We start from the raw sequence: 72089 nt of genomic DNA on the forward strand, positions 1-72089 counted from the left end.
GTAAAAAAAAAAAACATTCCTGGTCTGATGAATCTTGACTGAGAGACAGCAGGGTAAACAATTATGGTAACACAAGTAGTGGAAACATTTTCTCCCAACATTAGGCCCTTTAACACTAATTGCTTATTGCGTGAAATTCACAGACTAGCCATGATCTGATGGCTATGCACCATGTCCAAAAGCACTCATCATCTCGATCTGCTTCCACAATGTGTTGATTGTATTACAGTGACCTCCATAGTCATAAGATCTCAGTCTAATAGAGCACCTTTGGTTTGAGTTTGAACAGATTTGTGGCATTAATGCTCAGGCGACTGCAGCATCTGCGTGATTTTATCATGTCATGACGCAGCAGAATCTGAGGACAGTTTCTAGCACCTCGCTGAATCTGGATTATTAAGTGATTCTGGTGGAAAAACCAGGGTCCTATCTGATTTTAGAAAGGTGTAAGTGTTAAAGTGGCTAATGGTTTTGATGAATGCAGACGGTTTGTTTTTCCCATTATCCTCAAATGAGCTGCAACCTAATAAAAAACATTGACGTAAGTCATGTTACGGTTACATTAGTGAAATTTCAGCAAAATATTGCATGCACAAGAAGGTGCCATTGTCTATTGTCAATAGTACGCAACCTTATTTATGGAAGCCCATTTCCAGCACAGAATAAACAACAAAAAAAAGGGTAATTGGGACTTTTTATTTCACAATTCTTTTATTTGACAAGACTTTTTTTTTTCTCTCACTTCTTATAACTGCTATATATATATAAGATATAAACTATTGTGAGATGTTAATTCACAATTCTAATAAAGTACTCGCAATTTTGAGAAGAGTCAGAATTGTGAGATAAAAACTCACAATTTGAAAAAGAGGAGTCAGAATTGGGAGAAATAAACAATTTTGAGGAGAAAAGTTTGAATTGTGATATAAACTCAATTTTGAAAAAAATCAGAATTTTGAAAAATAAACAGTTTTGAGAAAACTCACAATTTTAAGAAGAGGAGTCAGAATTGTAAGAAATAAACAATTTTGAGGAGAAAAGTTTGAATTGTGAGATATAAACTCGCAATTTTGAAAAGAGTCAGAATTTTGAGAAATAAACTCAATTTTGAGAAAAGTTTGAATTGTGAGATATAATCTCACAATTTTGAGGACAAAAGTTTGAATTGTGTAATATAAACTACCAGCTTTGAGAAGACGAGTCAGAATTGTGAGATATAAACTCGCAATTTTAAGAAGTGGAGTCAGAATTGTGAGAAATAAACAATTTTGAGGAAAAAAATTGAATTGTGATACAAACTCAATTTTGAGAAAAGTTTGAATTGTAAGATACAAACTTGCAATTTTAAGAAGAGTCAGAATTGTGAGACGTAAACGCAATTTTGAGGACAAAAGTTTGAATTGTGTAATAAAATTCAAACTAGCAAACTAGCAGCTTTGAGAAGTAGAGTCAGAATTGTAAGATATAAACTCGCAATTTTGAAAGGAGTCAGAATTGTGAGAAATAAACAATTTTTAGGAGAAAAGTCTGAATTGTAAGATATAAACTCAGTTTTTGAGAAGAAGAGTCAGAATTGTGAAAAATAAACTCACAATTTTGAGGAGAAAAGTTTGAATTTTGAGATAAACTGGGAAATTTGACAAGAAAAGTCTGAACTGGGAGATATAAGCTTGCAATTTTGAAAACAGTCAGAATTGTGAGAAATAAACAATTTTGAGAAAATAAATTTGAATTGTGAGATATAAAATCAGAAATTTGAGAAGAAAAGTCTGAACTGTGAGGTATAAACTTACAATTGCAAATAAAGAGTCAAACTTGTTTCCGTCATGGAATAAAAATAAATAAATAAATAAAAAAAAGACTTGAGTCTTTTTATCTCACGAGTCTGAGCTTTTTGAACTTTTTCACCCTATTGTGAAACAGTCCTTTTGGAATGACTGGATTTCCCCTTTGAAATGTTGCTGAGCACAGTAAATGTAACCACACCTTTATATTACATGAATGGCTCCTAATGCCCAACATACATAAGCTTTTCTATAGCTGACAGTGTATGGATCCTTGAGCAGTCAGACACCGGAGCGTGTGAGGTGACTGGAGCTCAGATCCAGCTCTCTAAAGTGTAAAGGGTTTGATCTTACAGCCTTCTTCAGCTGCCATCCAGCCAGATAATCTACAAAGACACACACCAAGAGTCAAGATGAGATTATCTGTGACATCAGAGCTGATAACATGTAAGCTCAAGAACATGTTATACTGTCTCTTTTAGTACCAGAACGAGACAAAGAAGATTTTTTGCTGCAAGGTTCATTTCTGCAGGTTTTTTCCCCACATTTATTTGACTAAAAATTACATTTCTAAATTAACTTAAGCAGCTCTAAATTATCAAATTTTGTTTTATTTATATTGAGTTTTTTTTAGATTGTTTTTTTTTTTTCTTTTAGATTTTATCTAAAAGTTCAATAAACTGTTCCATTTCAAAACAATGTGATTTTTTGCTACTATTTAATAGCATAGCAGAGTACACATTTAACACACTTTAATTAGATATAAAATGCCTGTAGTCTCGTTTACGATTATCTTTGATACCAATCTAAAAAATGTTTATAGTGGCCAATCTGACATCATAACTGAATACCGCAGACATTCTGGAGACAGATAATAGTCATACTGAATTGAATTTTCCTTCTTGAAATAAAAGGAGCTTATTGAACTTCCAGAACAGCAAACATCCTCCAGTCTAAAAGACCATGTGTTGGGGATAAGCGTACGAAGTAACCCATAGTTAAAATGTAGCAGGATTATTTAGGCATTATTAAGGTTTTTTTTCTCCAATATATTTTATTTATTTATTTTTGTATTTTCTGCTTTCATCATTTTAATTTTAAAGTTTTGGTAATTTTGTTGTGTGTTTTTGATATCTTCATTAGATTTTTTTTTAAACATGTCTATATAGTTTTTATCAATTTCTATTTTAGTTTTAGTTAATTTAGTACATCAAGTTAAACTAAAAAAAAGCTTCAACAGCTAGCTGAAAAAAAGATAATTATGAATAAATTTTATTACGTTTGCTGTCTTAAATGTCTGTATTCTTCCAGCTTTGATAGCATATAAATGGCTGTTACTTCATTATATAACAGCAGTTGTTTTGGAGGGCTCTTGAAAGGCTTTTGCATGGTATGATCCTTCAAAAGGATTAAATGCTCGTTTAGCGCATTACTAAGAACTACATTAGTGTTTAATATGCAAAAAAAAATAAAAATAATAAAAATAATAATAAAATAAAATAAATAAAAATAATAATAATAATAATAAAATAAAATAAAATATTCACAATCCATCTTTATGTAATTAAATAACTGTGTCTTTATTTATTTTTGTCTGGACAGAAATTAATACTTTCATTTTCGAGTTTAATATAGTATGAGAGCTACAGTAAATGTAGTGAAACTGGCGACACTCTGAGGGGTTCAAATTCTGAGATGTCCACAAGCAAACCTTGCTGAGGTTTGAAACCCCCAACCCTAATGCAATTACCAGAACTGAAGTGTGTAATATTGCAAAAATGAATTATGACCATTTGAAACTGGTTTTCTGTAATGATCTTCTCCACTAGGTGGTGCTACTAGCTTAACAGATTAGTTACTGATTAGTCTACATAAAGGCCTAGTCCACCCAAAATTGAATATTCTATCAATTTACTCACCCACATTGTTTCAAACCAGCATGACTTTTTTTTTCTAGGTATTGATTCTGAACTTGACTAAGTTATAAACACATGTACACTACCGTTCAAAAGTTTGGGGTCAGTAAGACTTGTAATAGTCTTTAAAGAAGTCTCTTATGCTCATCAAGGCTGCATTTATTTGATTAAAAATATAGAAAAAAAACAGTAATATTGCAAAATGTTTTTACAATATGAAATAATGTTTTTTATTTTAACATACTTTAAAATAGAATTTATTCTTGTGATGAAAAGCTGAATTTTTATCAGCTGTTACTCCAGTCTTAAGTGTCACATGATCCTTCAGAAATCATTCTAATATGCGGATTTATTATTAGAATGATCAATGTTGGATAATATCAACAGTTGTGCTGCCAAATATTTTTTGGAACCTGTGATTTTTTTTTTTTTTTTCAGGATTCTTTCATGAATAACAAGTTTAAAAAGTACAGTGTTTATTCAAAATATAAATATTTTATAACAATGTAAATTATTTATTATTAACTTTTAATAAACTTTTAATTATTAACTTAATACATCCTTGGTGAATAAAAGTATTCATTTCTTAAAAAAAAAAAAAAAAAAAAAAGAAACAATAAAAATGTACTGACCCCAAACTTTTGAACGGTAGTGTATGTAAAGAAATAATTAATTTACAATCATTTTTTAAAGCAGAACACTACAGGCCAAAACATTGTTTGTCATACACTGGTCAACTTTAAGATTGTGGGCTAGTTGGCTTTACATAATATGCAGTTTAAGTGTTTGTTTTATTGCACTTTATCTATTTATGTCTGTAGATTTTAAATGCAAACCATATATCTAAAAGTTTTTTCTCCACATCAGCAGCATTTGCGTACAGCAAACTTTATTGTTTTATTTCTATCTAAATTCTAAAGGATTTAACAGAAGAGTTTGTTCATATGTCTGTTTTTATACAACATATTGTTCCTAAAGCATGGTAAACAAAAAATATTTATTTTTATTATTATTATTATTTTTCCCCCTTTGCTATTGTATTATCTGCATTTTTAGCATTAAAAAGTGATCTCCAAAATCCCCTCTGTAAAAACTTTATGTTCTGGAAATGAACATGTAATTATTAAAAATAAGTACAATAATTAGTAAAACTTGTAATGCAAAAAAAAAAAAAAAAAAAAAAAAAAAAAACTAATAATGGCCACATAATAGTGTAAGATTATATAATGTATAATGGCCCACAGATTATATCAGCCACAGCACTGGGTGAAGATGCTGAAGGCTGAATTAGAAAAACAACACTGAAAGAAAAAAGCAACATGCAGTGCTACCTGATTTCATAAAATGTATTCATTAAAATCGGAAAACATAAACTCATCATCCTTGACCTTCAGAAAGAAAATTGTACGTGCACACTGTGGCCTTTAGAGGGCAGTACGAACTTTTAAACATTCTGCAAGACTTATGACATTAAACCTAAAATCTCTCCAGTGATTTGACTTATTTTTTTGTTTTTTATATTTGTAACTTTTAATGCGTTACATAAAACACCAACATAAAATCTGCATGGAAATAAAGTCTTCTGTTGCTCACCAACCTCGTTCAGTCCGTACACAGTCACAGAGAAAGCAGCACTCCTGCAGAATTAAGTTTTCTAGCGTTTTCCTCACAAAAGTGAAGTAAAGTTACTTAGGTGTTGACAGAGCAAAACATCTCTGCTGACGTGGCCACTACATAATGAAGAGGGCAAAGGTCAGATTTTATGATCAAAAGCAATGCTAATGAAATTTTAAAGAAATGACTAATATTATATAAACCTAAATACATGCAGTCAAATCATATGTTTGCTTCATTTATAATAGCAACACTTAAATACTTACTGAAAACAATGAGTTTGTTTCTTCATCAGAACAGATTTGGTGAAATGTACAAATCCAACATTAAGACATATTTAAAGGGACAGTTTCATAAAAAATATCTTAATTTGTGTTCTGAAGATGAAGGAAGATGTTATGGGTTTGGAACTTTCACTTTCAAGAATTTTCATTTTTGGGTGAACAATACCTTTAACTTCAAACTTTCACTTCTGGCCAAAATAGCAGTCCTCTATCCATGATATTGCTCTCTCCAGTGAAAAAGTCACCTCGCCTGAATCAGGTGACAAATATGCACAGGTCAAGCACTGTTTACAAGCAAAGAACAGTCTTCATGGATTTTAAAGTGAGAGAACAACAGGGGATGTGCTTTTTGACTGGATAAGGAGTTATGGATTATGGATTTGTATTTTACCCAGAAGTGATTTTTAAAGTTAAAATTGATGATGGATTATGGATCACAAACATGCAGTTATTTGCTTTACAAGATGTTAATTGATGAACTGGAGTGGTGTGGATTACTTGTAGATTATTGTTATGTTTTTATCAGCTGTTTGAACTCTTATTCAGACAGCGCCCATTTACTGCAGAGGAGTAAACCCATTGGTGAGCAAGTGATATAATGCTACATTTTTCAAAATCTGTTCCCATGAAGCAAAAACTCATCTATATCTTGGATGGCCTGAGGCTGAGTAAATCCTCAGCAAATTTTAATTTTTGTGTCAACTATTGCTTTAAACTCAAAAGCCAATTTCACATTTCCAGAGATCATGTACCATGTCAGAAAATACACCTAATTGTAATTCAGCTCTCACTGTGGGGTCTGTATCTGAGAAAGCCATTAGCACCAAGAAATGATATTACACCCTTGACCTCGTCCTGCTGCCAGTGATGAATTTTTATGGCCAAGTGTTTGTTCATCACCAGAGACATATGCAGAGGTAATGGCCTAGATCACTGCCAATGTTTACTTGATTTTCAAGGGTTTGTTGGTTTTGTCAGCAGTTACAGAGTGGAAATCAGACAATTACTTGTGAATTGAACTTATTTAATGATCATGGGCCCTTCCATCATGTCATAGTCAGTTATCACCCAGAATGAAATACTAATCATGCATCATATAATGAAGTTTCAATCAGTTTATATATATATATATATATATATATATGTGTGTGTGTGTGTGTGTGTGACCCTGGACCACAAAACCAGTCATAAGTGTCATTTTTTTTGAGACTGAGATTCATACATCATCTGCAAGCTGAATAAATAAGGACACGATAAGGATAGGATAGGACAATATTTGGCAACTATTACATACAGATACAACTTAGATACAACTATTTGAAAATCTAGAATTTGAGGGTGCAAAAAAAAAAAAAAAAATAAAAATAATAATAATAATTCAAAATATTGAGAAAATCTTTAAAGTTGTCCAAATGAAGTTCTTAGCAATGCATATTACTAATCCAAAAGTTTTACGGTAGGAAATTTATAAAATATCTTAATGGAACGTGATCTTTACTTAATATCCTAATGATTTTTGGAATAAAAGAAAAGAAAATTGATAACTCTGACCCATACAAAGTATTTTTGGCTATTGCTACAAATATACCTATGCTACTTATGACTGGTTTTGTAGCCCAGGGTCACACACATATATATATATATATATATATATAAACATACAACGTCCATTGACTGTAAATAAAATATAACTGTTTTATTTATTTAAAAAACAGAGGTATATATGTATTAAGTACTATTTGCATGTGTTATGTTGTCTTTATTGAGTTGGTATTAATTAAATTGAGGACGACAGTCATTAGTAAAAGTCCCGAATCTGTAAACGATATATGCGCTTAAAAAACACTCATCAGTAGCTTAGAAAATAAAAAAAATGACCCAGTAATACTACACTTTTGCCTAATATTCAAAGATTGTTCAAAATGCAGTTAATTAAGATAAATTAAAAAGCCATAAAAGTCAACTTCCTTAATCATAATCTAAAAGAATGTTTTAATTGTATCACGAAAAAGCCCTGGGAGTTGATAAAATTCTATATCCTTAAATTGTCCTGCTGCTCAGAAGATACACAGAAGCAGACCAATGTGACATTATGAGCTGTGCTTTAAAAACATTAGTCTTCCTCTAGATAACTTCCTCTAGATAATGCACAGCAAATCTCAGATATGTTTAGCACAGTCAGCATAACAGTTTTTATTATGATGGACTTTAGTTTTACTGTAGCTTGACAGTTGGACTAGAAAATTTGGTTAATATGGGCTATGCAAAAGATTTGTTTGCAAAATTTGTTTGTCCGCAAAACATTCTGATGAATTAAAATCCCTTTTTGTTAGGAGTGACTCTAAATGACATCTCCCAAATTTTCTGCCAAAAAAAAAAAAACTAAGGAAAGACCCTTTTGTTTTTAGACAATTTTATTCTCTTTTATTCAAAAAAGGATGCATTAAAATGATCAAAAGTGAGTGCAAAGGCATTTATAATATTACAAAAGATTTCTATTTTAAGTGCTGTTCTTTGAACTTTCATAAAAGAATCCTAAATAAACTTATCACGGTTTCCACAAAAATATTGAGCAGCACAACTGTTTTCAACATTAATAATCATAAGAAATGTTTCTTGAGCAGCAAATCAGCATATAAGGAGTAATGATGCTAAAATTTCAGCTTTGCATCATAGGTTATTCCTATTACACCTAACAATATAGAATTAGAAAACAGTCGTTTAAAATTGTAATAATATTTAACAATATTACTGTATTTTTGATCAAATAAATGCAGAAAGCAGATTTTGATGCCCAGACAGTATATGAGCAGGAAAGTAGTACTAAGAGAAGAAAATTAGATCAATTTCCTTTCAAAAACACATTACACCCCTTCAGTAATTAATGTTTGTGAGCCATAGCTGTGGGTTCCTGTGGGAGAACAACCATATAATGAACACTGTGGCTTGAACATGATTCAGGAACGGAGTTGATTTTTGAGTGATTAAAATCCACACTATCGAGGCACAGCACGTATCTGGAAGGGTTCAGGACCCGACGAGACACTGAGAGTTCCTTTCAGACTCAACTTTTGTCCCTCAAGAGGCAGGAAGGTGAAATGCTGCATCAGAGATGTGAAGAAGAGGAAGAGCTCCATACGAGCAAGCTGCTCACCCGGACACATCCTCTTTCCTGGAAAATCAGGCTCTGGATCAGTAAATTTAGAGTAAACTCACACACTAGAGCTGTATGGACATGTCTTACCTATTGAAAATGGGATGAAACTGTCTTTCTTCACAAATTTGCCATTTTCATCCAGAAAGTGCGCAGGATTGAATTCATACGGAGTGCTGTACTCATTCTTATCCTGGAGGATTGATTTCAGCAATGGCATCACTACCATACCCTGTAATAACCAAACAGATGTTGCAGATTCATTCACACAAATGCTACATAACACAAAAACAAAATGACCTTCGGGATGAGACGTCCTCCCACTGTCGTGTCCTTGTTGGCCATTCTGGGAGGCGTGAAGGTAACAATGTTGGCGAACCTCTGGATTTCATGGATCACCGCGCAAGTGTACGGCAGATTTGTCCGATCATCCATCAGTGGTTGGCGTGTCTGTCCAATCACCTGATCAATCTCAGACTGGACTTTCTCTGACAGAAAATAGTCAACGAAGAACATGCTGATGGTAGTTTTTTAGGACAGGCATCAGGAAGTCACATTTTTCACTGATTGCCATCCCACCTTGTACTTCTGGATACTTGACCATGTAGAGTAAAGCCCATCTGAGTGTATTAGAGGAAGTTTCTGTTCCTGCTCCAAACAGATCCACCACACAGTACATCAGGTTGTCCTCTGTGAACTCTGCTGCACTATCCTTACACTGGGAAGGATGACATACAAAAAAAATGTACACAAGGCAAATGAATAAATAATACTTAAAAGATTAGATATTCTTACATTTATTTCAATTTTCTTTTTGCATAATATAGTATTTTTAAAATATTCATACAAAAGAATATTCTTATATTCATATATAGTTACGCAATCTCTAATTTCAAATAAACATATATATGTTGATATTAATAGTATACATAGAAAATATGTGTATACTGTGTATATTTTATGTATACAATATACAGTATACAGTATATATTTTTATATTTACATGTATTTACATACATACATTTTTATTGATATATACATTTTATTGATATAAATATATTTAATATATAATATATATATATAATAATATATAATAATGTATACATTCATTCCACACAGACTGATATATTTCAAGTGTTTATTTCTTTTAATTTTGATGATTATAACTGACAACTAATGAAAACCCCAAATTCAGTATCTCAGAAAATTAGAATATTATGAAAAGGTTCAGTATTGAAGACACCTGGTGCCATACTCTAATCAGCTAATTAACTCAAAACACCTGCAAAGGCCTTTAAATGGTCTCTCAGTCTAGTTCTGTAGGCTACACAATCATGAGGAACACTGCTGATGTGACAGTTGTCCAGAAGACGACCATTGACACCTTGCACACGGAGGGCAAGACACTAAAGGTCATTGCAAAAGAGGCTGGCTGTTCACAGAGCTCTGTGTCCAAGCACATTAATAGAGAGGTGAAGGGAAGGAAAAGATGTGGTAGAAAAAAGTGTACAAGCAATAGGGATAACCGCACCCTGGAGAGAATTGTGAAACAAAACCCATTCAAAAATGTGGGGGAGATTCACAAAGAGTGGACTGCAGCTGGAGTCAGTGCTTCAAGAACCACTACGCACAGACGTATGCAAAACATGGGTTTCAGCTGTCGCATTCCTTGTGTCAAGCCACTCTTGAACAACAGACAGCGTCAGAAGCGTCTCGCCTGGGCTAAAGACAAAAAGGACTGGACTGCTGCTGAGTGGTCCAAAGTTATGTTCTCTGATGAAAGTAAATTTTGCATTTCCTTTGGAAATCAGGGTCCCAGAGTCTCTAGGAAGAGAGGAGAGGCACAGAATCCACATTGCTTGAGGTCCAGTGTAAAGTTTCCACAGTCAGTGATGGTTTGGGGTACCATGTCATCTGCTGGTGTTGGTCCACTGTGTTTTCTGAGGTCCAAGGTCAACGCAGCTGTATACCAGGACATTTTAACTTCGTGATTCCTGCTGCTGACCAACTTTATGGAAATGCAGATTTCATTTTTTCCAACAGGACTTGGCACCTGCACACAGTGCCAAAGCTACCAGTACCTGGTTTAAGGACCATGGTATCCCTGTTCTTAATTGGCCAGCAAACTCGCCTGACCTTAACCCCATAGAAAATCTATGGGGTATTGTGAAGAGGAAGATGCGATATGCCAGACCCAACAATGCAGAAGAGCTGAAGGCCACTATCAGAGCAACTTGGGCTCTCGTAACACCTGAGCAGTGCCACAGACTGATCGACTCCATGCCACGCCGCATTGCTGCAGTAATTCAGGCAAAAGGAGCCCCAACTAAGTACTGAGTGCTGTACATGCTCATACTTTTCATGTTCATACTTTTCAGTTGGCCAAGATTTCTAAAAATCCTTTCTTTGTATTGGTCTTAAGTAATATTCTAATTTTCTGAGATACTGAGTTTGGGGTTTTCATTAGTTGTCAGTTATAATCATCAAAATTAAAAGAAATAAACACTTGAAATATATCAGTCTGTGTGGAATGAATGTATACATTAAACAAGTTTCACTTCTTGAATGGAATTAGTGAAATAAATCAACTTTTTGAAGATATTCTAATTATATGACCAGCACCTGTATATTTATTTTGCCAAAAACATTAGTAAAAACATTTTAAACATATTTAAAGGTATTCTGTATTTTGCGCCTTGAAGAATATTTGATGTATTTTTGAAGGTTTAAACAAAACATATATCCAATTTGAAAAGTTCATATTCTTAAGAAAGAATATGCAGCACCAAAAGTGGAGTTTTTCCCTGGAAAAAGGACATAAGTCAAATTTTGAACTAGCGACAAGTCGTCAAGGTTCAGCTAGTTATTATGGTCCACTAAGCCCCTGCATATAAATGCTGTAACATTATGGGGCAGAAAAGCATCTTTCTCTGTAGGGCAGACATGAATATTCACAAAGGAGGTGCTAACGCATGTCCCGACTACCAATAAAGCCCTTTAAAAGGAATATAAGAACACAAGGACATCTTAGAACAAAACTACCTTCTCAATCTCATCCAGATAACAGTCAATGTAGTCTCTGGGGTTGGACGGGTCTCTTTCTTCCTTGTGTATTCTTATTTCCTCCTGCAGGAAGGGTGTAAGTTTAGAAATGCTGGCCAATGCCGTCTGGTGTTTTCCCGGCAGCATCGACATGAGGGTGGGAAACTGATTATATAACTGTAAAGTGAAAAATAAAGAACAGTGATGCTTTACAATAGCACTTGTCAATAAAGCCAACTTCATATCAGTACAACTAGTATTAACTTTTTATTTATTCTTTTGTATAACAAAGTGATAGCAGGCTGATCTCGTACCCGACCCCAGTTCGAAATTGGAAGCTGTAAGAATTCATTTAAATACTTCTGCATCTGATGAAATTTATGGTCATCATACTCAAACCTGTGACCAAACACCAACCCACAGATTATATTAGCCACTGCATCGGTTACAAGATGCTGAGGGTTAAAGGGCAAACCTATAAAACACAGCAATGAAAGAAAAGTGTTGTTATGAGGTCAAAATGCTTCTATTCACATGCTACCACACATATACTCACAAAATAAGTCCAGATTTGTACAATTTGTATAAGTTTTATTTATTCCTGATCACACTTTTATACATTTTATTATTGTCATTAATTTATAATTAATTAATTAATTAATTAATTACGTAATTACACATTTTTAATGATCTTTTTATTAGTTTATGATCATTGTATTTTGTTTTTATTTATTTTAATTATTATTAAAGCATTACTTATTTTTTTATGATTATCACACTTCATTTTGTTTACATTTATTATTACATTATTGTCTGTTTTATATAATAATATATTTACCTCCATTAATATTTATTTATTTGTGTATTATTATTATTATTATTATTATAATTATTATTTAAAAAAAACTTTGTTTATTTACAGGTACAAAAAAATCCCAGATTTTCAGTGTTGTCTCAGACTACTAGAACTGGCTGTATGTATTTAAATTACATGTTTCCCAGATGTTTGACCTTCAAAAAGACACTTGCATTTGCAGATGGCAGCCTGCAGAGGGCAGTAAGTACATGCAGCCCTTCAGGAACATTATGACATTGAACTAAATTTTCATTGCCTGGTCTTGACACATTTCATTCTCATTTCATTTAGATTTTCTAGAGTTTTACTAAAAGAATGACAACAAATCTTGTTTGTGAAGGAGAAGAAATGGTGCTTAGCACTAAAATGATGCTGATCACTGACCTCGTTCATTCTGTATAGAGTCACAGAGAAAGCGACACTCCTGCAGGATGAAGTTTTCTAGAGTTTTCTTCCCCACACCAAAGTATTTGAGTGTTGCCAGAGCAAAACGCCTCTGCTGACGCCACATGTGCCCGCTGGACATAATCAGACCTGCACAGACATAATGAAGAAGGTCAATTTTAGAACGATAATGACGTTTACGATTTTGCCAGTATTGATTTTGATTGCTGCAAAAAACAGCTTTTTCTGCATCTGTACCTTTCCCTTTACTAAGCTTGTCAACTAAAGGAAAGTACGGTCGGTCTGTGAAGATATCTGCCTGCTCCACAAACGCCTCTTTGAAACTCTCATATCCAGTGAGTAGGATGCAGGGGTTGTTTCCCAGATACAGTGTGCTCACATCTCCATACTTCTCAGCAATCTGATCAACATGATCCGTACACATTACACAATCACATAGAATAATTTTTTTGTATTTAACATACAGTGTGCAACTTACCCTCTGAAAGGAGCCCAGTGGATCACTAAAGCCTATATTCAGTATGTTTCCAACCAAAGGCAGAGGGAAGGGTCCTGGTGGCATGTTGTTTGTAAAAACATCTCGCAGGTGTTTCACCAGCAGCAGCACACACAGAAATATCAGGAGACCCTGAACATCCATCCACTGACCCATCAGCTGTGACAGCACTGATGCCATGCTTACTGATAGAGAGAGGTTTCACACAGCTTTAAAAGACAACACAAATATTAAGCAGCACGTCTGTTTTCAGTGTTGACAGTAATATATAAATTTCTTGAGCAGAAAATTAGGAACATTAGAATGATTGTTAATGTTCTCTGAAGGATCATGTGACAATGAAGACTAGAGTAATGTTCCTGAAAATTCAGCATTGCATTGCAGCAAAAATGACATTTTTTTTTAAATATATTCCAATACAATATATTCCTTGGTGAGCAAAAGACAGTAGTGTTTATGTATACACTTGTATACTTGAATTGATAAAATCTATATATATGTGTTAACTACATTAGTTCACATGAATTAACAATGAAAAATATTACATTAATTTCAACATTTACAGTAATATGTGGAACAATTCACACTTTTCCTTATATTACACTCTTGAAGTTGCAAACACATGACTGTTGTCAGTTATGAAATTTTATGGTATACTTCTGTTGCGCCTGATATGCATGATGTGGTGGTGATGGCCTAGTTTCCTACTGATGTTTACTATATTATTGTTTTATTGTTGAGCAGGTTTTAGAGAAAAAGACCCTTTTAATCCCCTTCAGCCTGATGTAAGATAGACATCTGAACTAATGAATAAAGCAAACTTATCAAGTACAAGCAGGATGGCTGTTGGGTCAGAAACACAACTTAGATGTTAATATGGGCTAATTACAATCATTTTCCTGCTTGCCTTCATGCTTGATCCTATTTAAGGCTGAAGTGACTCCTTATTAACATTTGACTGTGACCATCAAATTAAAAAAAATACTACAATACTTTAACTTTTCTTTTTTTTACTTTAAACTTTTTTTTTTTTTTTTTTACAAACTTTAAATCTATCTTAAATGTATTTTTGCTTAAATAACATGCAGTAAAAGAGTAATAACACAAACATTAACAAATGGTTTTGTTAATAAAAAAAGGTTTTAAAAAACGTTTTTTCTTTAAGTGATGAAATGTCTTGCAGTTTTGATGCTTTAAATCAACTGAATAAACTGAATAAACTTCTTTGAAGACCATATAGAATCACGCCAATTTATTGGATGATGGCTCGCTCTTATACTAGTGAACGCGCCATCTGCTCCTTAGATTTTCTTTAGCCCTTCAGAAGTGGTTCACCTGGCCTGTGCTTTCTGGAAAAATTTGACCAAATTGCTTATTTGTACTTCAGTGACTGCATTCAGTGGAACTTTGGTCTCCTCACGGTGAAGTGCAGTGCACCCAGCCATCGTTGCGAGTGTAAGTGTGTCTTGGCGTGTCTCACTCATGCAAGGCTATTTATGGCGCTCTTCTGGTTGCAAGCTTTGTGAGAATTTTAGACTTAAAATTCTAGACTTCTAGACTAGAATTTTAGACTTAAAATTCTCTATGCAAGGCCTGCTGTCTTCAACGGAGAGTCATCCTCTGTCCTCCATCATGTTGCTTCAGAGGGCGCTGAGGCCTTTCATGAATCCATGACTTGGGGTTCAGATGTCAAGGCTACTGACAGCGAGCAGACGGGCCCAAGCAATCTTGAGGCGTACCATATTCTTCATACCATATTCGCATGGGGGGGGGTCTGATTCCAGAGCTTTGTCACATCCTCCACTGTTTTAACAGGGTTCATCCTACTCTAGCAAACAGTGTATTAGAGGCTTATGTTCTGCAAGGAGCAGCAAAGGAGGTTCCTTCTTTGAACATGAATCGTGGCTTCTTCAGTTGTTATTTTCTTGTCCTGAAGAAGGATGGAATTCTGCGCCCCATCCTGAATCTACGTCACCTAATTTACGTTCAAAATGCTGATGCTAAAAGCTATTCTGGCTCTTTAGTGTAGGAGAGTGATCATTTGCAAAATACATAGTTTTAAAGACATATCTCATTATTACAAGAAATATGTTGTTTTAACATATTTCATTATTACGACATAACTGAATGGAAGAAACGTGTATGTGGCAGCAATCTCTGATAGCACACGTAAATCATGACGTCTGCATTTACACCTGCAAGATGTATTTTTTTTTTTTAGAGTGTTTGCTTATCTGCAATACGTCTGTTGGATGTTTCCTATCAGATGTCAAAAAGACGTATATTAGATGTCTTTAAGACCTTTTTGATTTAGAATGCATGTAAAACTGACATCTTACAGATGTCTGTCAGATGTCTGTACACAGCAGATCAAGTGATTTTTAACAGACATCTTGCAGACATGCATGTGTTATCTGGGATGTGTCACCATAATGATATAACAATGCCTCTGAAATTACTTAACTCCAGCAATTTGATACACACTCTGAACCACTGGTTCGAAACAAATGATTCACGAAGATTTCAAAGCTTCACAAAGCAGTGCTCCAAATGCACCCATCACTTGCAGCAAGGGCACAAAATTTAGTAGGGACACTAGGTCTTACAGTACCACTGATATTAACTGTAAGTAAATATGCTAGAAAACTGCACGCTGTTTGTCTTCTGTTATGTCCATATGTTTGCCAAACTCAAACCTACACCCTTTACAGTACTGATATGGAAAAGCATGGGGGACCTTGAAGTAAAAAAAAGAAGTTTGAAAACCAATAATAATAACACTTCATCTATCACTGGCGTTTCTGTCACAATCTCTTGGGGTCGTTATAAAACCCTGGACTGGAATCCCTTTTTAGAGTTTTAACGTCTTTTATCATTCCACTGGGTAAAAGTGACAAAAAGCAGAGAAATACAAATCACCCCTTCACACTAAAGACAAAGTAAGAGACGGGAATAACAACGAAATAAAAGCTGAACTTTCCCCTCATCTGAGTTTACTGCACGAACAGAAGCCGCATCATTAATGTCAAATGATCGCTACATTGACTGCATAGAAGTCGGTTAGCATATCTGTACTTACGCGAACGCTGTTTATTGATCAAACAATGAACGGTAGTGACAATGTAAACTTACAGCTGCTCTGATTTAAACTGCAGGCGTCGAATGTTACGAAACAGAAATGTTGTGTGATGACGTCACGGCGCGACCGCCTACGGCCCGCCTATTTTTTAATGTCACTGAGCACAAACTCAGAATAAATGTGTGAAAAATATAATAAATAAATCAATAAATAGTTACATCTAGCATAAGAATTACATACACGTTAAAACAAGCTGTTGATATGGCAGGAATAACCGGGTGAATCGCCTAGAGCTTTTTTTTTAATCTCTCTCTAACCTTTATTGTTAAAAATGTAGGGCAGCAGAAGCGAACAGGTCCTTTAATCTTACTTCTAATGGATTTTTTCTTTTCTCTTTTGCCAGTCTGAAACAGCTGTGAGAGGTACATTTTGCCAGTTATTTGTTTTTGTAAATACAGACTTAAATATTGTAAATATATATATTTTATACTCTAATAGTGGAAAGCTGATTTAAAATGTTATGAGTTATTCTCTTATAATGACTATCTGCAAAAAAAAAAAAAAAAAACAACAACCTGAAATTATAACCCTAATTTGTGAAGTAAACAGATACTGAATGAATCTTTCTAGATCAATAATTCAAACCTATAAATCCGCAGAACATTTAACAAAAGGTATGCCATGCATGCACTGAGCTTTGCCAAGGAAATAACAGGTTTTAGCTATTGGACAAACCAAAGGTTTGTTGTACCTGATTGTGCATCTACTGTGCTATTTAATTACAAAATGAATAATTAAAGCAATTAATTCACTACCAGTCAAATGTTTGGAATAATTATTTTTTTATGTTTTTGAAAGAAGTATGCTCACCAGTGGTGCATTATTTGATCAAACATACAGTAAACAGTAATGTTGGGAAATCAGCATATTAGAATGATTTTTGAAGGATCATGTGATACATTAGACCTACTCCATAAAGGAATAATTTTCCCAAAAATGAACATTTACTTAAAAAGGTACGTAGTTGTAGGTTTGTTTTGCAGTGAATGGGTGCCGTCAGAATGAGTGTCCGAACATCTGATAAAAACATCACAATAATCCACAAGTAATCCACACCACTCCAGTCCATCAATTAACACCTCCTTAAGTGAAAAGCTGCATGTTTATAAGAAACAAATACATGAATATGTTTTTAACTTAATTGCTTCCAGCTAAAAGCTACATGCTTAGTTACAGGGTTGTCACAAGTTACAGGGTGTAACTTTATTTAAAATTATTTTAATTATAACAGGTGCTTCCATGGACCATCATGTCACCAATATTCATGAACCACAGTAGCATTATCATTCTGTGAAAAGGCGCAAGAGTTGTGTGGCCTTGTAGACATACTATGCCAACTTGCATTGACATATAATCCCAGATCAGTTGCACATTTGCCTGTTGCTTTCTGGTAACCCTTCAGACCTTGATTAGCTTGTTCAGGTGCGTTTGATTAGGGTTGAAGCAAAACTATGCAGGGCTGCGGCTGCGGCTCTCCAGGACCAACGTTATATATATAGGTACATATTTTAAGAAACGTATTAAGAAATGAGTATTAAGAGATGTTGCATGTGTTATGATGTCTTTGAGTTGAAACTGAGAACGTCAATCATAAGTCCAGATTTTGCAAAAATGTGTGCTCAAAAAACATTAGTAGCTTTAAAAATTTTGAGCTTTAAAAAAAAGTAATACCTTTGCTTAATATCAAAAGCTCGCTCAAAAAGCAATTAAGATAAATTAAGAAGCCACAAAAATCAACTTTCTTAATCAGAATCTATGAAAACTTGAGTTATATCACCTCAAAGCCCTGGAAGTTCATGAAATTCAGTGTTCTTAAATTGTACTGGTGCTCACAAACTGCAGACTGATTTGACGCTATGGGCCGCTTGAAAACACCGACTCATACCTGCCACATAATTTGATAATTTTTTAACAACTTTTGTCACGATCATCTCCAGATAATGCACAGAAAATCTGAGAAATGTTATACAAAGACATTTTTTTAACAAAGTTAATACTTTTTTCAGCATGGACACTTTAAATTGATTTAAAAAATGCCCATAAAGCCATATATGATGTTACAAAAGATTTCCATCTCAAATAAATGCTGTTCTTTTAAACTTTCTATTTATCAAAGAATTCTGGGGGGAAAAAATAAATTAAATAAAATAAATTAAATAAAATAATAAATACTTTGCAGTCAATGGGACAGTCACAAACCTCCCGGTTTTCATCCAAAATATCTTAAATTGTTTTTCAAAGACGAACAAAGCTTTTACGGGTTTAGAACGACTTGGGGGTAAGTGATTAATGACAAAATTTTCATTTTGGGGTGGAGTAACCCTTTAAAACCTGTTTTCAAAGTTACACATTTTTTTTGTCCCCAAAACACAGTTGTCATGTAAACAAACAGGCAAAATGCATACAAAGTTTCCAGTTTTTGGCCGAAAAACGTTGTTGCGTAAACGGCCCCTTAAAATGAAACCAATCCTCATCTACACTGGCGTTTTTACTGTGTTTCAGAAACGGTCTCCGTCCACACTACACACACGAAAACACATGTCACATGACCATTTGTGCAGGTACAACCATAGATATGTATAGTAGATGCCCTATTATTTAGATGGTGGACACTTCAAGTCCTTGGAGTGGTCGAATGGGACATCTACCTATACATATCTATGGATACAACAATGAGCATGATGTTATTGTTTACACCAGGGGTGCCCAACCCTGTTCCTGGAGATCTACCTTCCTGCAGAGTTTAGTTCCAACACTGATCAAACACACCTGTCTGTAATTATCAAGCTCCTTCAGATCCTAATTAGTTGGTTCAGGTGTGCTTGATCAGGGTTGGAGCTGTACTTTGAAGGAACAGGGTTGAGCACCCCTGGTTTACATGGTCGTCAAGGATACGCAGAGCGAATGTGGGCAACCATGTCCGTTTAAACTGAAAACCAACCCCGGAGTTTTCAAACTAAAACAGGATCTGCAGCGTTTTTAAAAGTCTCAATTTTCAAGGGCAGAAAACACCAGAGTAGTGTAAATGACAGGCGTAACTGTAGCAAAAGTTATGCGTTTTAAAATGAAAACACACTAGTGTAAATGCAGCCTTAGGGTTCTATGGGAATCAGAGCTTCTAACAGCCGCTGAAATAACACAATGGCTTTACCAATCAGTGACTGGCTCTTTTATTTAAAAGATGGGACTATTCATCACACAATCAAGATGACAACTAACTTAAAGGTGAACACATTAACAACAGTACTTTAGACTATAGAGTAAAGCAAACAAACCTACACAACCATAGGAACACACAATAGATTCAACAAACTGAACTGGGCTGGGCTGGGCTGAGCTGAGCTGGGCAGGGCAGAATAAAAATAATTTTCTGGAGAAAGGTTTCTCCAATACTGAGAGTTTCTCCTCTGCTTTTTATGCTGTCTCACTCCTGGTTGGTAAGCAGGTGCAGCTAGGCCAATCAGCTGCCTGCCAGAGAGAATGAGTAGGAGGAACCAAAGGAGAACAAAAGACACAGGAAAAAAAAAAACAACAACATACCAACTTGGCAGACCCCAAACTTTTGAACAGTGTTTTAGAGTCGGGCAGGCCAGAGTACTGAGTTCCAAGATTGATGTCTCCACATTTTCATGCCCAGACAGTATATGAGCAGCAAAATAATATTAAGATTACAGATCAAATTATAATCACAACCCTACAGTAATTAATGTTTGTGAGCTGTAGCTGTGGATTCCTGTGGGAGAAAAACTATATAATGAATGCTGGTGTTTGAGCTCATTTTTAAGTAATCAGAATCGAGGTACAGCACGTATCTGGAAGGATTCAGGACCAGACGAGACGCCTATAGTTCCTTTCAGACTCAACGTTTGTCGCTCAAGAGGCAGGAAGGTGAAATGCTGCATCAGAGACGTGAAGAAGAGGAAGAGCTCCATACGAGCGAGCTGCTCACCCGGACACATCCTCTTACCTGGAAATCAGGCTCTGGATCAGTAAACTCCAAGTAAATTAATGGTACTAGAGCTATATGGACATAACCTACCTATTGAAAAAGGAATGAAACTTTCTTTCTTCAAAAATGTGCCATTTTCGTCCAGAAAGTGAGCAGGATTGAATTCATATGGAGTGCTGTATTCTTTCTTATCCTGGAGGATTGACTTTAGCAATGGTGCCACTATCACACCCTGTAATAACCAAACAGAAGTTATAAATCAATTCATTTTCTTAAGTTGCAAATAACTGACCACGTTTAGTTACACAAAGGCTATATGGTACATAACGCCAAAATAAAATGACCTTCGGGATGAAACGTCCTCCCACTGTTGTGTCCTTGTTGGCCATTCTGGGAGGCGTGAAGGTAATAATGTTGGCAAACCTCTGGATTTCATGGATCACCGCGTAGGTGTACGGCAGATTTGTCCGATCATCCATCAGTGGTTGGCGTGTCTGTCCAATCACCTGATCAATCTCAGACTGGACTTTCTCTGAAAGAAAATATCCAAGGAAGAACATGCTGGTGGCAGTTTTTGAAGACAAGCAATAGGAAGTCACATGTTTGATTGACTGACATTCCCACCTTGCACTTCTGGGTATTTGGCCATGAAAAGTAAAGCCCATCTGAGTGTATTAGAAGTGGTTTCTGTTCCTGCTCCAAACAGATCCACCACACAGTACATCAGGTTGTCCTCAGTGAACTCTGCCGCACTATCCTTACACTGGGAATGTAGGAACACACACACACAAAAAACATTTCCCATATGGAAAATATATATACATTTAAGAATATTAAAAATATATGTATATATATGCTCAGAATCTTCTTCTCCAAAATGAATCGCATTTTTGAGAACCTAAACATGCTTGAAAACTTTGCACTCAAACCAAAAATGACAAAAATGTACATTTGATATACGTTTCAGCAGTGGGTGTGGCAAAATGGCTCGGTAGCACTTTCTATAAAATTTCAACAAAGTGCCCCCAGAGCTATGTTTCACATACGCATACGAAGGGCGTGTGCATGGCGGCCTGACAAACTTTCATCATGAAAAAGCAAGTTGTTATAATTCAGGCATACAATGTCTAATCAGCACCAAAATTCACATGTGGTGAATAAGAGGTCTGTCCTATATACATGCCCAAGCCCATATTCAGTCATAGCTGGCAACAGAAAGTAGCACTTCCTGCACAAACTTCTCAGAGCGATTTAATGACATCAACGTTATATTTGGTGTGTCTAATCTAAAGGCCTTTATGGTGTTAAATTGCAAAGATCTTGAATTTTCGTTAAAGAGTGTGTCCATGGCGAACTGACAAATTTCGATGTTTCGCAATGGGAACAGAAGTTGTTGTAACTCAGCCATACAATGTCTGATCTGCCCCAAACTTCACATAGTCATTAAGTGTCCTGGCCTGAACACATCTAAAGGCCAATATCCAGTTATAGTCATAGCGCCACCAGCTAGCAGCAAGAAGTTTGACACATATAAATGACTTTGACATATTCCTTCTATTGATCACCGTTTGCTGTTTTCCTAAAGCAACCGGGTGGCGGTGAACCCGTGTGTGTGGGCCCTTTCAATGCTTGCAGTTTTAATTTGTTCTGTTCTTCGGAGTTGATGCAGTGGTGGCTAGTTATCATGGTTCACTAAGTCCCTGCATTTAGACGCTGAAACTACACCATTATGGGGCAAAAAACATCTTTCTCTGTAGGGCATACATGAATGTTAACAAAGGAGGTATTTATGCATATGTTACCAATAAAGCTCTTTTAAAGGAATATAAATACACAAGGGCATCTCAGGACGACACTACCTTCTCAATCTCATCCAGATAACAGTCAATGTAGTCTCTGGGATTGGACGGATCTCTCTCCTCCTTATGTTTTCTGATTTCCTCCTGCAGGAAGGACTGAAGTTTAGACATGCTGGCAAATGCCGTCTGGTGTTTTCCCGGCAGCATCGACATGAGGGTGGGAAACTGGTTATATAACTGTAAAGAGACAAATAAAGGACAAACATGTTCAAAAGTTTAATTTGTTTGTCTTGCGTATGATAACAGGCTGATCTCGTACCCGACCCCAGTTTGAGATAGGAAGTTGAAAGGTGTCATCTACATACTCCTGCATTAGACGAAATTCATGGTCATCATACTCAAACCTGTGACCAAACACCAATCCACAGATTATATTAGCCACAGCATTGGTCACAAGATGCTGTGGCTTGAAGGGCAAACCTAGAAACACAACAAAGAAAGAGATTTGCCTTGATCATATAAGAGGTCTTTTGGATCTCATTGTATTTATTTCAGTAAAAAGAGAAAATTAGGAAAGATGAACTCTCATGTGGTTTCCCAGTTTTTTGACCTTCAAAAAGACACTTGCACATGGAGGCCCTTCAAGTCATGACTGTGGCATTAAACTACAATTTCATTCCCTGCTGATGATACAGTTCTTCACATTTCATTTTATTTTCTGGAGTTTATAATAATTTGTGGTAATTAATAAAATAATGACTGCAAATATTGCTTGTGACTGAAAAAAAAAGGTGTGCAATTATGCTTTCTGACCTCGTTCAGACTGTATAGAGTCACAGAGAAAGCGACACTCCTGCAGGATGGAGTTTTCTAGAGTTTTCTTCCCCACACCAAAGTATTTCAGTGTTGCTAGAGCAAAACGCCTTTGCTGACGCCACATGTGCCCGCTGGAGAAGATCAGACCTACACAGACAGAATGAAGCAGACAAAGGTCAAATTTTAAGATTAAAATGAAAAGTAATGTTTAAGATATTCAAATTTGTAGGGTGAAATATTGCTACCTTTCCCTTTAGTGAGCTTGCCAATTGTAGGGAAGTACGGCCGGTCTGTGAAGATGTCCGCCTGCTCCACAAACGCCTCTTTGAAACTCTCGTATCCAGTGAGCAGGATGCAGGGGTTGTTTCCCATATACAGTGTGCTCACATCTCCATACCTCTCAGCAATCTGATCAACATGATCGGTACACATTTTACAATCACAGAGAATCATTTGACATATTTGTATTTAACAAAAAGTATGTGACTTACCCTTTGAAAGGAGCCCAGTGGATCACTGAAGCCTATATTCAGTATGTTTCCAACCAAAGGCAGAGGGAAGGGTCCTGGCGGCATGTTGTTTGTAAGAACATCTCGCAGGTGTTTCACCAGCAGCAGCACACACAGAAATATCAGCAGACCCTGAACATCCATCCACTGACCCATCAGCTGTGACAGCACTGACGCCATGCTTACTGATACAAGAGAGAGGTTTCACACAGGTATTTAACTTAAGATAATTATGTTACAAGAGATTTCTATTTTACATAAATGTGTGTGTGTGGGGGGGTGCAAAAAAAATAACTAAGCAACACAACTGTTTTCAACGTTGATAATAATCAGAAATGTTTCTTGAGCAGCAAATCAGGAACTCAGATTTGATAAATCAGTTCACACAAGCCATTATATTACACTCTTGACCTTGCAAACTCATTTTTCAGTTTTTATGATATACTTCTATTGCACCTGATATGTATAATGTGATGATGATGACCTAGTTTCCTACTGATGTTTACTATATTATTGTTTTATTGTTAGCAGGTTCTATAAAAAAAAAAAAACAGTCTATTTAACCTCCTTCAGCCTTTGAACTGCTGTATAAAGCCAAATTGTCAAGTACAAGTAGGACACTGTTGGGTTACAAACACAACCATCTTCATGTTAATATGGGTTAATTATGATCGCCTTCCCACTTTCCTTCATGCGTGATCCTATTTAAGGCTTATGGAATTGTGGTAACATTTCATCATTGTGCTGAAACACACTTCATTAATTTTAATAAGTGGAGATAATTGTCTGTTCCTAATATCACAACAAACCACAGCAGATCAGACTCAAATACCAACAAAAACACACACAAGCATCTAACATTCCCCACATTGCATGATGTGTTTAAATACACATGCATTCAAGGCCTAAACAATATAAACTTACTGCATAATCTGCAGTGCACATTGTTCAGTATGTGTCATACAGTATATATTACAGTAAGATAATCATCTCAGTGTCCAAAAGTAGTCCAGCTTGCATGAATTTTGAACTGAAAGTATAATTATTTACTTCAAATACCAAATAAGGAAATGTCCAAAATGATGGTCTTGCAGGTCGTGATGGGAGAAGCAAACCTTTGAATTAATTGAACCAATTGCAAAATGATTCACTGTTTCGAAGCGTTTGAAACATTGTACACTGGTGGCGCCTGCTGGTCAAAACTGTGTACATGCAACAAAACTCAGGTCAAAACATGTCTAAAACAACTTTGAATGTATAATACATTAAATGCAATTAACATAGTCAAATACCATTAAATATTAACTGTCTATATAATAGCCTATGTGTTCTTTTAGTAATTTGCACGGCTTGTTGTTTTATGGAGGGCTTGTCTAAACAGGACAATAAGAGACTATTAACACCTACGCTTTCTTTTAATTTCACAAATGTCTCATTAAAAATCTACACACTGCTAAAACTGACCCGAGATCAGGCAAAAAACCACAGACGCTTGCTCAATGGTTCGCCTCTGGGGAGCGATCTGACTCACGGGTTCGTAGAGTTTAGATTCCAAATGCAAACAATTGAAGTTATGAAACAGCTGTGACGTAACGATGCATCTGAAATCACGCAACTCGGCAGTATGACACGCGCTCAATACCACTGGTTAGAAATGAATAATTCGCAAAGATTTCAAAGCTTCACAAAGCAATATGCTTCGAAAGCACCCATCACTATTTGCAGTATTGATTTGGAAAAGGAGTAAAAAAGGTTTAGAACCACCAGTCTTATAATATTAAATTTAATATTTTAATAGTTTTATAATATTAAAATGTAATTAATCACTGGTGTTTCTATCTCAATCTCATGCAGATTCTTGTAGAGTTCTAGCGTCCTCTAACATTTCCATTGGGTAAAAGTGAGTTTTGCCACCGGCACAAACACAAAAAGACAAACTGCTAACAGCCCCTTTATGCTACAGACAAAAAGTTACAAAACGAAGTTAAAGTTGTACTGCCCCCTCTTCTGAGTCTAACACAACTACAGTACAAAATAAGCCGCACCATTTATGTAAAATAATCGCTACACTGCATAGATGTCGGTCAGGATATCTGTACTTACGAGAACGCTGCTTATTGATCAAGCAATGAACGGTCGTGGAAACTTTAATGTAGCCTAGCTGCTCAAATAAAAACGGCAGGTGTCGGAATGTTATGAAACAGAAATGTTGTGACACAGAAATGGTGTTGTGACGTCACGGCTCGTCCCCTCACGACCTGCCTATTTTTTAACGTCAGTGTGCACCATATGTGCACACACTCAGAATGAAATGGGAAAAAAAAATGTATACAAAGTATAAAAACCGTAGTAAAATTACAATGTATTAAATGAGAATTATAATATATATAAAACAGAATAGTTAAAAATGTATTCAACTCATTCAGTGCCAAAAGATGATGAAAAGGATCCTCTAATAATTGATTCGTTGGATTTGTTTTTGTAGCAGAAATAATTATGTAATAAAAAATGAATATCAAATAAGTTGTTTTAGATAAATTTGACAATGTCACATTTATTAGGTGACTTTTGTGGTATTTGTGTAAAATGCAGGACATGACATGAACAACAGGAAAACATCTTTTCTGTGTTTTTCTACAACTTAACATATTTTGATTATTGTTACATGGTGTGACTGGACATGGATTACAACATTTTTTGCATTTTTTGAAAATGTGACAACTGACATAATTACACTTTGGCAACAAAGAACAAAAGTTATTTATATGGCAGAGTAACCAGGTAAATTGCCTAGAGCTATTTTTTCCCTCGTATTGTTAAAAATATATGAAAGAGGACAGTAGAAGTTGACAGAGCCTTCGGTCCTACATCTCAATCTTATTTCTAAAAGATACTTTTTCTTTGCCAGTTTGAAACAATCGTAAGTGATAATTCTGCCAGTTATGCCTCTTTTATACACACTGACTTTAATATCTGTTTCAAAATATGATGTTTAGATCTGAAGATTCATGTGATGAAACCTGAAATTATAGCCCTTGTAGTTGTGAAGTAAACAAAGATATGACTTTTTTTAGACCATTTGTCAACGTATAACTCACATATGTTATCAAAAATCTTTTTAACTGCTGTTTTCTATCTTTTAAATATATATTTTCAGTGAGAAGTGTTTGAGTAGCATCTCTCTACATTATAAAACACATTTTTGGTAACACGGCCTTAAATGAAAAAGCCATTGTGGATTAACTATTGATCTTTTTTCCTTTTTTTTTTTTTTTTTTTTTTTTTTTTTTTTTTTCCATCAAGGGCTGTATATCTAAACCATCTTCATTACTTGACTTTTCAAGTAACCTGTAGGGAAAAGATCTCTAAGCAATTCTGTTTTCAAGCAGCATAGTCGATTGCAGAAAACCTGATAGTGAGTAAAATGTGAGCATTTGGAAATACTGTAAGTACTTAGCCATAAATATCCGCAAAAAGTGGGAAAATCAAACCATAGTGGGTTGTAGGTATAAGGAATGGATAACAGCAGAACACTATTCTAGATTCACAGTGCATGTCTCCACAAAACGAGAAAAACAAACTGAAATATTGTGTGATAAGACTGATGTGAATGACAAAGAATTGTCTTTCCACTTTCTCTGTTTGATTTAAAAATATAAAGTGTCTCACAGCACTCCATTTAATGTACTTCAAAGTGATTCCATTCCTTCTAAAGTCTTCCAGATTCTTCAGTTTTCCTCATTCCAGGACTTCTGCCTTGTGACTTCAACGCACCGGATTTCAGCATCACAGATGCTGATCAAACTAAAGCAAACATGCTTTCCTCCTCATAATAAAGGGTTGGATCAAATGGTGGTGGTTTGGTCTCCGTTAGGTCCCACTGTAAGCTTCACAAGGTAGCTGCAAGGTCTCATCGATGGTGACCACCAGTTCTTCTGGCTTATTAGCGGTGCTCAGGCAGTCGGAGTGATTGTATGCGATGCAGCGCAAGTCCACTGGACGTGAGAGTTCGCTCATTTCATTCATGCTGCTGCTGATGCAGTTCACCTCACTCTTGCTCCTGCGGTTGTCTGAACGGGGCCCAAACACCCACTCTGATGGGAGACACAGATTACAGATGATTATCAGTCACATTGAGACTCAAATGGATCCAGAAGGGACATTCACTTTGTCACAGGCAAGCTGGGACAATGTAAAAATGGATAGATATTATTCTGGTTGCTGATTGGTCAATAAAGCATTCCAGTCATGCTGAAAGACATTAAAAATATTTAGACTTTATTCCCGTAATTTCGACTTTATTCTCAAAATATTACGTCAATTTTTTTCTTATTTTTTTTTTTTTTGGACGTGGCACTAAAACGCCATCGTACTACACTACCGGTCAAACGTTTGGTTTAATTAAAATGTTTCTGAAAGAAGTTCCACAAAACATAAAGCACAACTGTTTTTAACATTGATAATATTAACAAATGTTTCTTGAACAGCAAGTCAGCATATTAGAATGATTTCTGAAGGATATAGTACACTGAGGATTTGACCAATGATGCTGAAAATTCAGCTTTGCATCACAGGAATAAATTATATTTTAAAATATATTCAAATAGAAAATGGTTATTTTAAACTGTGATAATATTTCACAATATTACTGTTTTTACCGTATTTTAATTAAATAAATGCTGCCTCGGTGAGCAAACATTTCAAAAATAAAAAACTCTTAAGTGTTCCAATTATTCTAAACTTTTGATTGTAAGTGTGTATATATGCTAATATAATGTTTCAGTAACACTTTTTGTTCTTAAAATGTTAACTTGCAGGGTACGACAAGCCACAGACTCATTCATTTCATGTTTTTCTTCCCCTGTAACACTAAATGGCATTATTATTAATTTTAACTAGCATATGTGCTCACATTTGGGAGAAGTCTGCTTAAAGATGTTTAAAAAGTGCTTCTCAAACTAACAACTAACAACTCATCCTTTCCACATTTTGATAACATGTTTTGGACAATGAATAACCTTGAAGTTACAACTAACTGCTGCATATGAGTCAGGCACATGCACAAGCTTTTCATATCTTTCATATCTAGGCTTATTCTTGACAAAATTTTTGACAAAAAGAACACGCAGATTTTAATCTGTAGGTTATTATTGTTATTATTATTCAGGGTTTTAGGGTGTTTTTAATTGTTAGGATGGCAAACATTTCTTCAGGTAACAAAGAACTTAACAGAGCACAAAACACATAAGAAATGGCAGTAAACAGCCTCTAGCAGCAGATTAAACCATGGTAATCTGTACTGACAGTGGTGAAGAAGTCACACAAGCTATAAATGAACATACATATTTAAATGCAATGTACTCAAGTGTACATTTGATTACTGATGACAGTTATGTACCAAGACTTTGGTGAGCCATGCCACACTTTCACAGATGCATTATTCAAACATTATACACATTATTATTCAAGGACATAAACTAAGTTAAAAATAGACCAGGACTTGATTAACAAGTCTGATTTCAAAAATTCAATAAAACTAAAATGATATGCAGCCCTCCTTTATGAAACAAGACGGGTGAATCTCACTAAACCTGTCAAGAACATGTCTGGGTTGTACTTCACAATTCATGAAAACAAAATTGATATTCCAATTAGGAAGCACCAACAGCATCTTTCTGTAACGCAATACACACTACATATTATATATGAGCTCCAGGCTGCTGTCTGACTGCATTAATTAAACACTTTGCAGTTCATCCATTGCGAATTAAAGTGCTACTTGATTAATGATTCGAACAACTCTAATGTACTGTCATCTAGGCTGAACGCTCCATCAAACTGAACACTAACTAAAACCACTAGTCTATATAGTCTACTAAATGCATTCGCTCAGAAAGCATCCTGGAATTGAGATGAGCAGATATAGCAGTAGCGTCAGTCTGAAGGGTGTGAGTAAACAAAAGTGGCTGATAAAAAAAAAAAACTTTCCACATACGAATGTATGCCAATTAGGCTGAACTGTTTCACTAAAAAAAAGGAAATGGGAAATGACCATGACAAAATAATCAGGACATTAAAAAGGAATATCACATTTTGAAGGGCGTAAATTATTGTAAGTTGCATGGTTTTTCGCACATATGCATGATATTCACATCATACTACAGAACTCCTCATTCCGGACAACTTTGCCTCTAGAACCACTGCTGTCAATCAAATCTTTGTTAAATGATTGAGATGATGTAAAAACCTACTTTTGTAAACTAGTCCCAGGTTTTTTGCTTAATCTGGTAAAAAAAAAAAACACTACAGTACAATTTTCTGGACTCTCTAGGGCAATAATTATCAAAAAATAGTGAAATTTACCTTTTGGGAAGCTATAACGGGGGGTCGTTTAGAAAAGGGGCCTGTCCAAATTTACCCAAAATCTATAAAGCCTAAAGAAAAACTCAAAACTTAATGAAACCCGCTGAGCACATGCGACAGGTGATTCTAATCAACCATGCAAATTTTTAAGGGGATCGGACCACAGCTGGCACTATAACAGTCGTAAACGTTAAAAAATATCATATTTCTACAGTAAATTACCTGGATTTGCCAAAAATACTTTTTTAAAAGCAGTAATTTGGGTAGGTACAGCCTTGCTAAATAACATGTAATGTCTTTTCCTTATATGCATAAATGCCTTAAATGCTTGAACCCCGCTAATTGCTGCTTGTAGCTATATTATCTAGTTTGTGGCTAAAATCTACTTCATGTAGGTCAGTATAACAATTTTTGGGCAATTTACAACTTAATTTTGTTGTAAATTGGCTATAACATGAAAGTAATCATTTTTAGTCAATGTTAATTTACTTTACTTACTAAAAAACAAACAAACAAACAAACAAAAAACGTAATGCTTAATGTAATATCTTTTTAAAATATGTGACCCTGGACCACAAAACCAGGCCTAAGCAGGGGTGCGTTTCCTAAAAGCATGGTTAGCCAACTATGGTCGCAAGTTCCGTCGTTACCAATAGATTTCAATGGACCTAACCACCATAGTTAGCTAACGATGCTTTTGGGAAACGCACCCCAGCACGGGTATATTTGTAGCAATAGCCAACAATACACTGTATGGCTCAAAATGATTGATTTTTCTTTAATGCCAACAATCATTAGGATATTAAGTAAAGATCATGTTCCATTAAGACATTTTGTACATTTCCTAAATATATTAAAACTTAATTTTTGATTAGTAGTATGCATTGCTAAGAACTTAATTCGGACAACTTTAAAGGCAATTTTCTCACCCTCAGATTCCAGATTTTCAAATAGTTGTATCTTGGCAAATATTGTCATAACCTAACAAACCATACATCACTGGAAAGCTTATTTATTCAGCTTTCAGATTTTTTTTTTTTCTGATGTATAAAAATGTATTTACCCTTATGACTGGTTTTGTGGCCCAGGGTCATATATGCATACAATAATAAATTAATTAATTAATTAATTAATATGAATAAAAATGAATAAATACCACAATCATTTACGCAGTCATAAGCTAGTCAGTATGTATTCTGCAAATCAACACACTGGTTTCAATTGAAAATGTTATTTAAACAAAATAGGTTTATTTATTTGTATATTTATTGCTTCCAGACAAATGCAAAAATTGATGATTGAATGAATGAATGCAGAAATCATAATTTTTTTACTTGACTAATATTAAAATCCACAGAAGTTTAACTTTTTTTAGTGCATGCAAAAGTGCCACTATTCCAAGGTGTTCTGAGTGGTTGCTAGGTGGTTTTTAGGGTGTTATATATAATATAACAAACAAGCAGACAAAATGGAAACTAAAGAGGGCGCCTGACTTGTAAATCACAATGGTATTTTACTACGATAGCAAAAGTGAGCTTTCTCCTTGTCTAACCCTGTAGAGAAAAATACTACAGTGAGAATCTCACCAAACAGATGATCTTCGCATTTACACCTCTCAGGGCCGACACAAATGCACAGAGCACCATCTACAGAAGACTACTTGGTGAAACCAGGGCTCCTAGAGAAATCTCTCAGGTATTGTTGAGTGCTCATGCCCTCTGTGTGTGTGTGTGTGTGTGCGTGTGACCTGCCTGCTTCATCGCTTCAGGTAAACGTCAAGGTCTTTGAAAAACACAAGTAAGGGACTCTAAAGGAATTAAATGTAATTCTTTTCATCCCCTCCCGGATACTCAACTCCAAGCTTTGAGAGAGAACAGTGAGAGGTGCACGTGGAGGTGAATGCGAATGTACAATGTGAATGTCAACAGAAGTGCATTTCAGAGATGCATGTCAGAACTGATGCAAACAGTTGTGTGCTCTATCAAGAGCCCTAAAAACTGAATATTATGAGTCCATTACACTTACATATGCGTACATATCAAACATAAGGAGCATCATCCAAAAAGCACATTAAAGCCAAACTCATCTTATTCTCTTATGAATATTAATGCATAAACACACCCAAAAAACAAAAACACACAAAATCCCCAAAACACTTAAATACAGAAAAATATCAGAACATTTTTTTGCTTTAAAATGACCTGGGAAAACATTTTAAATTAGTTCAGCCCATAAGCTGGTCTTTTTTTTTTTTTTCATAAGTGCAATATACAAAACTGATGCAGACGGAGTTACATTTCTGTACTTCACTGCTAAAAATGCATAACCAAAACACACAAATATATACTTATAGAAAACGATTCCACAATAATAAAAAAAAAAGACTGTTACAGATACTGTTATAACGTAGGTTAATGGCTGCAATGAATGAATGAATCAGTTGCAGATGTGTATGATCTGCTGAATAACAGGTTTAAGCACCCTTAGATCGTACAGCATGGTCAGGTTGATCTGTTGACTGGTTTTAGAGGGTTTTCAAGCACTTTGCAACTGGGAAACCAGCTTAAACCAGGTCAGACCGTAGGCTGGTCTTGTTTTTCAATAGTACAATGTACAAAACGGATGCAGACGCAGTTGCATTTATTCAGCTCTCTGTTATAAATGCATAGTCAAAACACAAATACCTACAATAAAAAAGTATGTTTGTTGGTTTAGGCTGGGGAAAGCAGTCTAACCAGCTGTTTTCAATAGCGCAACATACAAAACTAATGCAACTGCAGGTGGATTTCTGTATTTCATCTCACTGTTATAACTGCATAACCAAAACATGCAGATATATGTAAGAGCGTTGTTTAAATGATCAAATACACTACATTTTCAGAATGCACTTACCCACAAAGTCATGCACGAGGTCCTTCACCAGGTGCCCCACGATCGCGTACGCCACGGCCACCACCACCAGCGCGGCCATGACCAGGTACAGCACCGCCTTGGGCAGCGGAATCGAGTCTCTTGGAGGGGTCCTGTAGTCCGTGTACTGCAAGTCACTCTCGGAGTACGAGTACTGAAAGACGTGCTCCATCCCGGACGTGTGATTGGAGTTGAGCGGCGGGTGACTGGCGCTCATCCCGCTCAGGTCGGGCTCCAGAGCCGTCACCATGGTGCTTGTCACCGCCTCGACCCGATCCATACTCTGATGAACAAATCCCGCTGATTTATTCACAAGAGGCAAGATTTGAGAGAGAAAATAGCTCCAGTCCTTGATGGCTGTGGTGTTGCATAAAAACATAATGCCTTTGGACGCTAGCCTATCACTTCTGGTGGAAGTGACCTCCGGCATCACCAGTGGATGTAGTTGCGCCAAACTCTTGGTGAAGTCTCGTTCAGTTTATCCAAATGCGGACATCAGTTTCTTCATATATGAATATCCCAAAATGCAACTTGCAAGTGTTAAAATGATTTGAACATGAACATTTTGGATCATACAGACCATTTTAGAACATCATTCCCAAATTCAGAAGTCCATCATTATTTTCACTGGTTTAATGAGAGAATATATAATCAAATATTCTGCAGTAAGACCTTTGCGTGCCTATTCTATTCACAACATCCCAAAATGTAAAGTATCTCCATGTATGCGACGATCATTCGCGTTCATAAAAAGTCGCAAAGAACCAGGAATATTCTGTAACGCGTCAAACGCGTCGTTGAAATTAATACCTCTCGTTCTATTCAAAAACGTTTCCAATAAAGTGTCACATGAACAGGATGTTTGTGATGGTCATTCGAGTTTGTTTGCTATAGAGACAAGTCGCATTTCCTCGTTTAATGACAGACCATGAAAACAACAGTTCTTTAAATGAAAAATGGTGCAGTATGATACGAGTTTTGGGTATAAATCATAAAACATACCTGCGTTTAAATTAACGCGTATTCAGAACATTTCCAAATAGGCTACAGCGTTCCCCCACAAAGTATTTCCACATAAATACGGTCTTTTCGACGATCGTTCGCTTCCATAAAAAGTCGTTAAGAGTAATACAAATCCCTCAGCAGGCTACGCGTCGTTTTGATTAATGTCTCGTAAAATACAAAAATCCCAAATTCGTGTTGCTCTCCAAGAAAACGTTTCCACAAGCAAGACATTTGCGACGATCGTTCGAGTCCATAAAAAAGTCCTTAAGAGTAATAAATATCCCTCAGCGGTCTACACGTCAAACGCGCCGACGAACCGATCAAATATACCGTCAACGCGTCAGCATTTTCCTCAGTGGCTCCAAACACGCGCGTCAATTTTGTATGCTAAGGGTTTGGGAATCAAAGCGAGCGCGTTCAAGATCGTAACGAGGGTTGCCTTCAGCGAGTCTAACCCCATGTTGACCTGGAAACGGGTTTCGTAGGGTTTCGCATCCTTTTCTCAAGGTAGAATAAGGACGCCGCGCCACTGGCTCGCGCTTCCCGCCACCACAGAGAGCGCGCGCAGCCTATTGCTGAAAGGAGCGCAGTGAGGAATCCTCATTTTAGGCTACTCGACGGTTTAACTTTCACAAAACACTTTAAACATAGCCATTGGGTGACGTGTTGAAATAATCAACAAGAAAGGACGATTTCTTTGCCGACTAATAGGTAGGGGTCTTTTTTTCCAAGCTTTTAATTAACCATTTATTCACTGAAGGGCAAGGTTGAAGGAGACTGTGCAAAGTAAACGTAGACATCACTCCGTGTTAAGTCTTAATATAAATATTCGCATTTAAACCCTAGCCTTCACTAGCAAGGTAATAATGGTGGTCCAGGACCTCAAACCCCCTAGGATAAAACACTCTGGTTATCTCATCCGAACTACACTCATCTATAACTAGCCGTGCCCGCCACAAAAGTCACGTGTTCCCTTTTTCTGATCACGTCGTGAGATATCCTCTAGCTTCTGCTGATAAGAGATGAAGAGACAGAGCGAAAAACATCCTTCGTGTGCTGACCCGTGCCTCACGAATCCAAGAGCTGGAGAGACAGAGACATAGCTTATCTTTAAGGTATATCTTAACGTGACCAACTTCCTGGACTGAGCAACATAAACAGTAGCCTAAGTATGAATGTATATGAGTCATCTGAATCTATATTTACTGTACTATATACATAACCGAACATTAACAGCTTAAGCCTAGTTGAACTGGTGTTCTTATCTGGCCACTAATCTGGTAAGGGAACATTTGCAGGTCAGTACTTTTAGTTTGATGATTTTGGGGTTTGAGTTGTTTAAGGTGGAATACTAGAGGCTAACCTATCGAACACCTGCTTGAAAAGGTAGTGAGACCAGCTAAAACCAACTAGAAATAGAGACGCTGGCATCTCTATTTCCAACTGGAAATAAAGATGCATCACAAAATCCCCACACCTTTTATTTCCCAAGAGAAATTTTTCAGAGAGAGAGATTTATAGAACATTTTAGAAAGAACCCAGTTTATGAAAGAGCATTATTTTTATGAGTAATGCATGAAGGAAGAGGTAGAGCTATGCCCTTCCTGCATGCTTTAGTTTAAATTTTCTGATTTTAGTATGAAATCCAGATTGCCGATCATTGATTTCTGCAGGACTCAAACCTGCAACTGTTTGATTAAAAATCAAATGGCATATTTATTTGACCAAACACCATTATGCATAATATTAAGTCATATGTCCTTGTCATGTAAACTAAGGTTAATAGTTTTGCATCATATCTATAATTTATTTTAGCACCACAGAAATTCTGTATTGACCAATCAGGAATGGAACTATCCATTATATAGCTTCAAACTTGTGACTGATGTTGCACACCATCCACCATTAGCTAAAGAGTTCATCGCCACTGACCCCCACGAGTCTGTCTTTTCAAATACAGTGGTAACCTTTTTCACTTTTCTCTGCAGGAGGTCATCCTGTCTGCGCTTGTCAATTACCTTCTGTGATATTTTGCACACCTTTGTGTCCGCTGTCCTCGCCGCCCTCCCTTCTCTGATGGACTGGAGTCAATTAAGAGCGTATCAGAGCTTTCAACGAGAAGAAGAAGAGGAAGAGACGGGAGTCAGTGACCTCACAGCAAAGGGCTGAATTGGGTAGAGGTTTTTTTGCTGTGTGCGACTTAAGTCTAAGCAAGATGTGATGGATTTCCCGGTTGTTGGTTTGATGATAAATATCAAAAGAACATTTATTAAAGCTTGGCTGAATGTTGCTCCATCACAGATCTGACTCCTTGTCTTCAGGTGAGATTAACATCCTACAGTGTAGGGAAAAAAAACATGTTTTATTACATTTTTCTGCATATTTAGTCAACTACACTAATTGATTTTCTTATCACCATCAAGATATGTCTTAGAAATGAATTACTTTCATTATTGCTTTCAATTATTTTAGTATGTAATGTTGATTGCATGCCACAACAATTTACAACAAACACTAGAGCTAACCAGTTATCACCTCAGGGAATATGGTGTTGAAAAGACATGATTTTTTTTCCTTCAATCTTGTTTGATTTCCCAAAATAAAAAGCTAAGTGAGATGTCTTGCTGTGTAGTATGATGTCTATATAGGCAGGCAGCATCCTAATAGAAATAACTTCATTTGGAACACTACATAGGCAGCACTCTATTAGTCTTTAACAGAGCTGTATTCTGAAATGCATAAAGCTTTGTGTTTTGTGTTTAAACATGAAGTTGTACTGCTTTAATACAGTGGTTTGTAACACTGAAATCTCTGCAATGACAATATCCTCGCAGTAATCTGTCAGATGGAAACCTCTGCATTGCAAGAATAAAACATTCTCTCTCTCTTGCTATCATGCAGTGAGCTACCTCAGGGTAGATTAAAGGTTTCCCATCTTCTCAGGGCAATCATTTTAAAGGCATGCACAGGGAAAATGGAGATATTCCGGGCGGATAATCTGAGCTGAATGGCTTATTCGAAAAACATTCTAATCCTCTCAAAAAGTGTGCTAATTTCAAGCGCTGCCATGTCATTTGATGTGCATGTCTCCAGATGTGCATATAATAAACTGAGTTTGTTCACTCAGCATTGGGATGACTGGGCATTTTGGCAGAGGAGCAGCACTGAACAGCAAATTGATAACTGATAATGAGTAGCCAGCAGACCCAGACAGAATACTCTGATTTTGGAGGAGATTCTGCTAGTTCTGAGTTTCTATTGTTAACTAAATATAAAACAAAAATTATTCAGTAACAAGTTGCCAGCATACCCAGATAGAAATCTCAGATTTTGGAGAAGATTCTGCTAGTTTTGAGTTTTTATTGTTAACTAAATCTGAGTGAAAATTATTAAAAAAGGTTTCCATTTATTGGATTATGAAATAAAATATAAATATTAGATGAAAAACAAAAAATAAAAACTGAAATACAAATAAATGAAAGCTAAAACTGAAAATTAATTAAATGAAACTAAAACTGAAAAACAAATAAATGAAAACCATATAGAAATAAATGACAAAAGCACAAAATTGCTAAAACTTAAACTAACATGAAAACAAAATGTAAATATAAAAATAAAAGCTACATACTAAAATTGCTAAAACTGAAAAACAAATAAATGAAAGTTAAGCAAAAAGAGAAAAATAAAAATAATAGAAAAAAAGACAAAAAACAAAATTACTAAAACTTCAACTAAAATTAAAGCTAAAGCTATAAAAATAAAGTTCAATATTTAAATGACAAAAGAGGAAGCTGGAATACAAATAAATTAATCTAAATAGAAAAAAAAAGACAAAAATTTACTAAAAATTAAACTAAAATGAAAACTGAAAATATAAAAATAAAAGCTACAGACTATTACTAAAACTGAAACTGAAAAACAAATAAATGAAAACTAAGAAGAAATACAAACATAAAACTAAATAGAAAAAAATGACAACAGCACAAAATTACTGGTCGTGCATATGCAGATTCTTGGATGTGACCTACTAAAATAATACAATTCTGAAATTGGGTGACCATCAGTGGTTATGCTTCAAATATCTAAAATCTAATCAAATATCTATCTATTTGATTTAAATGGATAGTTTACTTCAAAAAAAAAAATCCAATAATCCTAACTCCATGATTTATTATTTTCTGAGGAACACAAAAGATATTTAGCAGAATGTCTAAATCATTTTTTTTTCCTATTTAATGAAAGTGATGTGACATGATGTGACCTGTCTTGAGACATTTTGTTGAAATGTACACAAGTTTTACAGCTAATCATGACATAAATTGTGGTATTGTATGGCTTTGGAGCTATTTTCTTATTATCATACCTAATGACCATTTTAAAGAGTTTATCATTCTCCATTACAAGGCACACCATTAATATCACATAAAAAAATAACCAATCTACACATCTGTTAAAGAACTCACATTAAAAAGCAAACCTTTTTAGTGCTAATTGTAATACAAATCACTTCTAGAAACCTCTAGAATTGTACCTTAATCTGACAGTTTCTGAGTTTGGTTCTCTGAAAGAGTTTGTTCCAGACAGTTGTTCTGTTTGCTCTTATCATGTTTCATTCATAACCTTTTTGTCCCAGCCAGGGACGGCACATCTGGGTGTTTTGTAGATCTAGGCCAGACATTTCATCATCCAAGTCCTCAGAGGAGACGTTAGTCGCAGTCCCACACTGACATGAGTGCAGCTCTGCTATTTTTTCAGCTCTGAGTCTGTAGAAGCCAGACAAAAAAAAAGACAAGAGGTCAGGAGGTCACAAGAAAGGTAAATATTACATCACATTAGTGCGTACCTTAAGAATTCATAAAAAGATCTGATGATGCAAATTTACAACATTCAAACCAATGTTCACACAATCCAAATTGATTTTCTTTCTCAATATTTTTGTCTTGTTTTTCAGTAAACATATCTAAACATTAAGTTAAAGTTAATTAAAAACTTAATTAAATTTAAATGGAAAACATGTTTATTTTTCTTTCCTATTGGCACACATTTGTTTTAAATGCAAACTCACAACACAAAAATACTGAGTATGGAAATAGTTTTTTGCAGATCAGGATGATATGAGGTTGAGTAAATCATACCAGAATTTTCATTTTTGCATGATCTATTCCTTTGCCCTACTGTATATTTATAGTTCATGCTGTAATATCCAGGTGCGAGCATTTCGATTGTGTTGTAGGTTTGACTTTAGCGTGAGATGGATTGTGCAATTCATTAAAGGTATAAGTGAAGCATTTGGTAGGTGCTTGTGATTCTCCAATCAGAGCTAATCAGTGCAGATTCATATGAGGGTGGAGGAAGAGGAGCGTTCCTCTCTTCCTCGTGATCCTCATGGGCGACACACTCAATAAACAGTCACAGTTGTGCGGAGCTGCTTATCTCAGATGAAAATGCTTTGATGAAAATTGCTCCGTACTCACTACACTCCTTTAAATCAGGTATGACCTCGGATGGAGCAGCACATGGCACATTGTGTGTGTGCACGTGTGTTTCTGTCTTTCTCTACATGTCCTTGTTTCCTCTTCCTGTCATTTGACACAAGGCTATGTGTATGTGTGTAACTTCCCTCAGCGGTCTAAATGAATTTCATTCATTTATTATAGTGCTTTTAAGCTATGTTTCTCGAGCATTTTGGTTAGGGTTTGTTTCGAAATCTAGTTTGTTCTATTTATATATTTTCTTATTCAGTATTTTTCCAGTGCAAATATCTAAGCATTTTTCAATCTAGAGGTTTTGCTTAAAACAAGAAAAAGTATCTTGTATAGTTCACCCAAAAAATTAAGTATCCAAGTTTGTTTTTCATCAGAACAGATTGGGAGAAAACTGCATCACAGCACTAGCTCACCAACAGATCCTCTATGAATGGGTGCCATCAGAATGAGAGTCCAAACAGCTGATAAAAACATCATGGTAATCCACAAGTAATCCGTACAACTCCAAGCTGTATGTTTGTAATAAACAAATCCATTATGTTTTAACTTTAAACCATTGCTTCTGGCCAAAAGAATCCGTCAGCCCATAATCCATAATAATGCTTCCTCCAGTCAAAAAGCCCATCTTCTGTTGTCTTCTCACATCAAAATCTACTGACATATTTGTTTAGAACTGTTTTGGACTGTTTTTGCTTGCAAAAGGTGATTGATCTGCGCATATTTCTCTCCTCAGACTAGATGACTTTTTCCACTGTAGAAAGCATTATTATGGATTATGGGCTCATATTTAGGCCAGAAGCAATGGTTTAAAGTTAAAAACAACTTTATATATATATATATATATATATTTTTTTATTTTATTTTTTTTATTACAAACACACAGCTTTTTGCTTAACAAGACATTAATTAATGGACTGGAGTGGTGTGGATTACTTGTGGATTATTGTGATGTTTTTATCAGCTGTTTGGACTCTTATTCTGCTGGCACCCATTCACTCCTTCAGTAATCAGTATTATGGATAGGGGGCCTCGTATTTGGCTAGAAGCAACAGTTTGAAGTTAAAAACATCTTAATGATGGAGTTGTTGTACAACTTTAGTACAGATTTTAATACAGTTCTTGTATTCTTCAAGTAAGTGTATAGAGTTTCAAAGATATTATTAAAGCTGCAAGCAGCAATTATTGGGGATCAAGTGCTTTAAGGCATTTAAGCACATATGAAAAAATAAAAACAACATTGTTTAGCAAGCCTGTAACCACCTAAATCAATGATTTAAAAAGCATTTTTGGCAAATCCAGGTAATTTAAAAAAAAAAATTTCTTGAGGAAAACATTCCTGAATTTTTCTCCATATCGACTGAAGAAAGAAAGACATGAACATCTTGGATGACAAAGAGGTGAGTAAATTATCTGTAATTTTTTGTTCTGGAAGTGGACTTCTCTTTTAATGTTTATGACTGTTATAGTGCCAGCTGTGGTCCGATATCCTTAAAACTTTGCATGCTTGTTTAGAATCACCTGTCGCATGGGCTCACCAAGTTTTGAGTTTTCCTTTAGGCTTTATAGGATTTTGCGTACAGGATTTGGACAGGCACCTTTTCTAAACTACCCCATTATAGCTTGACAAAGGGTCAATTTCAACTTTTTTTTTGACAATTATTGACCTAGAGAGTCCAGAGAATTGTACTGCATTTTTTTTTTTTCAGACTGAGCAAAAAACCTAGGACTAGTTTGTATTTTTATATGTACTTTTTTACATCTGCTCATTCATTTAACAAACTATTTGATTGACAGCAGTGGTTCTAGAGGCAAAGTTCTCCAGAATGAGGACTTTTATTATATGAAATGAATATTGCGTGTATGTGTGAAAAAAATGCGGAATGCACAATTGTTCACGCCCTTGAAAAATGCAATATTGCCTCCAAGTTAAATGATACAAACAGGTCCACCAAATTTTGTTCCGATCTGCCTTCGTTAACCTTGTCTAATAGGCACACATACTTCATCGTCCAATGGTAGCCATGTTTTTTTGAGATATGTCCTTATAAAACATTTTTATGTTTTTTCCCTCTTATAGCGCCACCAAGTGGCCAAACTCTGTGATTTTTTGTCCTGTGGCCTCTGATCGAGTTTGGTGATATCTCATTCTATTCAGGAGTTACAGGCATTTCACTAAAAGTGGCTCTGCCCCCTTCAAACGTTTTGGCGTCCCTTTGCGACATTGAGTTGAAAGTTCAACTTTTTTTTTGATAATTATTTATATTTAATCTCCAGAGAAAAAAATTCGCCAGGCAGCCAAGGATTCCAACAACATAAGACACTTGAGCCTGTGACTAATGGTTTAGGTATTATGAACGATTTCATACTTTTGATTGCTGTAGCGCCCCCGTCAGGCCGATTGGGGCAAGCCTCGGTGACATTGTTGCCGGTGTGAGTATTAGCATTCCTCCAAGTTTCAAGTCTCTAAAACATATGGTTTAGTCTGCACGATCAGTTTTACGTGGAGATTGCTGATCCTTGGCCATTCTAACAATTACAATAGGGTTTCAGTGCTATGCGCTTGAACCCCAAATTACTGGAAAAAGACATTTAAAAAATATTTGTTTGCAGTAAAGCAAAAGTAAAGTGTGACACTTTATTTGCGGGAAACCAAAACCAAAATCCTAAACGCAGCTAAAATGTAAACACTACTGTGTTCCTGCTTTTTCAAGCGCTGTTATTTCTCTTATGAAATGCAAATCTGTTTGTGTTTTTTCATGTCTCCATCTGTGGTGGCTGAAAGTGAGGTAATTTGCTGAGCAGTGTAAACACAGTCGAACAGAAAGCTTGTTTCCCCTCTCATATAATGTTTCAGTTTATTTCTGCGAGTCCTCAGGTGAGCTCAGCACTAAAGCAGATTCAATTTCAGCGCCGCCGCCCTGCATCTCCATTAGACACCCTTTATGACGTTCATTTCACAATGACCCAGAGGGCTCTAAAAATAACATTAATGGCTGATGGGGATTAAGTCTTTGGGAACATGCTGTAGTGGTGATATTTAGCCCTGAAGACTTAAACTCATCTGTTTGGTGTGGCAGGACAGGAAGTAAAGACTCATCTGTAACTGCCCTCGTGAGAGGAAAAAAATATTCAGGTTCCTTTCATGTTCAAGTGCACTAGAACCAAGTAGTTTATCCATTCAACATCTTGCGATTCTGTTGCTTGAGTGTTTGCTTATTTAAAAAAAAGGCAACAAAACCTAAACTATGATTTCAAATGCCATTCAAGTTAAATTACGTCACGATCAGAGCTGTTATTTGTAAACAGCCATTATGATTCACCGTTAATCAATTTATGAAATACTAACATAACAATGTTATTCAAACTAATGGCAATGCTTGCATGACACATATGCTCTTGTTTCAAGGCTAACTTACAACATTCACATTTCAAAGCGCCTTCATTTCACAGAGAATAAAAGAGTGTTTACTGCTGTATAATTACTAAACCATCAACCTTGATTGCAAGAGATGACTGGCTTCAACACAGAACATCAAAGGTAGATAAAGCTATATACATTATTTATATATGCACTCCTAAAACATTTCTATTTCAATATCAAAGCGCTCAAGAAACGGCCCAGTGAATTAAAACAGGTTCATCTCATCAATAAATGCACTATACTGACCAAACGTGTGCATTTAAGCATTCCTAAAACAATAATCATAGAGGTAATGAAAATAGCCCAGAATCAAAATGTAAACAAACAAACAAACAAAAATGCTGTAATAATAATGAATATTATATAAACAATACAGAACATGCAAGATGATAAAATCCCATTGCCCTAGATGTTTCTTCTTTATTATAGTAAAATAGATCAGCATAAATTAAATGTGGTGCAATAAATACTACCATAAATACTTGTACATAATACTCATATTCATGATAATGAGTTATTAAATAATGATATTATATAAATAATATTGAACATGCAAGATGGTAATGTGGGAGAAAATATGCTTAACTGAAATGAAAAAATATCACAATGAAATACATAATTTGTATCAATATAGATTTTATGTATTACACATTTATGTATTATTATAACATTGCATTCTAATGCAATACTCAGCTGTGCAAAGCTATTGCAAAAAAAAGTACATTATTTTATAACCTTATAAGGAACTGAAGAACTAAAGCTGCATTTTGTTTTTCTATTCATCTTCTATTCAGGGACAGACCTTAGTTTGAGAAAAATAATAACAACAGTGAGTCACGAGCGATCTCCTCTATTCACATTTATCAGTCGTGCTCCACCATCAATCCCGCTCTCTTTTTATTGCTCCATTTATTGCTGTTGTATTGTACAGCCTGTCGCCACTCTGGCCGCTGTTCCTCTCAAGGTTATGTGTGATGTAAATTTCAGATCCATCACAGCAGCTGTCAGAAATGATGAGGGATCTCCTAAACTTTATTTAGGACTTCCTGTCTAAACAAGGCCAGCATCCTGTCCTTCAGGGCTGACAGCTGTGGATTCTCTACATACTGTAACAGATCTGTGTTCGGCTACCGTATTTACTGATTTTTAAACAGAATAACCAGCATGTTCATCATCTCAAAGTGTCTAAAAGTATGGGAAGTTAGAAACTTGACTGATAGACACCTATCAATGCCATTCAAAACACCCTACCTACTACATAGTAAATGCCTTAACAACCACATAGCAATGCCCTGACAACCATGTAGAATATGATTGCAAGTTCATGGCAATGCCTTGGCAAAAACTTACTTACAATATTATAACTATCACATAGCAACTCTCTGGCAACTAATCAAAACACCCTAGTAACTGCATAGTCAATGCCATAGCAACTCCCTAGCAACCACTTAGAACACCAGTAACCACATAGCAATGCCCTGGCAACCTACAGAATATCCTCGCAAACCCATAGCAATGCCCTGAAAATCAATTAGAATGTTGTAGCAATCATATAGTAATGCTCTGGCAACAATTCAGAACACCCTAGCAGCTACAGTCAGTACCCCAGCAACCACTTAGGAACTCCTTGGTACCACTCAGAACACCCTAGTAACTACATAGTCAATACCCCAGCAACCACATAGGAACTCCTTGGCAACCACTCAGAACACCTTGGTAACTAAATAGTAAATGCTATAACAAATGGAAAGCAAAACCTGACAACCACTCAGAACACCCTAGAACTACATAGTGAATGCCTTAAAAACCACATAGCAACACCCTGACAACCAGTCAGAATATCATTGAAACTACGCCCTGGCAAAATCTTACAATATTATGGCTATCACATAGCAACTCTGACAACTAATCAGAACACCCTAGGAACTGCATAGTCAATTCCATATCAGTCACATAGCAACTCCCTAGCAACCACTTAGAACAACACTTCACAATCAACACATTAGTAACCACATAGCGATGCTCTGGCAACCTCTCAGAATATCCTAGCAAACCTAAAGCAATGCTCTAAAAAAACGCTTAGAATGATGTAGCAGTCACATAGTAATGCCCTGGCAACCATTCAGAACACCCTAGCAACTATAGTCAATACCCCAGCAACCACATAAGAACTCCCAGGCAACCACTCAGAACACACTGGTAACTACATAGTTAATAACGACCATATAGCAACACTCTAACAACCACTCTAAACACCCTAGTAACTACATAGTGAATGCCTTAAAAACCACAGAGCAATGCCCTTACAACCACTTGGAGTATAACGGCAACTTCTTGGTAACACCCTGGCAAAAACTTACAATAGTACAGCTATCATATAGCAGCACTCTGGCAACTGATCAGAACACTCTATCAATCACATAGCAACTCCCTGGCAACAACTCAGAACACCCTAGTAACTAAATAGTGAGTGCCTTAATCACACAGCAATGCCTTGACAAACACTCAGAATATTTTAGCTATCACACAGCAACCCTCCAATCAGACCAACCAATCAGAGCACCCTAGTAACTACATAGTCAAAGCCTTAGCAACCACATAGCAACTACCTGGCAACCACTTAGAATATTTCACAGTCAACACCTTAGTAAACACATAACAATGCACTGGCAACCTCTCAGAGTATCCTAGTAAACTCACAGTAATGTCCTGGCAACCACTTAGAATACTGTAGCAACCACTCAGAACACCCTAGCAACTACATAGTAAAAAGCTTAGCAACCACGCAATGGTAACCACTCAGAATATCAAATCGACTTCAAAACAATAACCTGGCAGCCACCCAGAAAACCTGTTTCTGTGATATTTCATTTCATATGTGATTAAAAAATAAGAATATGAAATAAGTGTATATGTTTTGTTTAACTGTATCATAATGTAACCAGTTAATGTAACCAATTATTTGAATTCTGATGTGAAGGAGGCTGACGTCCACTCGTCCGCTGTGTTTAGTGTTTTTCTGCTTATTATTTGGAGGTATAAAGAAGACTCCCGGCATTGTTGATTTTTTTTTTTTTTCTTCTCTTTGGGGTGAAATGGAACTGACCTCACGCAGTAACACAAGCACTCTGTCTTCAATCAGCTTCTGCTCCTCTTCACTCCATTCTGTCCCGCTTCATTTGGATGAGGGGAAATTCTGCAGCGATCTTTCACCTTCAGCAAAGATGCACTCTCTATTCCACACAGCTCACTGATGACTTCTGCCACACTCACAGAGCGCCTGAATACATGAGAGTACTGAGTTTAGATCAATGTAGCCCATCTCTTACAGACAGGTTTATTGTTTTAAAGGGATAGTTCACCCAAAAATGAAAATTCTGTTATTAATAACTCACCTTCATGTCTTTCCAAACCCGTCAGACCTTAGTTCATCTACAGGACAAATTAAGATATTTTTGATGAAATCCGAGCTTTCTGACCCTGCATAGACAGCAACGCAACTGAAATGTTTTTGAATTTAGAAAGATAGTAATGACATCAAAAATATCTTAATTTGTGTTCCAAAGACGAACAAAGGTCTTATGGGTTTGGAACAACATGCGGATGAATAATTAATGACATCATTTTAATTTTGGGTAAACTATCCTTTTGAGTATCTCACTGAATTTGATGTCAACGTGAAAATCTGTTTACAACACATTTTACTTCAATAATCTGACTGTTTGGAAGCCCATATCCGCCACTGAATTAAAAAAATAAATTAATTGTGACATTTTATCTCACAATTCTGACTTTTTTCCCCTCAGAATTGAGAGATGTAAACCTACACTTCTAAAAATTAAGTCAGAGTTGCATGATATAAACTCAATATTGCATGTCAGAATTGTGAGACAAACTCGTAATTCTGAGAAATAAAGTTGCAAGTCAGAGAAATAGTGTCAGAATTGTGAGATGTAAACTTATAAAATTATAACACGCAATTAAGAGTATAAACTTGCAATTCTGATAACATATCAGTCTTTTTTTACCCTCAAAATTGGACTTTGTAACTCACAATTGCGAGTTTATATCTCAGAATTCTGAGAATAAAAGTCAGAATTGTGATGAAAAAAAGTCAGAACTCAAAGATATAAACTTACTGAATTCTGACTTTATTTCCCGCTATTGTGAGTTTATCTCGTAATTCTGACTTTATAACTCACAAATGTAAGTTATATCATGAAATTCGGAGAAAAGAAGTAAGAACTGTGAGTTTATATGTTGCAATTCTGACTTCATAACTATAACTTTATAACTTAAGTGGTGGAAACGGCTTCCACATATTTCAGAGTGACACCAGATACTGAATGATTAAAATCGTGAATTGTTTAGATCGTAAGAGAAATATGTACAGTCAAACCAAAAATTATTTAGACACTAGATATATTTTTGATGACTTTTTGTGTAGGACATTATAGTTAATTTGTGTAAGTGAGGATAGCAAAATACAGTAAACAGTACAAAGAAAGTAAACTGTGACATATTATACCCAAAAATTCTTCATATAGTGGACTACCAGTAAAACTGATAAAAATAAATAAATAAATAAATAAATTGGGACCAAACATTATTCAGACACTTTGACCTGAGCATGTTTTGCTTAAGCGTTTTTAATTGCTAATGCGACTTTTATACACCATAGATTGAACAAAATTAAGCATTTCTTGGTAATTGGTCAACAAAGTTGATAGTTGTGTAAATATTGTCATACTAACAGTTTGAATTTTTGGTTGATTATAATCCATTACATACCTTTCTATCAAAATTATCTGACATTATCAAGATGATTTTGTTCTGACGCAGTTTAACGCTGAGTTCTTGTCATATTTTATTACCATTTTCTAAACTATAGCGACTAAACTGTAATAATGTGAGAAATGTTGAAGGTGTCTGAATCAATTTTGGTTTGCCTATGTATATATACAGTATATAATACACACACACACACACATTTGTGTTTGTTTTTGTGAATTGTGGGGTCAATTCACTTTCCATAGACTTCTATAGATTTTATACTGACCAAACGATATTGTCTATCCCCTAACCCAACCCTAACCCTAAACCTACCCCTCACAGAAAACATGTTTGCATTGTTACACTTTTAGATAAACATCATTTACTATTTTTAATAATTTTTTAACATTGTGGGGACCGCAATTTCAGGTTTTACTATCCTTGCGGGGACATTTGGTCCCCACTATGTAGCAAAAACAAGTACACACACACACACACACCAAATTATGAATATATAGCAAATTCACCTAAAATTGTTATATTTTTTTTGGAAGCACTTGGAATCTCACCTTCATGTCATTCCCAAACTATATGACTTCTATTTTTCTGTGAAATAAAAATCATATTAGTCTGTCTTGTCCATAAAGTCAGAATCAACAGTAGAAACAATGTCAGGCTCAATACAGACCAGTGAAGGTGAAACAAGCAATTAATAAGATATATGGAAGAAAGTAATGGTGGAAAAATGAGTGGTCGACAGTGACCCGCCTCACTAAGTATGGAAATTGAAAGCTGTAAATTGATAGCCGTTTTCATCAGCACCTCCTCTGGGTTTGGCAGGAGGTCCTGACAGACCCCTTGAGTTTACAGTGGGACAGAAGGTGAACCACATCTGTTTTATATTCAGGATATGTATCTTATGGGACACGGCTGTAAATCCTAAAGTTTCGGGGTTGGATTAGTAGTTTGCTACTGAGGGAGTGAAGTTTGGAAGGGCAGACCACTATAGGGATTAACTCATTAGCAGTTTGTTTTTATGGCACTATGAATCATGGGATTGAAGGGGGTGATAAGCTTAAGGAACAAGACAGTCAGTGCAGAAATAATTGTAAAACTCACATATTATTTGTCAGTTTTTTACCTCCTTCCACTGGTTGGGTGAATCCAATGAAACCTGTCAAAAACATGTTTGCGTTATTTGTCACCATATTAAAAGCTATTTTTAATTCTATTTTTGGGATGTTTAGCTTATTGTTTTCATGGCAGTTAGGCACACTGAAATGCTCTGAAAAAACTCTCATTAATAAACAAAAAAACACACTTTTTTTCTTATATCATTTTATGCATATTAAAATACTGTTCTAGGAAAAAAATATATATATATATATATATATGTATATATATATATATTTAGCTACTTTATAAAATAAAAAATATATACATTTCCAAGTTTTGTTTTTTTTTCATAACATTTCCCAGGCTTTCTTAAATTCTAAGAACCATGTATGTAGTAATAAGAAACATCATGAAAATTACCTTGAAAAGACTACATTTTCCTTGTATATTATTTTGTATTTTCTCTTTAGATTTTCATGTCAAATATAGCCTGGGCATTTCTTTTAGTGAAATCACTTAACATGGACACAAACAGACCTAATTTGGTGATCAGTGTTGTTATTTCTAATTATAAACTTGATCTGAACTCTGTGATTTAAGCTTAGTTTAATATCCTTGCCGTAAAAATTAAACCGGACTGTGATGGAGTTTGTTTAAGTCATTAAACCTGTGAAGGTAGAGCTGATTAGAACAAGACATCACAGTGTCTTTAGGTCAAAGATAGACGACACACAGATTTAAACACACACACACTTTGAGTAACTGCCTCTGTATGAGAGAATGAGTGGTTATCATTATCCTCTTCACTAATGAGCAGATACTAGAGCCTCATCTCTATATAGTAAAGCGTATTAAATCAGACAGCCTCATTTTAAGAAGATTACTCAGAAAACGGGAGATTGTGTCATATCGTAATACAACCAAAAAGCATTTAAAGTCATCCTGCTAAAATTACCACAACGCGAGAAACATCCACTCCTCATTAACGGGGTCTTATTCTGATGGACAACGCTTTTTATAGTTACTACCTGATTTAAAATGAAGATCATGACAAATGCAGTCATTTTGAAACAAAATTGACAGAATAAAAAAATCCTTAAATTGCTAAGTAAACGATTTACTTCTTCAATATGCATTTCTAGTCTTATTCTGGCTAATTTATCAATGCCTGATGTATCAGTTTATCAATATTTGCACTTCTAAAACAACTTCTCCTATGCTGAATATCTTGTTTGCTTGAAAATAAGCCATCTTACAGAAGTAAATTGACTTGAATGTCATTTCTAAAACCATCCTGAGCTTTAACTGCTACACAACAGCTCGCAACTAAAAACCAAAGGTCATGTAGTAAAAATTCAGCTGTCTGCAAAACAATCTAAGGGTCTGTTAGCCCAACCTTAACCGTGGAGGTCTTCTGGCCCAGATTCACTGACAATATCTACATGTGAGATGTTTTATTCATGCTTCTGCACTGAGAAATTCAAAGAAGGTCAAAAGTCCTAAAATACAATGCATTATAAAACACTCCTACACTGAAAACTGTGAAGAGAGAAACAAACAAATGTCAGCAGTCGATCCCAGTACCAAAGTCAGGGTGTTTACTCTTTGAGATTATTCTATTACTGTTGAAATATTATTTTTAAACACTTAAGACACTTGATAGTTCACCCAAAAATGAAAATTCTGTCATTTCATTCCAAACCTGTTCTTCTGAACACAAATTAAGATATTTATGATGAAATCCACAAGCTTTCTGACCCTGCAAAGACAGCAATGCGACTACCGCATTCAAAGCCCAGAAAGTTAGTAAGGACATCGATAAATCTGCCCATGTGACATTAGTGGTTCTGTAATTTTATGAAGCTACAGAAATACTTTTTGTGCTCAAAGAAAACAAAAATTTTTACTTTATTCAACCTTTTCTTCTCTTCCGTGTCAGTCTTCAATGCATGCTCACGAGAGTAGCATGACTATGCGTGTACATGCCTCTGCTTGTAAACTAGGCATGAGTCGTGGTACTCTCGTGAACATGCGTCGAAGACTGACACAGAAGAAAAGAAATTGTTGAATAAAGTTGTTATTTTTGTTTTCTTTGTGCACAAAAAGTATTGTTGCAGCTTCATAACATTACGGTTGAACCACTGATGTCACATGGACTATTTTAGCAATGTCCTTACTACCTTTCTAGGCCTTGAGCATTGCTGTCTATGCAGCTCTCAGATTTCACCAAAAATATTTTAATGTGTTCCAAATGTGAGCTAAGGTCTTACGGGTTTGGAACAACATGAGGGTGAGCAATTAATGACAGAATTTTCATTTTTGGGTGAACTATCCCTTTAAGATTTGAACTCTATACTGCAGTCAGATAAATCATAGCAATCAACAAACATTTCCTCCTATAATTGGTTAGTGTAAAATACCAGATGCTTTGGTCACTTCTTTGTTGACTTTGGCTTGTCATCCTGGCTACATTTTTCAATCTGGCAACCTGCAACAATAACCAGTTATCCTATAACTTCTGCCAGTATTAGTTCAGCAATGCTCATTTGGAACTTGAAATAAACATATTATATACAATACATTATTTTTGGACATTTTTCAATCTTCTCCTTTTGTGTTCCACAAAAGTAAGAAAAACATACTTTTTTATTTGGAATGACCTGACAATGAGTGAATGATAACAGAATATCAAATTTTGGTTGCACTAATCATTTAAAATGGAGTAAACTGTTACTGTTAAATTAGAAAAATGCAGAAACTTTATTAGCGTTTATAGCAACGTATGGTTACAAACGTGCTAAAGCTTTGTCGTTTGTTGCTTTAAAGGCTCAAGCTCCTTTTAAAACTTGGGTGGATTCTGATTGGCACAGTACTTTTATCGTTCAACAGCTGAAAAAAACATAATTGTGATAGTTACATTGTTACTGTCATACCCCTGTGGACTGTTTGTGTTGGTTTCTCCCTTCTGTGCCAATATATAGTTTTTCCTGTTCCTGTCCTTGTTAAGTCATTATTAGTTAATCACCTTCACCTGTCCTTGTATCATTAGCACCCCTATATAAGTTGTATTCAGTTCAGTATTGTTCGTCCAATCTTAAGGTTATGTTGGTGTGTGTTTCCCTGCTGTTCCTGTCTGGATTTACCTTTTGTGGATTTTATTAAAGACTTGTTGTTATGTGTCGTCTTCGTACAGAACCAAAGACAGAGCCGAGTATGACAGAGCCATTGGCAATAGGAGCGACAGCGCGAGAGATCGCTATGGAGCCTATCGAGTCCGACCAGGTGTGAGAGCCGGCTGCAATGCCCATGACGTGGATGTTCCAGTTGGGCGTGAGGGTGCTGAGGACAGCACGACCCACTGCACTGCCGCTGAGGGTGAGCAATGTCTGGACCTGGGACATTTTAAATGTGGAACAAGATTTGATTTTCTCTGAGGATATATGTGCTGCACAATCTGTCTGCCTTAAACTGTCTACCTGCCTGGATTTCCCACCAACCCTCCCCCTGTTATTTCCTCCTGTCATCCCAGTTGCCTCAGTCCCACCACCGCTGTCTCCTGACAGCCCCTCTGCTCACCCTCAGCCCACCATCTGTGCGGTGGGCTCGCCGCGGGTCTGCCAGTCTCCATCGGCGTCATGGCTGGAGGATCCATTGTCTCCGCCTCCAGCCTTCGAGTCCTGGACTCTGCCTCGGCCCTCCGACCCAGCGGCTCCACCCCGGCTCTCAGCTCCCTCGTCTCCGCCGTCACCCATCGGCCCACCAGCTCCACCAGGCTCCCTCGTCCCTCCGGCTCCGCCTTGGTCAGTCGTCGTCCCGCCATCGCCTCAGGACTCCACTCCTCCGGCTGCGCCTCGTCGCTCCATCCCACCGGCTCCGTTGGGCTCCTCCCTCCCTCCGGCTGTGCCTCAGTCCTCTGTTGCTCCAGCTCCGCCGCGGACCTCTGGATCTCCGCCTCGGTCGCCAGAGCCTTGGGCTCTGCCTTGGCCCTCCGGATCCTCGGTGTCTCCCAGGACCATCAGCTCTCCGTCTCCACCTCGGGCTCCACCTCCACCTGCTCTGCCGCCATCGGTCGGCCCCCTGGAGTCGTCAGCCCTTCCTCCACCATGGCTCCTCCCTCCGTCGGCTCCGCCGTGGGCTACCATCATGGCTGCGGCCTGGGTCTCGCCTGGCTCCTCCTTCTGAGTCCCTTCTGTGTCCTCCCTGGCTCCTCCCTCCATCGTCACCACTCTGGACTTTGTTTGTTGTCCTCCTCCCGGGAGTCCGTCCTCCACCAGAGCCTCCTCCTACACTGACTTTCTGTTACCACCCCACATCCACTCCTTTGTTTTTGTTTTCTTCTACAGCGCGAGGTCACGCCTTCCGGGAGGGGGGGAGTAATGTCACTCCCCCGTGGACTGTTTGTGTTGGTTTCTCCCTTCTGTGCCCATATATGGTTTTTCCTGTTCCTGTCCTTGTTAAGTCATTATTAGTTAATCACCCTCACCTGTATCATTAGCACCCCTATATAAGTTGTATTCAGTTCAGCGTTGTTCGTCCAATCTTAAGGTTATGTTGGTGTGTGTTTCCCTGCCGTTCCTGTCTGGATTTACCTTTTGTGGATTTTATTAAAGACTTATGTTGTCTTCGTACGTCTCCTTCTACACACATAACTGTGACAGTTACTCTGTGTCATTATCAAGACTACCTATTGTCATACAGTTAGAACAATTGTTTACTTGTATAACTTCATAGACCTTTGTTCATTTTCAAAACACAAATCAAGATATTTTTGATGAAATTGGTAACTTTCTGACCCTGCATAGACAGCAACGCAACTGACAAGTTCAAGTCCCAGAAAAGTAGTACAATAGTTAAAACATTGTTAAAATAGTCCATGACTATTTTTTTTATGACTAACCTTAATTTTATGAAGCTACAAGAATACCTTTTGTGTGCAAAGAGAACACTGATAACTTTATTCAACAATTTCTACTCTTCTATGTCAGTCTTATTTGAACCACCGATGTCACGTGGACTATTTAATGATGTCCTACCTTTCTGGGCCTTGAATGTGGTAGTACCACATTTGTTTCAAAGATGAACAAAGGTCTTATGGGTTTGGAACAACAGGAGAGTGAGTAATTAATGACAGAATTTTAATTTTTGGGTGAACCATCCCTTTAATGCGACGGCGCCTTACGGTAACTTTTGAGGTGACGTGACCCATCAACACTTTGTTGCCGTGGAAACAGCTGGCCTCTGGGATACGAACCAGTGGACAGGTGGTTTAGGTCACCTCCTGTGTTCACCTGTAGTGACATCTCTTCTCTCCTCTTTGGAAAAGCAAACCACAACTGAAACTGGCCCGCTGACTCATTCGGTGGTCCTGCTGTCTCCATGTCGTTGACGTCGTTCGGCTCATTCCACATTGTTGGCTGGAAGATTGTTCATTAGGAGCCCATCTGTTGCTGAAGGGATACAGCCGAGAGTCCATCGCACATTTCTTTCACACATTTTAGTCGGCTTCTCTCATCCCTTCTGTCACTTGCTCCCTCGGGAAGAGAAAGAGAGAAAAACGCCATCACAGCCCTGATGACAGGAGAGTCCAGCCAGACGCCTTGGAGGGACTTTTCCCTGGTTCTACAGGTCTCAGACTCCCACTGGTCATTATTAGCACATGCACACACACACAAACACACACAAACACTAAAATTCATTGCCTTAGAATCTCGAATTAGTTTTTTTGTTTTTTTTTTTTTCTTTTTATGTCCAAATTAAGGTAATCTTTAAAATATATATATATATATATATATATTAGATGGCAGAAATCAGACTTCCATTATTAGAGGATGAGTGAATGAATGCAGATGTTTACAAGAGCTTCCTTGCCTTTGATCTGAATCATTTACACCACTTTACATCAGCAAGAGTCAGATTGGATTTATTATTTTTCATGCCACAGTCAATTTTATTGCGTTCAGCATATAGAACTTGGGATGCTCATACATAAATGTTGAAATTCATGCACTACCCTCTAGGCCATGTTCAACAACATCAAACATGCATTTTGTTGTAGTTCTTTCGGGGTTCAGCATCCATCCAGGTTCTAGTAGCTGCACGGCTAGTGTTATTTTCACCTGGCTGTAAATAGTTGCTCTGAAATATTTGATGTATTTATGCACGCTATGAATTTGTTTTATGAAAGGAAAAAGAGATGAAATATTCGCTTGGATGTTATGTCAGAGAGCAAACATTTACCTTTGATATGAGTAGCAGTGCGGTGCAGACGGAGCTCAGCTTGGTATCGGCCTCGCATGAAATGCGTCTAACCAAGACATTCAATCAATCAGACAAATGCTGTGTTCTCCTGAGAGAGAAGCATGATGGAAGAAATGGTGTGATAGATAATATTTGTTGTGCAGGACAGAGTGCACTCAAAAAAAGGGTTATTTCAGCCGTGTGGCAAATTTTTACACGTTTGAAACACAGCAGTTTGTAGTTTCACAATGCACAAGAGAAATACTAAAAACAACTAGATGTTTTCTTGCAAAAGTATGTAAGTCATACAGGCTCCATTTTACAATTCTGACTTTTCTTCTCCAATTGTGAGTTTATATCTCACAGTTCAGACTTTTTTCTAACAAATGTTTACGAGTTTACAACTCGTAACTACAAGTTAGAAACTTATACGTTTACATCTCGCAATGTCGATTTTTTCTTGCAAGCTATAAACTCTCATTTTCAACTTTTTCTGAGTTTACATCGCAATTTAGAGTTTTATTTAAATTCTAAGTTTACATCTTGCAATATTGACTTTTCCTTTAAAATTCTAAGTTTACATCTTGCTAAGTCTTTTTCTTTAAAATTCTAAGTTTGCATCTCACAATATCGTCTTTTTTCCCTAAAATTCTAAGTTTACATCTCACAATATTGACTTTTTCTTTCAAATTCTATTTACATCACGCAATACTGACTTTTTCTTTAAAATTCTAAGTTTACATCTCACAATATTAACTTTTTCTTTTAAAGTCTATTTACATCTCACAATATTGACTTTTTCTTTCAAATTCTATTTACATCACGCAATACTGACTTTTTCTTTAAAATTCTAAGTTTACATCTCAAAATATTTACTTTTTTCATTTAAGTTCTAAGTTTGCGTCTCGCAATATTAACGTTTTCTTTTAAAATCTGTTTACATCTCGCAATGCTGACTTTTTAAAAATTCGAAGTTTACATCTTGCAATATTGATGTTTTCTTTAAAATTCTAAGTTTACATCTTGCAATTTTGACTTTCTCACAATTTAGATTTTTTTTTCTTGAAATTCTAAGTTTACATCTCACAAAATTTACTTTTTTCTTTCACATTTTAAGTTTACATCTTGCAATATTAACTTCTCTTTTAAAATCTGTTTACAGTACATCTCACAATTTTGACTTTTTTTCTTGAAATTACAAATATACATCTTGCAGTTGTTTTTGTTTCCGCCATTACAGCTTTTTATTTCACAATTCTGACCTCTTATTTTTTTATTCCATGGTAAAAATAAGTTTCGATAATTTTGTATTGTTAATCATGAATAAGAGATTAAATATTTTGGTGTTTCTAGCTCTGTTCCCATGTCTAGGAAGTTGCCTAACTAGACTGGATTAATGACAGACATTCAAAGTAAACTCCACCTCCCTCCTAAATACTGAGGCTTGTTAATGCTTGTAGCAATACAAAAGTGCTAAGTTGTTTTCTGAACTCAAAACGTGGCACTCATTGCGTGAGATCACAAAAAAAATAAAATAAAATAAAAATAAAAAAAAATAGCAAGACATGCTTTAACAGCCAAAGACATACAATGTCAGAAAGAACAGACAACAATTCAAGCAACACGCATCTTCATGTTACACACTAGTAGTTCCAGGTAAATGGCATTGCGAATTGTAAATATTATAATAATTTAAATTTTATTGAGTGCAAGAAAAATTTATACAGCAGATAGTCTCATTATGTACTACTTTTGATATACTGTAGATAACTGTTGAGGAGTATTGATCTACACTAGGAAAATGCATGTGAGCTGATACATGAGAGTGTAGGTTTCAATAAAAATGTGTTACGTCTTGTCTCTCTATTAATGAGAAACAAAGTCCTGATTTAAAAACCCTTCAGTGAAAGCATTAAACAGTGCATTCTCATTCGATAAGAGCTGCTGAAGTGCTGTCATGCATATTAATTGGATATTAATTAGCTCTGGCTCTCTTGTCTCTAATGTGCTTATGAAGTGACAGTGGGGAGACGCAGGGTTGTTCTGTCCTCGTGCGCTGGGGCTCGTTTAGTGCTCACTTAGTGTGCTGTTGGGTCTTAAATGAAGTGCTAATTGCAAATCAACTACAAAAGTGTATCCGATAGCAGTATATATATATGATATATGTTTTTGTTTTCTTCACGCACAAAAAGCATTCTTGTAGCTTCATAACACAGTTGAACCACTGATGTCACTTGGACTATTTTATTGATGCCCTTACTACCTTTCTGGGTCTTGAACAGGTAGTTGCATTGCAGGTTCAGAAAACTCTTGGATTTAATCAAAAATATCTTAATTTGCATTCCAAAGATGAACAGATGCCTTATGGGTTTGGTAACACATTTTCAACCAATCCTAAGGCAGAAACACATAGAAATGCATACTTCATCAAGAATGCAGTAAACATCTATTAAAGAAATGTTTCCTACAAATACCTAACATTCATTCAATAATAAAAAGTATTAATATTTAAGTATAATTATTAGTTTTAATAGTTCTAATAGTATTATAGTATTAATAGTTTAGTATAATTTAAAATGATATATTTGAGCTAGTAGTTTATCACCATTAAGTTAGCAGCATAAAAAATACATTTCACTCAAAACTTACAAAGAAATGACTAGTAACACCGAATTAAACGAATTGACATTTTTAAGTAGAAAATCTGAAATTGTAAAACATACTCAAATTATGTGTTTTGTTTACAACTTCAAAAACATTTTTATTGCCTACTAACATCAAACTCTGTTTGTAATGAGGCTGCCTTAAAAGGCAACAGCCTATATAGGCAGTTGACTAGATTTTGGGACAAAGCCCAAGAGTGTGTGATGATTATTATGTGAAGATGAAAATGGATTTCTGTTGGTAGTTTTCTTTTTCTGTTCTATGGATGGTGTCAAGAACAGGAAGAGAGTTACAGGAAATAAAGTGGAAGAGTAAAGCATTCACATACTAGCAGTGACTGTTGAGGCACAAAACGTTGGTGCGTGAGAGAGTCTGCAGTGATGCTGCAGAACTGCGGAGCCATCCCAGCCTGCATGACTCAGAGCCGTGTGTCACGCTGACGTGAGGGGGAATCGAAACAGCACGGAGATCTGATGGAGGCCATTTCTCTTCAGATGGGATGAAAATCTAATGCACACCAACCAGATTTCACTCTCTCACACACACACACACACACACACACAAATAAAAAGTATACAATAGTACATTAAAGGAATAGCAGCGTCACATGATCCTTCAGAAATTATTCTAATATGTGATTTGCAAACACATTTCAGAATAAAAATATTATTCTGATGGCAGCATATCGCAGTTTTCTCAAAAACATTAAGCCGCTCAAATGTATTCAGAACTGATAATAATAATAAAAAAAGTTTCATGAGCAGCAAATCAGCATATTAGAATGACTGGAGTAATAATGCTGAAAATTGAGCATTGCATCACAGGAATAAATTACATTTGAAGATATATTCAAATAGAAAGCAGTTATTTTTAATTGTAACAATATTTTACAATTCACAGTATTCACATTTTTTGACCAGTACTGTATGGTTTCAGAAGTAATGTGGACAACATTTACAACATTTACAAAAGTTTACAGAATCTGCTAAATGTTAATTATTTTACCAAAATAAGAGGGATCATATAAAATGCATGTTGTTATTTATTTATTTACTTATTTATTTATTTTTATTTAATACTGACCTAAATGCGATATTTCACATAAAAGATGTTTACATATAGCCCACAAGGGAAAATAATAGTTGTTCAAAAGTTTACATACACTTGATTCTTAATACTGTAACCTGGATGATCCACAGCTGTTTTTTTTAAGTGATAGCTGTTCATGAGTCTCTTGTTTGTCCTGAACAGTTTAACTTCCTGCTGTTCTTCAGAAAAATCCTTCAGATCTCACAAATTCTTTGGTTTTTCAGCATTTTTTTTTTTGTATTTGAACCCTTTTCAACAATGACTGCAACAATGCTTTTTTTTTCATTTAGTACTGCCCTTCATAAGCTATATAATATACTTACATGTTTCCCAGAAGACAAAATAAGTTAAATTTACCTTCTGTAGCATCAGTGAGTGTTCTACAGAGAACCTTCTGTAGTAGATGCATACGAGTCCCTCAGTTGTCCTCAGTGTGAAAAGACGGATTTCAAAATCATACAGTCATTCAAAGAAAACTTCAGAATGACCATGGCACACTTGTAAATTAAAAGCCTTTATTATCAGATGGCTACATAAGGACTTTGTTTGAATCAAAGTCCAAAGTCATTTAATCCCTCTTATTTTGGTACAATAATTCACATTTTGCAGATTCTGCAAAGTGTATGTAAACTTTTGACCTCAACTGTATGGTGTTTTTTTTTTTTTTTGTCTTTTTGAAGCTTGACTGTGAGCGTGGTCACTATGGGTCAGGGTTTGGCTCTGCGGAACAAACATTCCTCTTGAGATCCGGGCCTGACATGCACATCCCAGCTGCTCTGATAAGGCTTCACCAATCCCGTCATGAATAGCAGATTCATCAGTTTTACGAGACGCTTCACGCCCAGAGGGTTTCAGAGATTTAGACTGCACTACATAAACCCGAGGACAAAGATTTACAGGAAAGTGAGATGAGTCACGATTATGGTGAATGAGGGGACTGTAATAGGTGCAGGCATTGCTGTCTGCTTTGATTTGTAACATTGTGATCGCAGAGGAATTTCGAGGTGAAAACCTCTCTCGCGTGCGCACACACACATTCACTCTCACAGGAAATTAGAGTCAGATTGCTGACTCACATAAGAATTAGAGCACCAGTGCGCAGTCTCTGTATGTATTTCACTAGAAACATCTTTGGTTAAAGACTTACATCTTGTTTTTACTTGTTAGAGCATGCATACATGCAGCACTGTTTTACAGGAATAGCTGCCAAATTGTAAAGTTCTGTCATTGTTTTTTTTTGTTATTTTTACTGTCATGCTGTTCCAAACCTGTATGATTTTCTTTCTTTTCTGGAATGCGGAAGGAGATCAATATTAGTAAAGCTATTTTCCATATACTCACAGAGATGAATATAAAACACAAAAATAGTTCATATATAAACGAAAATATACAGGGTCAGAAAGCTCTCAGATTTCATCAAAAGCACCTTAATTTGTGTTCCTGAAGATCAACAAAGGTCATACAGGTTTGGAACGACATGAGGGCGAGTAATTAATAACACAATTTTCATTTTTGGGTCAACTCTCTCTTTAACTACCAAAAAGTGAACACACAAAAGAAGTGCTATCATATTTTTTTTTTTTAATTCCTTCACTGTTTTAATTTGTTTAAAAATCTAGTAAGTTGCCTACCTAAACATCATTTTAAGGCATCATAAGCACTTCTGAGGCAAAGTCTGGACCGAAATGTATTCAATATAATTTTTCTGCCTTCTAAGATAACTAATTTTCAACCAATTCTAAAGCAGAAACACAGAAATGCATACTTCAAGAATGCAGTAAAAATCCATTAATGAAATGTTGGCTACAAATACCCTATATATAATACTTTCATTCAATAATAAAACATTTATACAATGATTCAGTATAATTTAAAATATCTATTTTATTCTAATTTTTAAAAATAAACCATTTTTCTTAAAATTGCGACTTGACAATATATATTACAATTTGACTGTGACTTTATATTTCACAGTTGCAACTTTGTCCATGTGACTTTACATCTCAGAATTGCAACTTTGTCATAATGCAACTTTACATCTCAAAATTGCAACTTTGTCATAATGTGACTTTGTATTTCACTAATGTGTCAGGTCGTGTGTAGGAAGACGTAGGGAGATGAAATATAACAAAAAAGGCTTTACTAAAATCCAAACAGGGTACATACAGACAGGAACAGCAAGGAAACACGCACCAACATACCTTTAAGAACAGATGACAACCACGGCACTGCATCAGACTTATAAAGGGGTGCTAACGATACAAAGACAGGTGATAGTAATTAACCAATAAAGACATAACAAACGGAACAGGAAAGACCACAGAAGGGCACAGAAGGGCGAAACCAACAAAACATCGACGGGGTGTGACAAAATGCTACTTTATTTCTAAGAACTGCAAATTTTCTTATAAAAGTTGTCACAATTGCCATTTTATATTGTTATATTTGCTTTTTTATTTATGAATGCACAATTTCTTACAGTGTGAATTTAGATGTCACAGTTGCCACTTTATTTTCATAATTGCAACTTTTTATGCTACAGTTTGACTTTGCATCTCACAATTGCAACTTTGTTACAAGGTGACTTTACATGTCATATTTGCAAATTTATTACGTAAAATTTCAATTCTGTCACAATATGAGTTCACAGGTCACAATTCTGCAAATTTCTTTGAACCTCAAAGATTTTGTCACAACTGCAACTTTATCAGAACTCTATATGTTACAATGTGACTATTTCTTATTTTAAACTTTCTCACAATTTTCCATATATTTGGAAGCTGTGGCAAAGGAGAAGATGTTCATGTTAAATTTCAGTCTGTTCTTGAAAAAAAGCCATTGCATAACTTCTAAAGACTTAAAGGGATAGTTCTTTCAGGTCGTGTGTATGAGGAAGATGTAGGGAGACGAAATAACAAAAAGGCTTTACCATATAAGGGCACAAAAATTCGAAACCAACAAAACAGTCGCCCTGGAGGCTCGTGGCAGATAAGGAAGCTCGGGGAGCCACGGCGGAGCACACAGTCCGAGAGGCCATGGAGGATCAGGGAGCTCGGGGAGCCACGGCGGAGCATACAGTCCAGGAGGCCATGGCGGATCAGGGAGCTCGGGGAGCCATGGCGCAGCATACAGTCCGGGAGGCCATGGCGGATCAGGAAGCTCGGGGAGCCACGGCAGAGCACACAGTCCGGGAAGCCATGGCAGATCAGGGAGCCATGGCAGAGCTCACAGTCCGGGAGGCCATGGCGAAGCAGACAGTCCATGCATATGCCCCCCCCCAAAAAAAATTTCTTGGGGGAAAATAGGGTACTACACTCTGGAGCGGCACTACACACAAGCGTGGGCTCTTGGGGGCTGGACCAGCGGAGATGTAGGAGGGCTGGATGGGACCAGCAGAGATGTAGGAGGGCTGGACGTAACCAGCGGAGACGAAGGAGAAGGAGAGAGGACAGGGGCATGAGAAGTCGGCAGGCTTGAGCGCGGGGCGGCGACTGGCGGATATAAGCGTGGGCCACGGCCGGAGTTCTTGAGCGGGCTGCGGCCGGCGGTTCGGGGCTGAGGACACAGATGGAGCCTTGGAATACATGGGGGTACTTGGGGCTGGGCAGGTGGTATGTGGGGGTTCCCAGCGAGGAGTGAGCCGGCATGACGCGACGTTTTCCAGAGGGGGCTGGACGACAAGGCTTATAACTCTTCCCTATTTCTTCCACTTCAAAATTAGAACCGGTTAAATAAAGGATGAGATTAATCAGTTCAATCAGGGGATACTCACACATGGGAAGATCACAATGGATAGTCTCGTTCTCCAGCCCCAGCTGAAAACACGCACCTAGAGCAGCGTCATTCCAACTCAGCTGGTTAGCGAGCTGGAGGAAATCCTCCACATATCGCTCCAACCTCCGACCACCTTGCCGCAAACCCAAAAGCGCGTCCTCAGCCTCCGGCATAGCCTCCGCTCTTCTGTCAGGTCGTGTGTAGGAGGAAGACGTAGGAAGACGAGATATAACAAAAAGGCTTTACTAAAATCCAAACAGGGTACATACAGACAGGAACAGCAGGGAGACACACACCAACATAACTTTAAAAACAGACGACAACCACGGCACTGAATAAGACATATAAAGGGGTGCTAACGATGCAAACAGGTGAGAGTAATTATCCAGTAAAGACATAACGAGAAACGGACCAGGAACGACCATACAAGGGCACAGAAAGGCGAAACCAACAAAACTGTCCACAGAGGTGTGACAAGTTCACCCAAAAATAATTAAAACAAAATCATTTTTGGGTAAACTATCCTTTTAAACACAGCACATAAGTGATACGTTATCCTATGGTGCTTTTTTGTCATTTTTGGAGCGTGAAGTTTTTCTTTATGTTTACTGTATGGTTTCATTATATGGAAAAGAGTGGCCCAAACAGGTAAAATATTGTGTTCTATGGAAGTAAAAACAAAATACAGGTTTGAATATGATCTTAACTAACTTAAGATAACTTATATTTATTCATCATTTACTCACCAATGATTACAAAATCTTTAATTATCTCAAATAAACAAACATGGCTATATTATTTTGTTGTCTGAATGTCTCACTCCTCATTCCCTGTCTTATTTCTCTTGTTTTCTCTCAGAATCTGGGAGACGGGCTCAAGCCGTGTGACCTTTTCTGTGGAAGTCACAGCTGATAGTCATGTCATTGTGATCAATACCTCTGTAATGCATTTCCTACGCTGCTCTTCTATCTCTCTCTCTCCGAAAGCCTGTGTCCCTGTGTCCATCTGCAGAGGTTTCTTCCTCGCACTGACACAACACTAATAATGAAGCATTTCATCTGAACTCACCTTAAATATTGCAGGAACTCCATGCAGCCATGTGACAGGACGCCTGTCATGGTCACTTAAGACTGATGTGTGAACGCTGCCACTAAAAAAAACACCTAAATCCCTGAAGAGGGAGTATAAATCAGTAATTACTACATGGTGAAATACATTTCTTGTGAAATGAATTAAATTCATGCAAAGCATAGCCTATGTGCAAAGAAAGAAAGAAAAAACAGTTGACTAAGATGAATTACCAGTACTATTATTTCTTATATTATAAATATTTTACTTATTTTAGGTTTTGTATTTTAAAATAAACTCATTGTTAAATTGTCCCCTGCATTATCAGTATTAACACTGATATTAATGACAATCAACCAAACCATGAAAAATATTGTTCAAACTTACGAACTACAGCACACACACAGCACAGCACTAATGCTAAATGATAATTCGGGTCCCTGCAGCCAGTAACAGGACAGAAATATGAATAATTGCTTGCAATTTTTCCACAACTAAATTATTTTTCTTCAAAAACATCACAACTCTGTACTGAATTAAAAATCTTCAAAGTGAAAGCCACTAGTACAAATTTTAATTAAATTCTGTCAAAATATAAACAGTCTGTGATAGGACACAACATCAGCTTTATCTGTTGGTGCTGTTAACTACACATATTTTAATTTGTTGCAGTGAATTCAGACTGTTACCCATGTTTACAAAGCTTGTTATTCCCATTTGTTTTATACAGACTGATTTTCTGCTGAACTGAAGCAAAACAAATGATAAAATCAGCACAACAAACAGCAGAAAGTCCTCAGTTACTGATACAGCAGATTTGAGGTAAGCTGCTAGCTTAGCTTGCTACTAAACAACCGTCGCATGAATGATTCCAGCTTCAATCTTATCTTCATATTATTTTATTTACTTTATATTATGTCACTTTATATTAACAGAAAACGTTTTTATTTGACAAAACTGCTTGCGATTGCTGACTGGTATCTGAAGTTAATGTTTATTAATATAAAATGTATCTGACGCCAAATCCACAAGATCGCAGACAAGTATTAGGTAGCCATACCAAAAATATGAAATAATGTATTTATTTGACACCAAAGCCCTGACACACTTTTCAAGTTATTTTATATAAAATGAAAATGTTTTTATTTGACACAAACTGCCTGTGATTGCTGACTGGTATCTGAAGTTAATGTTTATTAATATATAATGTATTTGACGCGAACTCCTGAAGATCACTGACAAGTATACTGTAACCATACCAAAAATATGACATTTATTTATTTGACACCAAAGCCCTGACACACTTTTCAAGTTATTTTTTATATGGATAGAAAATGATTTTATTTCACACAAACTGCCTGTGATTGCTGACTGGTGTCTGAAGTTAATGTTTATTAATATATAATGTATCTGACGCCAAATCCACGAGATCGCAGACAAGTATGAGGTAACCGCACAAAAATATGAAATGTTTTTATTTGACACAAACTGCTTGCGATTGCTGACTGGTATCTGAAGTTAATGTTTATTAATATGTAGCCCAGTGGAGAAAATTAACAAAACTTAATGTTAAGCATAAATCCGGACATGCACCTTTAACGTTGGCTTGCCAATCCGCCAAAAAAACTCGAAAGAAGAAGAAATGATGTTGCGACACTTGCTTTGCAGCGCTCCAGCAAGTAACTTGTGTACCGATCTCAGTATGAGGGGACCAGTGAATGCACTAATCAGAATTGGGCAAGGTAAATGTACATCTTTTTATAGAAGTTGTGAACGAATCTCATTAAATATGTACTTGAGCATAGTGTGCTAATAACAAATGTTTCCTAGATTGTCTTTTACGGACATTTATGGATTGCATGTGTGAGGTGGATCGGGCTTGATCACGTTTTGAACACGTGCAAGCAGTGGTGGACGAAGTACACAAGTTGAGTACTTGAGTAAAAGTACAGATACGTATAATAAAATATTACTCCAGTAAAAGTAAAAGTGCTCCTCTTTCAATTTTACTCAAGTGAAAGTACAAAAGTACCTGATTTTTTATGTACTTAGGTAAAAAAAAGTACTGAAAGATTTTGCAATTTTATATAGGCTACTTTATTGAATTTTATATTAGCACTTTTTTTATATAATCCTACTGCTCAAAATACCTGGGATTTTCCCAAAAAATACATTTTTGTTGTTGATATGGACTATGTTGAGGAGAGTGATATAGTAATATTCAATGTGAAGCTTACACTGCAATGTCCCTGAGAGAAAACACATTTGACCATCAAAGTAAGAAAAAAGTGTTTTAAAGCTTGTTTTGTATAACGTCACAGTTATATATGACATGAGAATACGGCCTGAAGTTAGCAAGAACATTTCAAGGAAAATATTATGTTTTCATAATGATTTTTTCCTTTCAAATATTGTCTGTGTAAAAACACCCCTGGCCAAATGCCCCCAGAAAGCATCACTTTCAACTTTGATAATTACTGTAGTTACCATGTTTTGAGCATGATATCCTTTCTTTTCCCTCGGATGTAATCTATCTAGGTGGTTGAATAAAAATATGTGGACTTTATATCTAAAAATTATCTCAACTTAGCACCAGCAAGCAACCAGACAGTTAGCATCAGCTAACAATATTTACTTATTTTCAGTATGGGTGAATAAACATTCATATCTGTCTACTCTAGCTGATCCAAACAATATAAAAATGTATACTGTTGCTAAACAATATAAAAACAGACGTCACGTAGGGCTACATGCGTAGTATTTTAATAAAACTGCTAACCTTACATCAGTGAGGAAAGTTCGTTTGAAAGAATCAGTTTGTTCATGAGTCAGACACCGCTTGTGCGTCTCAGAGCATGTGATATATTATAAGGAGTAACGATATGTTTTATGAAATGTAGTAAAGTAAGAAGTACGATCTCACACTTTGGAATGTAGTGAAGTAAAAGTGAAAGTTACTCAAAATAAAACTACTCCAGTAAAGTACAGATACTTGAAAAATGTACTTAAGTACAGTAAGGAAGTACAACTACTTCGTTACTGCCCACCACTGCGTGCAAGGACTGGGTATGTACAAAGAATGTTAATGCAATTTCATTTAGTCTGTTTAAAGCTCAGTGTATTTTCCAGTTTAAGGTGATTGAAATGTGCATGTTAAAAACCGTTATGAGTGTTACTAAAACATTTAATACCCTTATAAAGTTGTTAGAATGTACTAAAAAAATGTTTCTTTGTACTTACAAGGTAATTACTTTCAGGTAATTTCATGAAAACTGTCTAATGATAGGCTGATGTACTGTTGTCATTTTATTCAAATATTAGCCTCTACCGTATTTCATTTTTATTTTATTTTATTTCCTTTAATTTCACTCTATTCAACTCAGAAAGGCTGAATTTTCCTGTAATTGAACCTTGAAGTTTTTGAAGGTTGTGAATGTTCCTGGACTGATTTTTGAATAAACTGTTTGATCTCTTGGTTTTGTCAAATAACCACAACAGAGACAAAAGACATTTAATTTTTTTATTAAAACTTTTACATTATCTGTTTCTCCCATCGATCACTGTCCTTCTCAAAGACAGCTATCAGAATAAAGCCCCCTAAAAGTTATTTTTTGTATCCTGTGCTGCTTTCTTACAACCCACAGGCCACAAATATAAAATGTATGTGACGCCAAATCCGCGAGATCGCTAACAAGTATGATGGAACCGTACAGGAAAATACAAAAATATGAAATGTGTTTATTTGACACCAAAGCCCTGACACTTTTATCAAGTTTTTTTTTTTTTTTTTTACAAAAAAAATGTTTTTCTTTGAGACAAACTGCCTGCCATTGCTGAGTGGAATCTGAAGTTAATGTTTATTAATATAAAATGTATCTGACGACAAATCCAGGAGATCGCTGACAAGTATGATGGAACCTTACAAAAATATTAAATGTATTTATTTGACAGCAAGGCCCTGACACTTTTTCAAGTTATGTTTTTTTTTTTTTTTTAACAAAAAAATGTTTTTCTTTGACACAAACTGCCTGCGATTGTTGACAGGTATCTGAAGTTCATGTTTATTAATATAAAATGTATCTGACGCCAAATCCAGGAGATCGATGACAAGTATGATGAAACCGTACAAAAATATACAAAAATATTAAATGTATTTATTTGACACCAAGGCCCTGACACTTTTTTCAAGTTATTTTATTTTAACAAAAAAATGTTTTTCTTTGACACAAACTGCCTGCGATTGCTGACTGGTATCTGAAGTTAATGTTTATTAATATATTATGTATTTGACACGATCTCCTGGAGATCGCTGGTAAGTATAATGTAAATTTTCCAAAATATGAAATGTATTTATTTGACACCAAAGCTCTGACACATTTTTCAAGTTATTTTATGTGAAATAAAACTGTTTTAATTTGACATAAACTGCCTGCGATTGCTGACCAGTATCTGAAGTTAATGTTTATTAATATAAAATGTATCTAACGGCAAACCGAGGAGATTGCTGACGTGTATGATGAAACTTTTCAAAAATATACAAAAATATTAAATGTGTGTATTTGACACCAACGCCCTGACACTTTTTTCAAGTTATTTTTTTTTTAACAAAAAAATGTTTTTCTTTGACACAAACTGCCTGCGATTGCTGACTGGTATCTGAAGTTCATGTTTATTAATATAAAATGTATCTGACGACAAATCCAGGAGATCGCTGACAAGTATGATGGAACCGTACAAAAATATTAAATGTATTTATTTGACACCAAGGCCCTGACACTTTTTTTCAAGTTATTTTATTTTAACAAAAAAATGTTTTTCTTTGACACAAAATATTGAAATGAAGTTCATGTTTATTAATATAAAATGTATCTGACGCCAAATCCAGGAGATCGATGACAAGTATGATGAAACCGTACAAAAATATTAAATGTATTTATTTGACAGCAAGGCCCTGACACTTTTTCAAGTTATTTTTTTTTTTTTTTTTAACAAAGAAATGTTTTTCTTTGACACAAACTGCCTGCGATTGCTGACTGGTATCTGAAGTTAATATTTATTAATATAAAATGTATCTGACACCAATCCACGAGATCGCAGACAAGTATGATGTAACCATACAAAAATATGAAATGTATTTATTTGACCGCAAAAAGCCTTGACACTTTTTTCAAGTTGTTTTATATGCACAAAAAAGTTTTTATTTGACATAAACTGCTTGCGTTTGCTGACTGGTATCTCAAGTTAATGTTTATTAATATAAAATGTATCTGATGGCAAACCCAGGAGATTCCTGACATGTAAGATGATACAAAAAAAAAAAAAAATAAATAATAATAATAATAATAAAATGTATTAATTTGACATCAAAGCACTGACACTTTTTTTCCAAGTTATTTTATATGAAATAAAACTGTTTTTATTTGACATAAACTGTCTGCGATTGCTGACCAGTATCTGAAGTTAATGTTTATTAATATATAATGTATCTGACATCAAACCCAGGAGATCGCTGACATGTATGATGGAACCGTACAGAAATATGAGATGTATTTATCTGACACCAAAGCCCTGACACTTTTTTCAAGTTATTTTTTTTTTTTTTTTTTCACAAAAAAATGTTTTTCTTTGACACAAACTGCCGGCGATTGCTGACTGGAATCTGAAGTTAATGTTTATTAATATAAAATGTATCTGACGACAAATCCAGCAGACCGCTGACAAGTATGATGAAACCGTACAAAAATATTAAATGTATTTATTTGACACCAAAGCCCTGACACTTTTTTAAAGTTATTTTTATTTTTATTTTTTTAACAAAAAAATGTTTTTCTTTGACACAAACTGCCTGCGATTGTTGACAGGTATCTGAAGTTCATGTTTATTAATATAAAATGTATCTGACGCCAAATCCAGGAGATCGCTGACAAGCATGATGAAACCGTACAAAAATATACAAAAATATTAAATGTATTTATTTGACACCAAGGCCCTGACACCTTTTTCAAGTTATTTTATTTTAACAAAAAAATGATTTTCTTTGACACAAACTGCCTGCAATTGCTGACTGGAATCTGAAGTTAATGTTTATTAATATAAAATGTATCTGACGCCAAATCCAGGAGATCGCTGACAAGTATGATGAAACCGTACAAAAATATTAAATGTATTTATTTGACACCAAGGCCCTGACACTTTTTTCAAGTTATTTTTTCTTTTTTTTTAACAAAGAAATGTTTTTTCTTTGACACAAACTGCCTGCGATTGTTGACTGGTATCTGAAGTTAATGTTTATTAATATATAATGTATTTGACGGGAACTCGCTGGCAAGTATAATGTAACCTTACCATAAATATGAAATTCATTTTTTGACACCAAAGCCCTGACACACTTTTCAAGTTATTTTATATAAAATGAAAATGTTTTTATTTGACACAAACTGCTTGCAATTGCTGACTGGTATCTGAAGTTATGACAAGTATGATGTAACCATACAAAAATATGAAATATATTTATTTGACACCAAATCACTGTTTTTTTTGTTTGTTTGTTTGTTTGTTTTTTACATAAACTGCTTGCGATTGCTGACTGGTATATCTGTAGTTAATATTTATTAATATAAAATGTATCTGACACAAAATCCAGGAGATCGCTGACATGTATGATGGAACTGTACAGGAAAATACAAAAATATTAAATTTATTTATTTGACACCAAAGCCCTGACACTTTTTTTCAAGTTGTTTTATATTAACAGAAAATGTTTTTATTTGACGCAAACTGCTTGCAATTGCTGACTGGTATCTGAAGTTAATGTTTATTAATATAAAATGTATCTGACGGCAAATCCACAAGATCGCAGACAAGTATGATGGAACTGTACAAAAAAATTAAATGTATTTATTTGACACCAAAGCCCTGACACTTTTATTCAAGTTATTTTATATAAACAGAAAATGTTTTTATTTGACAGAATCTGCCTACGATTTCTGACTGGTATCTGAAGTTAATGTTTATTAATATAAAATGTAAATTTGTCAAATGGCGGGGAACTGTTGTCTCATAAATGACTGAAAATTTCATCAGTTGTGGTGAAGTGTTTTCTCACAAATTACTGAAAATTCCATCTTTGGCAAGGAAGCATTATCTCATAAAAAATGGAAAATTCTGTCAATGGCGGTCAATGGAGCGGAAGTCATCACATAAATGACAGAAAGTTATTTCAACGGCACGAATCCTTATCTCATAAATGAAGGAAAATTCTGTCAACGGCGGGAAGTGTTATCTCATAAATTACAAAAAAATTCTGTCAGTGATGAAAAGTGTTATCTCCAATTACAGAAAATTTGGTGGGGAAAAACAATGGTGGGGAAGCATAAATGTTGAAAAACCTGTTAATGGCAAGAAAGTGTTGTCTCATAAATGATAGAAAATTTTATCTATGGTGCGAAGCGTTGTCTCATAAATGACAGAAAATTTGGTGGGGAAAATCAATTGTGGGAAAGTGTTGTTTCATAAATGATGAAAAAACTGTCAATTGCAAGAAAGCATTCTCTCATAAATGCTAGAAAATTTCATCAATGACAGGAGGTGTTATAAATCTCAGAAAATTTGACGGGGAATATCAATGGTGGTGAAGTGTTGTCTCATAAATAATGGAAAATCTGTTAATGGCGGGGAAGAGTTGTCTCATGAATAACTGAAAAAATTCCATTAATGGTCCTAAAGTGTTGTCTCACAAACGACTGAAAATTCCATTATTGGTGAAAAAGCATCATCTCATAAACAATGGAAAATTCTGTCAATTGCAGGAAGCTTCTCACAATTGACAAAGTTTTGGGAAGTGTTGTCTCATAAATGATGGAAAATTTAATCAGTGGCGGAAAGCATAATCTCATAAATAGCCAAAAAATATTCTGTCAATGGTGGAAAGCCTTGTCATAAATGATGGAAAATCAATCAATATGGGAAGCATTGTCTCATAAAAGATGGAAAATTGAATCAATGGCAGGAAGCATTATCTCATAAATTACAGAAAATTTGGTGGGGAAAATTAATGGTGGGGAAGTGTTGTCTCATAAATAATGGAAAATCTGTCAATGGCGGGAAAGCACTGTCTCATAAATTATAGAAAGTTTCATCAATGGCGGGTGAAGTGTTGTCACACGAATAACTCAAAATTCCATCAATGGTGAGAAAGCATCTCATAAACAACAGTAAGTTCTGTCAGTGATGGAAAGCATTGTCTCATAAAGGAAAGAAAATTAAGTAAATGGCAGAGAAGTGCTGTCTCATAAATTACAGAAAATTCCATCAATGGCGGGGAAAGAGTTAACCACCCAGAAAAACATAGCAGCCACACAGCAACACTCTGGCCATTGCATCTGTTTGACAAATTTGGCATGTCAGTCACCACAGAATGT

At 35.8% G+C, this 72089-nt stretch overlaps 3 protein-coding genes across 3 annotated transcripts; all 3 read right to left on the reverse strand.

The window, feature by feature from the left end:
* Positions 1-8010: 8010 nt before the first annotated feature.
* On the reverse strand, positions 8011-16624 carry LOC127154718 (cytochrome P450 2J4-like). The gene is made up of 9 exons (XM_051096462.1): positions 13534-16624; positions 13293-13455; positions 13035-13184; positions 12109-12269; positions 11795-11971; positions 9332-9470; positions 9053-9240; positions 8843-8984; positions 8011-8770 (listed from the first exon to the last, which is right to left on the reverse strand). Exons 1-9 carry the CDS (start codon positions 13729-13731, stop codon positions 8595-8597), a joined length of 1494 nt encoding a protein of 497 aa, XP_050952419.1. The 5' UTR covers positions 13732-16624; the 3' UTR covers positions 8011-8594.
* A 3584-nt stretch (positions 16625-20208) lies between these two features.
* Positions 20209-25982, reverse strand: LOC127154717 (cytochrome P450 2J4-like). Its single transcript, XM_051096461.1, has 10 exons — positions 25867-25982; positions 23746-23948; positions 23500-23662; positions 23252-23401; positions 22758-22918; positions 22499-22675; positions 21264-21402; positions 20984-21171; positions 20730-20871; positions 20209-20657 (listed from the first exon to the last, which is right to left on the reverse strand). Exons 2-10 carry the CDS (start codon positions 23941-23943, stop codon positions 20479-20481), a joined length of 1497 nt encoding a protein of 498 aa, XP_050952418.1. The 5' UTR covers positions 23944-23948; positions 25867-25982; the 3' UTR covers positions 20209-20478.
* A 328-nt stretch (positions 25983-26310) lies between these two features.
* On the reverse strand, positions 26311-34798 carry LOC127154722 (uncharacterized). The gene is made up of 2 exons (XM_051096465.1): positions 33019-34798; positions 26311-27857 (listed from the first exon to the last, which is right to left on the reverse strand). The coding sequence occupies exons 1-2, from the start codon at positions 33464-33466 to the stop codon at positions 27634-27636; spliced, it is 672 nt and encodes a 223-aa protein (XP_050952422.1). The 5' UTR covers positions 33467-34798; the 3' UTR covers positions 26311-27633.
* Positions 34799-72089: the final 37291 nt, after the last annotated feature.

Source organism: Labeo rohita, chromosome 23 (genome assembly GCF_022985175.1).
Source record: "Labeo rohita strain BAU-BD-2019 chromosome 23, IGBB_LRoh.1.0, whole genome shotgun sequence".
NCBI lineage: Eukaryota > Metazoa > Chordata > Actinopteri > Cypriniformes > Cyprinidae > Labeo > Labeo rohita.

Bases quoted from the DNA above. Each gene is read 5' to 3' on its own strand.
- LOC127154722 (XM_051096465.1), bottom strand. From the start codon at position 33,466: ATGCCGGAGGTCACTTCCACCAGAAGTGATAGGCTAGCGTCCAAAGGC. The intron at 27,858-33,018 runs GTAAGTGCATTC...GTCTCCCATCAG, and splicing joins CCTCGTGCATGACTTTGTGG to AGTGGGTGTTTGGGCCCCGT.
- LOC127154718 (XM_051096462.1), bottom strand. From the start codon at position 13,731: ATGGCATCAGTGCTGTCACAGCTGATGGGTCAGTGGATGGATGTTCAG. The intron at 13,185-13,292 runs GTACAGATGCAG...ATGTCTGTGCAG, and splicing joins CAAGCTTAGTAAAGGGAAAG to GTCTGATTATGTCCAGCGGG. The intron at 8,985-9,052 runs GTCATTTTGTTT...TGGTTATTACAG, and splicing joins GAGGACGTCTCATCCCGAAG to GGTATGGTAGTGATGCCATT.
- LOC127154717 (XM_051096461.1), bottom strand. From the start codon at position 23,943: ATGGCGTCAGTGCTGTCACAGCTGATGGGTCAGTGGATGGATGTTCAG. The intron at 23,663-23,745 runs GTAAGTCACATA...CATGTTGATCAG, and splicing joins CACTGGGCTCCTTTCAAAGG to ATTGCTGAGAGGTATGGAGA. The intron at 20,872-20,983 runs GTCATTTTATTT...TGGTTATTACAG, and splicing joins GAGGACGTTTCATCCCGAAG to GGTGTGATAGTGGCACCATT.